General features: G+C 42.5%; 1 protein-coding gene and 1 long non-coding RNA gene across 2 annotated transcripts; both read left to right on the top strand.

The window, feature by feature from the left end:
* The first annotated feature begins 22,513 nt into the window (after window positions 1-22,513).
* Window positions 22,514-27,041, top strand: SOX1 (SRY-box transcription factor 1). Its single transcript, XM_034758144.1, has one exon. The coding sequence runs from the start codon at window positions 22,596-22,598 to the stop codon at window positions 23,694-23,696; it is 1,101 nt and encodes a 366-aa protein (XP_034614035.1). The 5' UTR covers window positions 22,514-22,595; the 3' UTR covers window positions 23,697-27,041.
* A 1,370-nt stretch (window positions 27,042-28,411) lies between these two features.
* On the top strand, window positions 28,412-44,465 carry LOC117870790. The gene is made up of 3 exons (XR_004644038.1): window positions 28,412-28,522; window positions 29,587-29,813; window positions 44,278-44,465. It is a non-coding gene; the product is annotated as an uncharacterized LOC117870790 (long non-coding RNA).
* The last annotated feature ends 27,624 nt before the right edge of the window (window positions 44,466-72,089 follow it).

Raw genomic sequence — 72,089 nt, 5'->3', positions numbered from 1 at the left:
GTAAACTTATTACCTCAGGCCTGATTCCCAGAAGGGTTGAGCACCAGCAGTTTTCGTTGATTTCAGACGGAGTTTGAACATTCAGCACTTCTGGAAATCAGTCCCTTAATGGAAACAAAGACTTTGGGCCAGATTCTTCCTTTGGATGTACTTGTATGGTTTCTATTAATTTTACCCTTTCACAGGGCCCGATCCAGACTGAATTTGCCTCTGCAGCACAGAACCCATGGAAATTATGGTGCTATCTCAACTACACCTGTGAACAAACCCACGAAAGGGAAAAGGCATGTAGGCTATATTAAAGGTTAACACTCCATAATTCCCAACTCATCATCCTCACACATACAATAAGTTTGTTGGATTCATGGAGTGTCATGGCTGTTTGATCAAATGCATATCTAAAGGTCTGAGGGGACATTTATATGCAGGCCAAGCCTTCCATAAGCCCCCTTTCACTCATGACAGCACAGTTCCTTTTAGAGGGGCTGTCCTCAGCCATCTTCCCCTCCACAAACCCACAAAGTAAGGGTTCGGTGGTGGGGAGGGGACAGTTGGGGCTTTTGGACACCAAGGAAGTATCATAAGGCAGTTTGGATTTTCTGGCACCCAGGAAATGGTTAAAACTTTTGTTTCTTGTTTGTATCTGTGCATTCCCTCCTCCTTACTGTGGTGCCAAGATTTTGTGCAGTGTCATGTGACATTTCTTGCCAGTGAGAACAGTCAGCTGATTTCCCCTTCAGGATGCCCCCTGAACAGTGGGAAGGGTGTGGTGGGAAGAAGGAAGATGCCTATCCCTCATGCCTTGCAGAGGCAGGGAGTTGGAGGGGTAGCTTGTAAGTGGAGGGAGCTGAGGTGACTTGGGACTCTGGAGAAGCTAGTAGGAACCAGAGCCAGTTTATGGCAAAGGGAAACCAAGGGCTTTTTTTTTTTTTTTTTTTTTGGAGGATGGTAGAAGACCCTCCTCCATCCTAGCCCCTCCTTCCCATTACTATACCTGTCCCATCCTAGTAGTCCAGTGGTACCCCAGACTGTCTCAGTCCTCTCTGTTCTTGTTCTTCCTCAGCCTCCTCCAGCCTTCTCTGGCTCCTCTCTGCTCCTGTTTGGCCTTTGCCACTGTTCCTTTCCCTCTGTGTTTGATTCAGGATTTTCCTGATCCTCCTTTCCACAGCAGGCAGCTCCATGTTGCCAGGGTGCCATCAGGAGGAGCAGTGAAAACACAGGTGAAACACCCTGGTCTTAGTGCAGCACACAGCATGACCGTAACTGCAGTAAACAACTAACAGAGGGAACACATGAAGAGAAGGGCAAATGTGTGACTGGCATACCTAATGCATGACACTTGGCAGGTCTATTTTTATAGGCAGGGTCAAAGGTGACTTGAAATTTTGGGATGTATTTGCACTCATTTCACAATGTAACTACCATTGATAGTACCATCTTCCCCACTGGACTGCTACTCCAATATCTATCTTTTTAGCATTCAACAAGGTGAATAAGCATAGTTAATGGGTGAGTCTGCTAAAAGGATCAGCAGAAAAATAGTTTTTTAAAATGCCATTTAAATTGTCACTATTAGATGTTAGAGTCAACACCTCATTGAGATGAGTGGAGCAATTTACACCTTTGTTGGAGCTTGTTGTATCAAATTCTTTCTCTGCAAATACTGCATTGGTTTACGGTCCATTCACTTTCGGAAGATTATTTTAAGATACGATAAGGACTAAAACTCTGTTGCATAAAATGTTAGATTATGCCACAAAATTCTGTGGTGAGGTGGATTCACTTGGAAATCGTGCAGACAGAATCATAGAACTCTGTTTTTTGGCTGGTTTGTAAAAGGAAGCTAGCTTTTTATTTGTTCAAACTTCGTTCAAGTATTTTTGTTTTTTTAAAAAATGACTGTTCCTAACACAACAAATTAGGTTTGAAAAAACATACTAGAGTTTTAGTAGAGAGCCTTAAAATCAATAAGCAAAAAGCCTTAACTTCTCAACCCTTGTTTTCATCCTGGAATGAAATGGGCTCATTAAAAGTACACATTAGTTTGCTGTCTGTGAATAGCGAAGTGAACATCAACGCAACTGGGGAATTTGCAAAACTGTTCCATTTAATGCAATATAAAACAGGAGGTTTAGGAAGATGCTACATTAACATGTGGGAGATGTGATGAGGAAAATGCAGATTTCTTTGTAAGAACGAGGAGCATATTTGAATTTGTAATTATGCTTTGAAAAAAAATGTAACATATTGCAGTTTTCAAAAACCTAAAGGCTCTTAATTTGGTAATATAGTTCATGCACTCCAATTTTCCATATAATTTAAGCATACTGAATATTTGGTTTCACACTTTAGGTTTGTCTGTTTTTCTGACAAACAAATTTAACTGCACAGTTGTTATGAGAAACGTAATCACTTTTTTCAGCATTTCACAGACATAAGGTGGAGCCACTTTTTTATAATGTTTTAACATATAAAGAACCCCAGAATGTATGTATTTTTCCTAGCCAAAAAAATAAGTCCTTTATCATCACAAAGGGCAAATCCTGGCCCTTACCCACCTATGGACATGTCCATGGAAAGCCCAAAATCCCTTGCAGGAAGCTAGGCTTTGGCGCATCCAGGACTTTTTCCCCCTCCCCAGCATGTCACAGCGTTCCACGGTGGCTCTTTGTGTTGGAATGTGTAAGTGACAACAACTGTGGGCTCAGGGCGTGACGGGGCTAGCAAGTCAATTCATTCTGAGGGTCCACTTGTCTGCAACTCTGCCTACAGCACCAGGCGTGTAGCAAAGCCATATCAACTACTACTCTCCATTTCCCTGTACCAGTGGTGCTGGAACTAGGAGTGCTGGGGGTGCTGCTGCACGACCTGGTTTGAAATAGTAATAACAAACACCAAATACATGGTTTCTATGTTTTCCAATATCAGCACCCCACTACAAAAACTGTTCCAGCACCCATGCCCTGTCATTGTCATAGTGGGCACAGCCCCGCTATCTAAACATCCTGACTGGATGAGGCTGAGGATTCTGATTCTCTGGCCCACAGTATAGGTCCACTTCATGCAACAGAACTGGAATGAAATGGCACAGTTTGCTCTATTCCTTTTAAATAGTGTTGGACCATCTTGTGCTTGCAGGGCCATATCGTACTCATATTGTTCCACCAGCAGAAAGTGTGAGGGATCTAGTAGAGTCTGACCTAAGAAGTGCAGAAAGATTAATCTTCCTCTTTTTACTCAGGCTCCCTGGAAGCCCCTCCACAGAGGCTCCTTGGGGCTCAGGTTCTTTGACAGGGAAAGGAGAAGGAGGCAATGAATCTGATAGAACAGCCATTGTCTGTGCTGTCCAAACCCACAAGTCTTTTGTGTGTAACGTAATGATGACCAGGTCTTAATTTACCTAGATTCCTCCACTGTAAGTATGAATTCCATCCCACTTAGGGACTAACAGGCTATTCTCTGACAGAGCAGCTCTTAGCTACACTTTCAGGGAGCTGGAGGGGGCCATCATGAAGTAATGTGACCCCTATGAAGATGGCTCTGGACCTCCACAGATCCCTCAGCTTCCACACAGATTTCAGGGATCTACTCCCTCATCCTCCAATGGAAGAATTTCAGGGAAATTCACAAAGTACAAATATAGAGGTCCCCAGCTCTTGTGCAGAAGGGAGTAAGGGGCACGATATGGCTCTTCATTACACTGGTACAAATCTCAAGTAATCCCACAAACTTCAGTGGAGTCACTCCAGATTAACATTGCTACTACTGAAAACAGAATTTGAATCGTAGTATTTGGGGGGGATGGAGTGGTGTTCTGATCATTTAAAATTGTTGCACTTCTATCATTTCAACAAGAAATGCTTTAGCCAATTCAATTCACATAAAATCTGAGCAGCATTTTGATCAATTAGGAGATCTGACTGTTTACAGAGGTTTGGTTTTTGCATGCTGTCTTGGTTAGGAAGAAATCTAGTAATATTATGAATAAAAACATTTTTGAAGCAAATACTACATTAGTTGGGAGCTGTCAGTGATCACATTTTTCAGGACACAATTATGCTGGTGAATTTTACTACTCAGAGGGATATTCATATCAGAATACAGCCTGAGAATGTTCAGCTAGTTCCGCTCAAAGGGAACAATGGAGCTTGTAGACATGGTAGGCTACCATTCTAATTGGCAAGCTTCCCGTTACAAATATTCCCTCCTTTGAATATCTCTTGCCATCCAAGCCCTACATGATGCATATAATTTAAGCATTCTTATTAATGAATTTCAAATGAAGAGCAATGTTTACAAGGAAATTTCAAGTAAAGTATGGGCTTTATCCTGCGACATGCTGAGCAAGCACTTCCACAGAAGTCAGTGAGAGTCAAAGGCCTGATCCCTGATCCAAAGCCCATTGAAGTCAACACGGAAACTTTGATGCTGACTGCAAAAGGCTATGTATCCAGCCTGGAGAGCACTCAGCATTCAGCCACTTGCAGGATTGGGCGCTATCTGAACACATAAAGATTAGTGGTCTGTTAAGTATTTTTTCTATACTTAGGGTGTAGTCCTGCAGTCTTTTCCCAGGCAGAACTCCCATTGGATTGTCTAAGAGTTTCGTCTGAGTAAAGACTATATAGGGCAGCCCCCTAAATTACTGAAAATAAAATGTATATTGTTATATGTTGCTACTATATGTTTTGTACAGTTTGTATATGAAAAAGAAAGTATGATTAAAAGTCGATGAGAGACTGTTTATAAATTTTGATTGCTTCATAATTTTAACTTTGAGCAACATTTTTATCATAATTATAGGCTTTCTTAAAGCATTTATGCAGATTGTTTTACTCAAAAGGGGTTTATTCCATTTTTGTATAAATTGCACTCTTTTATCTCTTCATAAAATCAGTGTGGGAATTTTCAGCACCCAGTGCTCAACTAGACAGGCACAACACAAATAACCCAGGAACTTTCCTTAAATGCAAGAGGAATTCTGTCCCTTCTTCCTCACTTTCCCAGTCCAAGATTAGTAGTATGCCTAGCAATGATCATAATATTTAGCATGCATTTAATCTTGTTGCTCTCACTGCAGTTTAGACCCATTAGTTTGCTAATTCTTGTACACCCCTAAATGGTATCACACCCATTTTACAGGTGGTTCAACTAAGGCTCAGAGAAGTTAAGTCTGAGACTTTTCAAAGCCATCTATAGGGATTTAGATGTACAATTTCTGTTAATTTCAATGGAAATTCTATGTCTAAATCCCTTAGGCAGATTTGAAAATCTCAGCGAAAGAGACTTGTCCAAGGGCACCAAGACATTTCCTGATCACTATACTCATTCACGTAATTCCGTTGACTTCAGTGACTGTTTTGGTGATGTGAATAGTATTTAGCCTACTGGAAGAATAGGTAGCTGAGCTAGGAACAGAAAACAGGAGTCCTATAAAATTATTATTCCTTCTTGGAAGAGCAGCAACATGATAGTAAGAGCCTTGTAGCAACTGCATCACCATGCTACACAATCCTGGAGTCTTAGTGTGACTACCTGTAGGTTGTTTCTCTAGTACTACAACACCCATCACTGTGAGTGTAACAGGACAAAATATGAACACTCAATTTAGATATAAATAGGCCTCAAGAACACTTAGTGAGGAAAGTGTCATCACACCACTAAGAAATATAAATAAATGAAACATACTTTGATAAATATATAAACTGTTTTACATGTATTTTTGTTTCTTGTGTTTAATAGTCAGAATTAGACCTTTCAAAGCTCTTTTTTTAAACTTTGAAATAAATTGATAATTTATTGATAAGCTATGGCTTATTCAAACTAATTGATATAAGACTATGATGGTGAGGAGTCTATACATTATATACTCCTCCTCCATCTCTTTGAATGGTAATCACAGGGCCTGATGCTAAACCATTCAAAATGTTCTGTTCACAACAGCTGAATCTTTAGTGAATTCCTCAGACAATTGTACCAGGTTCAGCCATGGTACCTGATTCACTGCTGTATTTCTTCAGTCCTGCACCAGTGTCAAACCATTTTAAACAATGGACTTACACCAATATAAAACTGGAATCTAATGTTACAATTATATGGCTATACAGTTGTAAAGCGATAGTACCCAATCCTGCAGGCCTTATTCAAGAAAATTTATAATTCTACCTAATAAAAATAATATGATCAAATAATTAATGTATGGTATAGCATGTCCGCTGCTATTAAATTAAATGTGGTGGTCGTCACTTTTTACTGACCCTGTTGATTTTAGAACAATCAGGTTTTCTCCTCATTTCTCTTTTCAATGATATAGCCTCATTCTGATCTCTCTTATAGTGGTGTAAATCAGGAATAATTCCTTTGAAGTCAATGGATACACCAGAGTCAGACTCTATATTTCTATTTCCTTCCTACAGACTGACACAGGCTTCCTCCCCTAAGGGGTAAAAAACCAGTCTCCTTCATTTCAATTCCCAATGTTATTGTACAGTCATTCACCACATCTATTGTTTATAAAAGTGCCATAATACTTCCAGCTGAAAAACATGCTAATATTAATGCTTGAACTACAGGAATAAATATAAATTGAGTGCTCTGTTTTTCTGGTGACATTGCAGTTACAGAGGGTGCAGATGTATATTTTAAAGCAATTTTAGGATACTCAGACTGTCACTGGGTTTCATTTCTAGACTTCATAAAACTGCAGCAGTTGATTAAAAACTACATAACTAGGGTCAATTACACTTGGAAATCTGGGGATTAGAACTACTTCATGCCAGTGTACTGGAAGACATGGAATCATGCTTATATGGAAATGTAATAATATACTTACTTCTGAATAGCAAGAAAATAGTATCAATAGCCATAATAGTTAAAGGATCAAATTATTTCTTTTGGGATGACAATAGCAGTCACTATCTATCAAAGACTGTTTGTATTAAATATTAATATTTTCCCAGAAGAGCTGAACACTTTCTTGAGTGAAAATAATGATCAGAGAGGTATAGTTTTACAGTGGCACTGCATTTTGTATACCTTCATTGGATATTGGGAGTATATTATTTTTCTGCATAAGAAAACTAAATAGAGAATTTCAGGGCACACATTCTAGTTCCATGGGATAATTTTTGGTCCAATCTGTATATTTTAACAAGTTGCTGAACAAGCTGTAGCTATAATTGACTTTTAAAGTTGGTTTCTCATGTGTATAAACTTTAATGTAAACATGCAAAAATAAAGCAAATGCATTCACTTAATATTTTGCCAAATACAAAGTTTGTATTTTTATATAGAATGGCATGGACATAATAATTCTGCCCTCTAGAAGCCACTGCGAGTTCTGCTATTGACTCCAGTGACTCAGGATCAGCCCCATGAGGGCTTTGAGTAGCCTAATAAATTAATATTATAGACTCATAGATGTTCATTATCTCTTACATTTTATTATCAGAAATGGAAATGAAGTGCAGGGCAACTTTCAGGTGAATTTCAATTGAATTGGGTCTGCTTCATTGACAGGGGAGTCCATACTTTGATTATGAACAATTGTTCCAAAAGAGCTGTGAGTCCATATTTGCAGTGCAAAGTCAGTATTTTAAACTAATGTACTAAACACAATATACTTACTAAGGAGGGAAAGATTTTCCTTTCCCCTGAGCTTTAAAAAAGTCTGAAGGATAAAGTATATTCCCTTCTCCAAGTTTTGTGAGTAGTCAAAATCTTATCATCTAATGTTCCTGGTACAAATTACACTTCTAAAAATGAAGAATTGATAGGTTATACCACGAGGAAAGCATTGTAATCAAAACACTAATTGATACTAATTTCAATGAGGGATCAAAGCCAAATATGGCATAAAGTTAACAGTAACTATATATTATCAATAATAATTTCATAGAAATTACTCTATGAAGTCAGTGTAAAATATGATCATGTAAATGTGCCAATTAAGTGCACAAGGCTATGTATAAAATGATCAGAGTGTGTGTTTAATTTATGGTTAATGATTAATATGAATAATCCTAAATATACCTGTTTCATTTAATCCACTCATTATGTTGCTTTGTTCAGGAACTCTGAAATGATAAAGTGGGCACAAAGAAAGTGATACTAGCAACATAACATGCTTTGTAAGATGAATGATCATTTTTCCCCTGGCTGCATTCTGACCACCTCATGCAATGAACACTTTTTGGTATAAATATGTATGACCTTTTTTAATGTTCAAAGGAAATTTGACAGGGGGTGTCTAAAGCAAACAAAAAAAATCATATATTGGGAAAGAGATAGACCTTGAAATGACATGTTTAAAAAAATCAGCTCATCATTTGAATAGTAGCGGCAGTTAAATTAACTGTAAACATTATTTTCCTCAGCGTGTCCTTTAATGTAGTGGCGAAGAATTATCCCGATGATTTCCTGGTGTTATGGCACAGTTCCTTAAACACTCCTGGTAACCTATGCACTCTGCATGGCTCAGCCTCACTCATAATTGTATCTGTTTTATGTTCTTTCCCCGCCCCACACCCATAACTCGAGTTCTGTCCAGAGAAACTTATGGTTTAACCGTCCCCCAAAACTTCAGCTTTATAAATACCTTTCTTTCTCCTTCCTAATATTTCACAGTTGAACAGTGAAACCGTACTGAAGAAATCGCGCTTTCTATTTTTCAATATATACGGCACTCAGCCCTTGAAATGTGCCATCATATCTGTCTTTAATTTATACTTTGCCAAGTAGCGTTCTCATAGTCCACTGTTAGAGAGATGTAGCTATAATTTGGCGGTCAGATTTGCAGTTTAAATAACAAGCATACACGGGAGATTGTCAGTGTCTCCGTGTTGTATAGAGTTTACACACTGGCATCGCTTTTTAAAAACCTATATGTGGGTTAAAACTCAATTTTACAACCCACATTTATATGAGATGTAGGTTTGACATCTGTTTGCCAGAGTGTTTTGCACTTAGCCTAACACCCACTATTAAGTGACAAAATTGTGGCAGGCTGTCAAAGCCAGCTGACTGACAGCTGCTCTACTTTACAAAAACCATTCAAATATTTGCAGGGTTTGAAGCTTGCCGTAATGTCGTACCCATTCTTTCGGTTATTTAACATGTAAAATATAAGTCAAAGTTTTAAATCTGTCTTCCAAAATGTTTCCATTTTCCATATAAAAAGGAAACGCGTTTGCTGCTGGAAAAGATCCAGTCCCAAACGTATTGCATGTGCATTTTGTTGTGTCCCCGAGTTTCTCGTGTCTGCACCAGACCGATAAAACTGTCATTTATCAGCGTTTCTTAATACTGCAGGTAGTTAGAGTCGGTGTGTTAGGGAAGTGGGAGCAAAAATCCACTTAAAAGCAACGGGGGAAGGGAGTTAAAATAAATAGAATTTCAGAAAATAGACCCCCAGATTCTGTTTTATTGCAGAGGGGATTATTTATACATATACGTGTGCGCGCGGGGTTTTTAAAGATTCATTCCTCTGTGGCGAAATACACCGACCTTTCAGAAAACATGCCTGGTATTCCATTGCTTTTCCACCATTCACAATTAAAAAGGGGGTCCTGGGATGACTTGCCTTGGCTAATTGAAGCGCAACTAAGAAATAATTTACAAATGGCAGCGTTTGTCTATGGATTGATACCGACTGAATAAAGAGCAGTTAAGTATTCTGTGTCTTGGCTCTCAGAGACATAACCAATGATACATATAGAACACTGATTTCTAGAGAAATCATATTTGCCTTTCCATTTCCAACAAAGACATAACAAATAAAAAGTATTCGCTATTTAAAATAGAAAGCGACTCTTGTTAAAAGATCTCTGATGAATGTAGGTGACTAAAAGGCATATTAGATACAGATAATCTTAGAGTCTCTGGATAAGAAGTGCTGCAGGATAGGTTAACCTCAGATGCTTTCCGTAATCTTTACAAGACAAACAGGTATTGCTCTAATCGCACTGTAAAGCAAGTAGCCGCTTAAAGTTAGGATCCTTCTTTGTTATGAGGACTACCTCCATTCCAGAACGTATGGAAGCAAATGGAAAGCATCCATATATAATAATGTTGGCAAGCAGCTGTCTCCAGTGCCAAGCAGGCTACCCTGGCCTCGCTGATCCCCCTGCAGGGTAGGAGCGGCCACAGCCTCCTTCATAGCTAACTCAGGCTCAGGTGCTGGCCAAAAATCCCCATTACCCCCCACCCCACCCCACCCCCTTCCCAACATACACACACACACACACATATACACCCTCGCCCACCCAGCCACCTAGAGCAGAAAAGAAACGGGTTGCTCTTCGCTTTACCTGGAAATCTTTAGCTGCTTTGTGTCCATTTTAATAACCTCTATCGACTGTCTTTCCTAGAGCAGTTGTCATGTTGATAGGAAAGGGACTGGAGAGGAGTATTACAAAAAGTACATGAAGAAAACTAGCAGCTCTATATAGAAAACAAGAGATTAACATGAGCATCACAGATTGCAAAAGGTGCAAACCTTCAGTAAGATCCCTCGGGAAGAGAAGGGGAAACTGACAAGGAGCAAAAAGCTTTATCCTCAAGAAACTAAAGGGAGGAAAAGAGCGAGGAATAAGCAGCTCATCCTCCAGATTATATAACCCCAAAGAAGCCATGGACGGCTCAGTGAGAAATCCAAGTTTATTGGCAACACAGGAGTGGCAAGGAGGGTCTGGCAGTGTACGAAGTGTTAATTCGGAGCTGTGGGGCTATTTAAAGACTACGGGGAAGAAAAGAAGGAAATCTAAGAAGTGATCAAAGACAGGGATGATGGGGGGGGTGTGTGAAGGATCCAAATAGAGGTAACTGTGCAGCACAGGTGCCTGGAGCCGCTGAGGCTACCGAAAGGATGCTCTTTGCATACACGAAATATTCCCAGGGAAAGGTGAAGGCTGAGAGAGAGAGAAGGGAAAGTGGGCCAGCACGAGAGGGAGGGAGAAAGACAAGGTTAGAACAGAAAGTGCATCTGAGCCAGAGAGAGAGAGAGAAGGGAAGGGGAGAGAAAGGAAAGGAAGGGCTCGGCTCCACCTCCCTGTTCAAAGCAGCGTCCCAGCTGCTCTCAAACCAACTGCTCAATTCTATTCACTGTCGAGACGGAACAAAAAAGTGGCTATTTATTAGAGTACTTGTTTGGTATTGTTCAGGGCCACACAAAAGGCGTTTCATTATGTGAGGGGGGGGGAGAGACAAGCCCCTCTTTTTCCAGAGCGAAACAATAACTTGAAATTGTCTTTAAAGTCTTTTCTATCAATAATAAATTTCATTTCCTTCTCTCTCTCTCTCTCCCCCGTGCAGTGTGTGGATGGGTGTGAGTGCTGAGTGTGCCTGTGTAGCCGGGCACTGCTGGCTGTGACAGCCGCTTGGGCGCTTAGGCTGGGCTAGGGGCTAGGAGGGTAGGTATTTCCCGAGCTCTCTCGAGGTGTAACTAGTCAGCGCTGTAGCGAGCTCTCCAGATGTGTGTGTCTGTACAGCGAGGCTTGAGGAAGGTGTCAATGTCAGATTGCCCAGGGGGAAAGCCTGGCCCCGAGCTGCTATTGGGAGGAGGCTGGAGCTGGAAGAGGAACTGTAAGTGTGCCTGGAACTTTTGAGGGGGGTCTTCACCCTGGCGGGTGCGGGTGGGGAAGGCGGAGGGGAGGTTTCAGCGCTGAGTTTCCTGAGGGGAGGGCGGCTCCCAACTTGCTTTTGGCAGTTAGAGCAGGGGGAAGGGAGGTTGCCCTCGCTGGTTTCTCGGCTGTGACACTGAGCGGGCTTTTTGCAGTGTTTTTTTCGGGCTGTGCACCCCACCCCCTCCCCAGGAGGGAGCAGAGGGTGGGGAGGTTTCTGGCGCTCCGAGCGCCCTGGCGTGGCGCGGGGCTGCTGCTCTCTCCCGGCTCAGCGGAGGAGGAGGCTGCGGGCTCCCCTCGCCTGCGCGCTGCAGAAGGAGCTAATTCGGCGGTTTTACAATTACGTTTTTTTAAAAAAACTGACAGGTCGCAACGCGGGTGTCATTGACTGAAAGGTGTTTTGGGCAAAGAATCAATTTAACGTTGACTGACCGGCGGTCCTGACTGTATTAATCCTGCCCAAAAAAATCAATAGCAAAGGCGGCCCTCCGCTATAAGAACTGGTGCCCTGCCCCTGGTAAGGCGCGTTCATGCGGGCTGCGAGCATTTCTCGTGCAGCCTGGTTGAGCAGCACCTACTCCCTATTCTCCCCGCGAGTTTCGGGCAACACATACTTTAATCTGATCTAATTACATTTGGGTCGGAGCCTTGTGTAAAGGTGACACGGAAATCTATTACTTCCTGAGTGTGAAATCGCACTCTCGTTAAGTTTCATTATGTAAAAGGACGAGAGCCTTCAATCAATAAATAAGTACTGCTAAAGAAACTCTTAATTATTGGGGATAATCTTTCCTGGTCTTGAGACCAGAGTGTAACCTCTAGCTCTGAGCTGTTGTAGATAGTGTGTGTGGCCTCCCCTTATGGTTGCCATAAACTGTGACGAACTTTGAAAGGTGAAATGGATTTTTTGTTTTGTTTTGGTCGATCAACAGCCAATGGAGCAGCTATCGATTGGGGTGGGGACAGGATTTGGCTGAATCTCCTTTCAGAAACAGGTGTTTAAACATGATAGCAACTCCAGTCAATTAACCCATTAAAAACCCGTTTTATCGCATTGATTCCCGCAGGCTGCTGCAGCGGGTTTCGGTTTGAAAACCTCTTTGTTAAGGTGTGTGTGAGAGAGAGAGATTGGGGGAACGATCTGGATATTTACAGGATCTACTAGAGAAAGGGACACGGAAAACTCTTCTTGTCATTAAGCAAAGTTGTAAAGTAAACCGCGACCCACGCCAAACCTGCTAAATAATCGCTCATTGCTGATCACAAAATATAGATAGTAGCTAGTTATCTTAGGGAGAGAGTAGCTATGTTACCTGCAACATTCCGTTCGAGATAAACTTCATGGGTCAGGTTGCCTGTACTACAGCATGCTTAAAAAGTTGGCCCGAAACTTTAAACATGTGAAGGTGCTCTCCCAGCACGTTTAGGACTAAGAGGATATCCAGGAAAGGGCGAGACAACCCAGCGGTCTGCGGGTAATTTAGTTGCTCTGCGTTGTAAACCTTGGAACATCCACCTTGACCTGAGCGCGTATATATTGACTTGGGCGTGATAGTGAGGTGCAGTTGGGAGCCAAATTGCGAGGCTTGTCTTCTGTATGAGGCCAATGGTGCCTTGGTAGCCGTGAGCCCCTGAAGTGTGATGACACTTGCAGCACATGCAGATGGTAGGAAATGAAACCCTAGGACAAGAGTTCAAAGTAACTGCACAAATCCCTCTTGGGAGACAGCCCCATCAGAACGAAGGGTTAACCGTGAACCTGCAATCTCTGGAAGTCATGGAGTTGGCTCCACATGTGCCTGGAAGAGGGGGGGGGGGAGGAATGCATCCTCGGTCCCAGGACTATCCTGCCCAAGTATTGGGGGGTGTAGGGCAAACGAGGAGTGACAGATATTGGGCTGCTGTATTCAAAGCGCAGGATACACACGATCCTGCAGACAACTACGTTGTGAAAATGCCCTCCTGCAAACCAGAACAGTGGGATTTGGTTTAGTGAAATAGGATCCGGACCGAACTAACTTTAAACGATAGGAATCAAAAGGAAGGAAAGGTTTCGGCATTCAATTCCTCAGCTTAGCGATACATGCAGAGTATTGTCCATCAAAAAGGATTAGTAGCTAGATTAATAAATCCAGATAATCAATTTAAATATAAATAACCCTTGTCATCTGAAGTTCCTTTACAAATAGGTTTAGGAACCCACAGCTCATGGGACGATAGTTACGTCTACATGGCACTGAGGAAAAAGAGAAAACCTAGTATAATATTTTGAAGCGAATAAACCTGTTTTTTACCTGCACAGGTTTATAGAGTGTTCTAAATTAGCGGAATCTGTGTGGTTTTGTATCCATCTCACCTTTTGCATCAACTTTGCTGGTTTCCGTTAAAGAACAAACATAGGAAGTTGCAAGCGCTTTCATTTTCTACCCTGGACTGTTTGTTAATAAAACAGCCCCCCACCACTCTTTTTCCAGCCTTTCCAATGATCATGTTATAAAATATTTATTTGTATAGGCGTGTGTAGTTCTGTAGCTGTCCAGCATTACAGTGTGCACAAGGTACACCTCATTAACAATTCTTGCAGGTGTAATGTGAAGTATCAGGTAAATGATCTTGTAAAATGAGGATTTTTTTTTTCAAACTACTCGCTGGCAAAGAGGCAAATAAACACGGCGAGAGGGTCTCCTAGCTGCAGCCAAGTAGTCATAATATCTCCACTTGCTGCAAAGGAAATAGAATTATTCTCTTTGCTTGGTGGAGTTAGGTTGATGCCTTTAGATGACTACGCTAATGGCTTTAGATGGAGCAAAAGGATCATTTATTTCCTCTGGGTGTTTTTAACTTCCAGAATAGCATTTTGAAATTATTTAGATGTTCCTACTTTTCCCCTTGTTTTCTGTTTTCTGAAGTAAGCACTGGATGCGACTGAAAAGGCTTGAAATTGTGTCAAAGTGATGTTTTAATCTCATTGAAAAGTGTATTAAAGGACAAGATGTAATTTATGTGAGATGCTTCGATGAAAAGAGAGATTGGAGTGGATGATCCTTTCACTCTCCTGTGAACCTCATGTCATGTTTATATTGAAGCCTGTGTAGCTAATCTAATTTGCAATAACTGGGATGGTCCGCCAGAAAAAGCTGCTGTGGTTTCTCTTCTTTATTTATTTATTTATTTACTTATTTCATATAAATTCGTTCTGACTTGTCTACCTCTTTGACTGAGTGAGGCCTTTTCTATTTTTGGCTAACGAGGGAGGATGTCAAATAGAAATATTTTAGTTACAATGCTATCATTCCAGTTTCTCTAGGCGACGCGCCATAAATTCGTGAGATATTGTCTTACTGTTGTTTACAAGCAATACTGTACGGTGGCTGTAGCGCTTTTCCGTATCTTAATGATACATATAACAGAAGCCCTATTTTAAAGCCTAATTTTCTAATAATGCCCGTTTCTTGCCCACTTTACCTGTTCTTCTTTTTCTCGATTTAAAAGTTAAACTTCACAAAAACATAACTACACATTTTTTTCTAGGATGTCAATTATTCGGCACATTTGTTGTCTAACGTATCTTTTGATTAACGTGTCTTGTGAAAAGCAATGGTCTAGTATCCCTTAAAACTGACAAAATAAGACAACATAAACCTACATTTCATAATACATTTGGTATTTTGCATCCTGATTAGCACATATTACACGTGTGTACTTTAACAGTTAAAAAAAACAGAAGACTTGAAAATTACAACTTTTATGTAAGGCAAAAAAAGGTGTATTCAGGCTTTTTAATTACAGGGGTTTGTGTCACTGGAATCTTATCAATGACCCGTTTAATATTACTGTAATTACTGACAAAATAAGACAAGGATGGATCACAATACAGAATATTTCTCTATCAAAACAATATTGTGCTGGAAGTCTGGTTAATACATAATATAAACAAACATTTTATAAAAGATTCCTGCTGACAAAACGTGATTAAAAAATGGGTCCTGCCCTTTTTGCGAACCACAAACTCCTATTGGACTAAGAATCCGGTCCTGTTCAAATAGGTACTAATATCGACATATTCTGTAATGGAAAAAAAGGGGGGCAGAAAACTCTCCCATTAGTCTCAGGCTAACAATCCCAACTTCATTTAAGTGTGTCTTGCAGTTTCTCCCTGATTGTTAGCTCTTGAATCTGACAACTTGGTACTGCCAGTTCATCCACAAGCCAGGGCTCCGATGAAACTTCAGTGTGACTGAAGACTGTAGTGTAGATCAAACATACAGAAGATCGATACTATTTCATTCAGGCGCAACCAAAATATAAAGCACTTACTGAAAGTCAGTATCAGATAGAAATGAAGGAGTGACAACAAAAGCTAGGGATTTCTAAACTCTTCCTATCGCATTGAAGAGTAATTTATCAATACTAGCTTGATCTGGAAAAAAGTTGAGCAGAATTCCCTTTGAAAATGGCTCTTCCGGACCTCATTTAAACATCTGGTTTGCGATAATGATGGTTTACAAAACCATAATTACAGATGTATTTAGTAAGTGATCGAATTGTTTATTAACAACCATTTATTCTTTTTTTAAATCAGACTAGTGTATTCAATACATTTTTGTATTTAGTTTAGTATCCCTACCTAGAGAACTGTTATAAACGTCCCAGTAGTACAGTCAGTTCCATTTAAGTAGCTTCAGAGCTACATTTATTTCCCAAGCAGTTGGGGTTGTTGCTTGTACTAAGGGAATCTGCTTGGTTTTAATAATGTTTCATCAAAATTTACATTAATCGTCACACGTTAATATCCGTCTGTTTTTCCTTTCTATATATATGTCCCATTCTTTTGTCCCTTACAAATTCCTGTATGTTGTCATTAAGTTTTGGTGACTTTGGCGTTTGCTCATCAGTACGCTGACATTGAAAAAAGAACAGTGGTCCATGTTTAGGAAGCTCTGTTTTCGTTGATTTTGAGGGGAAACAAGATCGAACCCAACTTCAGAGATAGGACAAATCTTTCCCGTTTCCTAGTAATAGTTTGTATGACTAACAATAAAAAGCTGCCGTTCGGTCTGATTGGGGTTTTATTTTAACCCTAATATGGACAAGAAAGAATTAAAACAGTAACTAAAGGATTTGCAGAAGGACCATAACTGCTCATATTTGGGGGGTACATGGTGTGTGGTTAGAGAAACCTTTGCCTTTTGGAGTTTTCCCTTGATGGCACAGCTCTCCTTGGGAAAGGGGAAAGACATTTCTTGTCGGGGGGTTAGCCTTTTCCCTTTTCTTTCATTCATAAACCTGGTGGCTATAGACACAGCTTGAATATTGACGTCTCTTCCCCCAACCGCTCCTCCGTTAACCCAATTACAGAATTCATCAAGAACTGTGTTGAATTATCTCTTCCCATACAGTATCAGCATTAGCCTAATTAAAAGCTATAATGTCTGATATAATGATTAAATCGTTAGCTCTGCTGTAGGGAAGCAATATTTTGTTTTCCCTTCAATTAGAAGCTGATTGAGGTTTTCAGAGCAGGTCAGCTGTGAAATTTGAATTATATGTGCGAGTACTGTTCACAGGGTGAGCCCCTACTCGAAAGCTCCAGAGATTCTCCAAACGTTTTCACCCAGCGAGCAAAGAAGCGTCAACAGAAAACACACAGAGAGATGATATATTTGCTTTAGGATTGTGGAGTTAGGGTCTCCAAATTAACTGTTAGTATTGGAAAGGGAAGGGAGGACTTTATTTATTTACCCTTGTCTCGGTCGCTATCCATCCCAACTGGCTATTGCTTTGAGTCCAAAGCATGATCACATTCTTGCAAAGTTACCGAGACACTAAAGACTTGTTCTTTTGCTCCGGTTGCTTGTCGCTGGTCCAGATGATGCTCCGAGCTGGATTTCACAAGCAGAGTCGGTTTTGATTCTGCACTGGCCAGGAGCCTGTTCAGTAAGGGCATGGGCGACCTGGAAGGGATGCTGCTTAAAGCCAAGGCTGTGGGGGGACATCCGCACGGGGATTGTCACAGGACTGAAATCAGACGGGGAAGAGGCTGAACCCGGGGGTGTGGGGAGAGAGGACTAGAGGTGAGCTGGAGGGGGCTGAAGCAGCCGGCTCCGGGCACTGCTCTGGGCAGGGAAGCAGAGACAGGCAGCGAGGCGGTGTTTCTGAGTTACTTTGCAGCCAGCAGACGGCGATCGCAGCCTGCGCTGGGGATCTCCTCCGGAGTCCAGCGCTGGCTCGCTGCAGCCCAGAGCTGGGTCCTCTGCTGCAGGCGTTGCTTCCTCCTCCCCCTCCTCACAGGGGCCCAGCCGCTCACGACCTCTGGCAGCAGCCACAGCGCCGGCTTCTGGCCCGCTGGGGGAGGCGCAGGCGGGCTGCAGAGGAGGCAAGGCGGGATCCCCCAGCTGGGCTCCCTTCCCGCCACAAGTGCGCTCAAGCAGGAGGGAGACGCCGCCTGGCGAGGTGCGGCTCGCAGCCAAGCGGAGCTTGGGGGGGGAGGGAATCACTTGTGGCTCCAGACGCAGCGCAAGCGGGGCAAGCCTGCGCTTCCTCCACCCCCGGGCTGCGCCAGCGCCGGATGCGGGACCTTTAACCCTTTCGACCCCGCTGTCGGCGCGGGGGGGCGGACGCCTTCCGCTCTCCTCTAGGGACGCCTCCGCTGGCCCGGCTTTCCCCGACATTTAGGTTTCCTCGTCGGAGCCTGGTCCCAGAGGAGCGGAGGCATCAGCGCTGCATTTAGTTCCTAAAAATACCGTCCCCCGCCCACACACAGGCTGGCCCCCGCCCCCGCTCTCCTCTCCTGCCCCCGCCTAACTTCGAGCTGGTTCGAACTGCACTTCTCGCTGCAGATAGCGAGTTTAGGGAAATCTCTTCCCCGCAGCCAGCCCGAGTAGCTGCCCGCAGCCCGGCGGGGCTATGCCAGCAGGACCATGTCCGTCCTGCTATTGCACAGCGTCGCGGAGTCCACTCGCTTTTAGTTTCACTCTGGGAAAGTTATTAATAGCGTGACCAGACAGCAAATGTGAAAAATCCAGAGGGGGTGGGGGTAATAGGAGCCTATATAAGAAAAAGACCCCAAAATCGGGACTGTCCCTATCAAATCAGGACATCTGGTCACCCTAGTTATTAAAGGCCTGGAGGCCTGATTGCTCGAGCCTGGATCTGCTCTGTGCTCTGCAACCCACCACAACATACTGGGAAGTGAGGCCAGAGAAAAGAACAGGAACTTAGATGCCCGCTCACTACCCTGGGCTGCTCTTTATCCCAAGTCGGTGTTGTACAAGAACGCCACAATCTCCTGTCAGGAAACTCAAGAACGAAGTGCAAATATAGTCAAGGAGCTAAACTAGATACACACACACACCAATGAACCCACCAATGAAGCTCTGGGAGTGAGTGCAAAGATTCGCAGTCAGCCCTGTCGCTTCACAGCTAGCTGTGCTGTCTGTCCCGGGGGGACATGCGGATGTGCGGGCTGCAATCCTACAGCGCTATTCCCCTTGAGATCCTCAAAGGGATGGCACAATGTGACATGGCCTCATCCAAATAGCATCAGTGCTAGGCAGGGCTCCTCGCCCTTGCCTGTTTGTGTTTGGTTTGTTGGTGGGTATTTTCTTTGCGGCATTTTTGTTGTTGTGGAAGGAGAGGAGCCGATGAGTTTTATTGTTTGAGGTTTGTTTGTTTACTGGAAGAGGGGGTGGCATTGCTTCCAGAGAACGTAGAAAGATTATGGATGAGCTAGTGTACGGCTTTTCTTCTCCCTCTGCCAGACTCGGAGTCTTGGCGCTGGGTGTCCTGCTGCTGCCTGATTGGCACACGCAGCAGCTGTCAATCAACTGTCACTTGGCAACAAGTTACACCTGCAGTTTGAGTTTAACGCTCATAAATGCAGGCACCCATAGTGCCTGCAACTGGGCCACAGTAACATAATCCATAAAAGATTTATTGCGGAAGCTTTGAACACTTGCAATAGCGCAGTATATATAATTGAAGGCTAAACATCTACGGTCAGTTTAAATGCACGGGGAAACAAAGGGCAATATCATATTTGGAAACAATTTGCGAGAACATGATTGATAGAGAAAAAAAATCTATACTGAGTCAAAGTCAGTTATCCAAATTCCAAGAATTATAACTTCTTCCTGTGATGAATGTTAGATTTCGGGGTATGTGTTAAACGAATTGCCGAATTCCTATGGAAAAGATGGCACCAAAACCGTTTCATACAACTTATTTTCAGGTCTTTGGCTATTTTAAAATCTAATTTCAAAAATAAAATATCACTCGGTCGTTAAGTGACAAAAACAGTTATAACTTCTTATAAATCATTGCCTTTATTGGTGTATTACAATACTCAACTCTCCTTTCTTTATCAGCTGTCAAAGGGGAAACGTATTTATTTCTTAAACAATTCCCCACACACATACACTTATTAATTGGTAACTTTTAACATACATTATTAAACAACTAAAATGTTTGGCTTGTTTTTCCCCTACAGATGTAACAAACTCATTATAATTAGCTAAAATAAACAGGCTACTAAAACACTGAGGGCCCGATCCTATAATCCTTAGTTAAGTAAATCTCCCATTGATTTCACTAATGACTTCAAGGGAAGTTTTGCATCAAAGAAACAAACAGCAGATTGCAAAATAGCGCCTGAATCCTGCTCCCATTAAAGTCAATGGCAAAACTCTCACTGAATATAGTGGGAGCAGGAGCAGGCCTCATACATCTAATCCAAATTGTATGTAAAGTAATATTATTCCTCTAAATTAATCAAAATGAACGTGAGGAGAATACCACTTAATGTGGAGTAATCTAAAATGAAAATTGTTTAATCTGGACACAGAACATCATGCTGTTGCCTTGTATATTATAATAACCCTACTATATAAAAGTTCTACTGTAATAACAGTAATGGCGGTGAGTGGTATTGTTTCTGTACTTTGGACAGCCATTAGGGTCACAAAAATTAACACTCACATAACGTGGGAGAAAAAGAGGGGATGCCAGGTGAACATTTTCCCCCACACGATGAAATATTATTATGATAATGATTCATATATGTTTATTTGTACTATAGAACGGGCATTTACAGGACGATATTAAGGGTATATCGTCACTTTCGTTATACACCCTTATTTGCACCGCAATACAAAATCACTGTAATCTGTCTCACTGCTCAGCCAGGGAACAAAAATGTTCCCTTTAACGTTTTCACAAAGAATTAAGTTGTCCATGTTTACTTTATAGAAATACAAGATGTTTATATATACATTTAGGAGTCTCAGGTACTTTAATGCCCCTAGATCTAAATATATAACAATAGCAATTTAGGTGATTAGCCTATACAGTATTATGGACTAGGCCTTTGTATATTTTCAGTACTTGGAACAGCCATGTCATTAACTTGGGTAGAAACATTTATGGTCCGAGTCTACAGTCATCATTCAGGCAATGCTCCAGTAGATATAACTCCTTAGGAAGAATGGATAGATCTGCGCTGATATAGCCGTGGGAGATTTCTCTGAATAAGGGGTGCGGGATCGGGCCATTGTCTTTTCAACTCCACATTTAACATAGTAAACATCGAGTTATGGACTGGCATGTTGATATTATTTATTAATCTACCGAGGTGTGCTACTATACACAAACCACTGTAACAGCTGCGAAGGTTTTAAACAAGTGCGTTCATATGGATGTACTGGATTGATTAAAAGGTCTGTTGAGTAAATATATGAGAATAATATAGGCTCCCCCAACCATTTCACCACCCCCATCTTTTAAAAGGAGTGAGAGAACGTTCAGTGAGAATTTAAGGAAGCGTGTGGTCTCTAAGGACACGCAGGCAGAAGATTCAAATGTAAGGCTAGCGCTCAGGAATGCAGATGGTGTGTTCCCGTGGTTCTCCAGCGAACACACACGCACGCAAAGCCATGCCAACAAAACATTTCATGTCTGCCACCACGCACCATCATGTTGTCCTGACACAGGCACACACGCACCTGCCAGAGTTAAGGCAAGAATGTCATCCATAACTTTGTAATTTCCTGACTTTTGTAGACTCTGTAGCTAGCACTCTAAGTGTTTCGAGTGAGGGGTATTATTGTTGCAGGATTATAATGGTATTTAATTACTGTTAACTCCTCTTTACCTAGCAGGGCAAAGCAGGGTAGCCGTGACCCCTACTCTGGCCCCTCCCAACCTCCCCTCCACCCCCAGAATAGTTTATACTTCTCACCTCCGGACGTCACTCCTCAGCGCGCCATGCAAATAATCCCCCGCCGCCGCGTTCCGATTGGCCACGGCAAACTCATTTAATCCCAGTTCGGTGCGCGGTGTATGGCTGCTGGACTCCTCTCTCTGTGTGTCTCTCGCCAGCTCCTCCTCTCCTGATTCCTCCCGGGCAAGAGGAGGGAAACCACAGAGAACAAATTACTGTGCAACTTCTCTCTGGCTCTGGGGTTTTTTTTTTCTCCCCCTCCTCTCTATTTTCTTCTCCTCACTCTCTCTCCCTCTTTTTTAGTTATCGTTTAATTACTTTTTTCGGTGGCTTTTCCTCTCTCTTCTGCTCTGTTCACCTGGGAGCAGCGGACGCAAGTCACACACAAGCTCTCTAGAAGTTAGCAAAGAACAACAACAACAAAATAGCTCTATTAAGAATAAGGGAGAGAGAGAGAGGAGGGGTGTGCGTGTGTGTGCCGGAGAGAGAGAAGGACATTTCTGAGTGCTCTGCACACTCCTCCTCCTTGCAAAGTGAAGCAGCAAGTTTGCCTTGCACCTGTTTGAGCAGCTTGAATCCAGATCGCCAGCAAGCCTTGAAAGTGGTTTTCAAAGGAGAAAGTTTTTGCCTAAGGTGTTGCCGGTTGTGCTCTCTTTTTTTTTTTTTTTTTTTTTTTTTGTCTTTTCTCGTCCCTTCCTTCTTGGCTCTCTATGTTTGATATTTTTATGCTTGGTGCCGGTGGAAAATAAAAAGCTACTTGAATGTACAGCATGATGATGGAAACGGACTTGCACTCCCCCGGCGGAGCCCAGGGCCCCACTAACCTAACGGGCCAGACCGGAGCAGGAGGAGGCGGCGGCGGCGGTGGGAACAAAGCGAACCAAGACCGGGTCAAGAGACCCATGAACGCCTTCATGGTGTGGTCCCGGGGCCAGCGCCGGAAGATGGCCCAGGAGAACCCCAAAATGCACAACTCGGAGATCAGCAAGCGCCTGGGGGCCGAGTGGAAAGTCATGTCCGAGGCCGAGAAAAGACCCTTCATCGACGAAGCGAAGCGGCTTCGGGCGCTGCACATGAAGGAGCATCCGGATTATAAATACCGGCCCCGCAGGAAGACCAAGACCCTGCTCAAGAAGGACAAGTACTCGCTGGCCGGGGGGCTGCTCAGCGCCGGCTCGGCAGGGGGAGGCCCCGCCGGGGTCGGGGTGGGCATGGGAGTCGGGATGAGCCCCGCCGGGGTCGGCCAGCGGCTGGAGAGTCCCGGCGGCACGGCCAGCGGGGGGTACGCGCACATGAACGGCTGGGCCAACGGCGCCTACCCGGGCTCGGTGGCGGCGGCGGCGGCGGCGGCCGCGATGATGCAGGAGGCGCAGCTCGCCTACGGGCAGCACCCGGGCAGCGGCGGGCACCCGCACCACCCGCACCCGCACCATCCGCATCCGCACAACCCGCAGCCCATGCACCGCTACGACATGAGTGCGCTGCAGTACAGCCCCATCTCCAACTCGCAGGGCTACATGAGCGCCTCGCCCTCGGGCTACGGGGCCATCTCCTACGGCGCCCAGCCCCACCAGAACTCGGCCGCGGCGGCCGCGGCGGCCGCTGCCGCGGCGGCGGCTTCCTCCGGAGCTCTGGGCGCCTTGGGCTCGCTGGTCAAGTCGGAGCCCAGCGTGAGCCCGCCTGTCACCTCGCACTCACGGGCTCCGTGCCCCGGGGACCTGAGGGAGATGATCAGTATGTACTTACCGGCCGGAGAAGGAGGGGACCCGGCTGCGGCGCAGAGCCGGCTTCACTCCCTGCCCCAGCATTACCAGAGCGCCAGCACGGGGGTCAATGGCACGGTCCCCTTGACACATATCTGAGACGGGAGGGAAGGAGAGGGACAGAAACTTGCATTGAACCCGGCTGAACGGTACCTCTGTCTGCCTGGCCGCCACCACCACTTCCCTCCCCAGCGCACACACCCCGCCGGCTCCCTTTTTGTACAGAAAATGTGTGGATGTTCTTGTAATAATAATAATAATAATAAATAATAATAATTAATAATGAGAAAAAAGGTAATGATTGCTCTAATTACCTTTTTTAGGACTAGTTTCTCAAACTAGTTTTTGCGTTTTAGACTGAACTTCTGTGTTTTATTGAGACTTTTGTACAGTATTTATCATTCATCCACGAGGCATAGAGCGTTTTATTTGCTAAAGAGAAAAAAATCACAAAAAGACAAAAAAAAATAAGAATAATCACACAAAGATCTAGGCGATGCCAACTTTTATACCGCAGAAGCGTTACCCGCTTCTTCCTTGGATCGCTTCTTGTGTAGGCTTTTTATTGCCTAATTAAGACAAAGTTGATGGGGAAACAGTTCTCATTTATTACACATGTACTAAGACAAATCCAAAACCACACGTAAAAGTTTTTGTAGATGTTATTGCGGGGGTTTTATTTGTTCGTTTATTTATAAAACTTTTTTTCCCGACTGCAACATTATTCTTGGTTTTGTAAAACTTTATTGTACCTTTATTTTTATTTTTTGTTTTGTTTTTGTATGATTTCTTGTAAATGCATTGTGAATTAATTTTTATTTTAGGCGTTACGAGGGAATTGTGTATATAGTTTACTAAAAAGCCTTTCTGCTAAAGAAAATTCCTAAGGATGCGTTCGTTGAATACTGAGTTAAATAAATTTCAAAGTGGAAAAAGTCACCTGTTTTTTTTTCAATAAACCCGAAAGGTACTAATTTTATACGCATGGTATGCCTTAAAATATAACCGGTAAACCTAGAAATTGAAAAGGAATTTAAAAAATATGATCAGAAAATAACAGAAAACAAATCCCGTATTGTGTTTAGATTTCTCACCATCTATATAAAACTGAAGGGATGAAAGTAACAAAAGTGGTGTAGCTTTTTTTTAAAGATTATTTTAATAGCTGTTAAGTATTGTTAAGAAGGCGACCTATTAAAATACTTTCCATAGTACTCATGGTTCATTTTGTTTATTTTATTTGTGGAACTGACTGTCCAAACCTGGAGTGACTTCATGGCTAGGAAACTTTTCCACCTTGAACTAGGTTAGGGGCTCTTCTCAGGTCTGGACGGTCTGCCTTCCCTTTCCCTCAGATTTCAGACTGGGGATCCCAGCAGCGATGGGGAATTGGAAACCTTGTCCCAGAGGGATGCAAAAGCTACAGCATGTGCACAAGTTCTTCTCCAATCACCACAACAATTGCAAGAGAAACTGATTGGGTTTGAGTGTAATGAAAAACAATCTCTGTACCAAAAATATTAAAAGAAGTCCTGGCCCTCCCAACTCCCCCGAGGGGGCTGCAAACAACGCTGGACTTCACACACGCACACACACACACACACACACAAATCTGTGTAACTGAAATGCAAGTTCTTAACAACTGGTGTGAAAAGCTGTCAAGCAAAAATGATGTATTTGTTCCTAACAGGATCCTGATGTTGTTTAATGCTTTGAAAAATTATTATATTTTTTTCTACGTGTTTATCGGTACCTTGCGATATTCTGGAATTAAAAGTTTGCTGTAAACTTCATTTAATAGTAACGACAGCACTCCGTATTGCATTTAAAAATCATATTGTAGCAAATAAATTTTGAAATTAGTCGTAACATATTTAAACAAAAAAGAAAAAGAAATATTTTAACATCCAGAGTGGAAACATCGTTACAGCAGGCTTTAGAGCATCTTTTTATTGGTGGTGAATAAGTAATTTATCCATCCAAAAATGGGGCAATGTTAGTTGGTTAATAAGGAGCGGGTTCGGTCCGTATTAGAGATTGCACTTTAACTATAATGCTAACATGACAATTGACATATGTAACTCTTTGGAGTCATTTTGATAATTTTGTTTAAACCACTCATTCGTTAAAGTGATTGCGAAATTTTACTGAAAGATGTCTATTGATTTCTAACAAGGTAATAAAAATCCTTTTTGTAACTATTTGGATCCTTTATTAAACCGTTGTGTGTGCAGGTTTAGATTTTCAGCAGAGGAGGTTTGTGAAATGTTCAGTGTACAAACACCGCACACACAAACCAGTACCTTATGGGAAAGCTCTGTAGTTGTGCTCCTTTTAGCCAAGCATGATCCTACATCTTTCTAATTTAAAATAATCACATCTGTACTTTTAAATATGCAGAATAAATTGAGTACCTGTTGAACTATTTCTTAATACGACACACACATACACACACATATTTCTCGCCTCGTGGCGCAATATGAGTGTATATGTACACGCGTGTGTTTATAGGGGTGTATATATATTTAAAATGTTTGGTGCACCCTTGATACATGCCCTTTCTCTAAGAGTTACAGAGTAACTGAAGTTCCGATTTATTAGGGGGGAAAGAAAATAAGCCACTAAATTTGCATAAACAAAATATAATTTGGAAATGCTGTTGTATGCACTGTTCTACATATTAAAATTATGTAATAATCCTTTTTGGGAAAATAAACATTTGAACAGTTCCAAACTAAATATAGAACGATTTCCATCCACTCTTGGTGAGATTTTTCTTTTCTTTCTTCCTTTTCTGCCCTCTCACTCTTCCTTCCCCTCCCCCATTTAGCATTAGCCCTATAAATAATAGAAATATCTGCACTTTTAATTTATCGGGATTAAAAAGAACAACCCCGAATACAGTTAAATAAATTTCCGAGATATTCCGAGCATTCCTTTCAAGGGAATAAAATCCTCTCCATGAATGTCAAAGAGAGAATTACATGATTATGTAATGTATTATCTGCTCATGGTTTATTGGTTTTGCTCCTTTGATTTTTTTTTAAATCGTGTGTGGCTATAGACAGCATCTACAAGCAATATTAAAACAACTTTGTTAGGCGGAAAAATAGGGTTAGGTATGGTAAAATAGTTCATTTTTCGGGCTCTTTTCTTTGCAAGTTATATATAAATGAATAATTTAATATGCAGAACTAAAGATAGGTTTAAACGATTTATGGATTAAGTACTTTACATCAAAAATGTATGAAATGTTCATCCTATAACATGATTGACAGAGCTATTAAAATCACCTATATGGACGAATTAAAAACTACGCATTTCGTTTTCAGTAAAGGAGGAAATTCCAGGCACTAAAAAGAAGGGGGCGGAGGGGAGAATATCGTTTGTACTGAGATCTGTTATATGGAGCTTGGGGGGGTTGGATTCAGGGCTTCCCCCCAGGGGTAGAGATGCAGCTCTGCCCCCCACCCCTGGACACTGCTGTCCCTCTCTTGGCTCCTGGCCTAGCTCCCGCCCTCATCTAGACCTCTTAGGGGAGAGGGACCAGCAGGATCGGAGGCATAATTTGCTAAGGCTGGGGGGCGGCGGTCGATTCTTTCTAAACTTCAAACGAGAAGGCAAACTTGGCCTTGACTCGCAGCTCTTTTCCCAACGGTTGGGGGTGGGGGGACTCGGAAGCCCGGCTAGCTGGGGTGAGGGCAGTGCTGGGCTCTGGGGATTAGGGTTTCCCGCAAACTCCACTCCCCCCCTGGGGGGAAGGGCACTGTGCAGGAGCCCGAGGGCTGGTAAAAGTGGGGGAGGGACATTGGCGACTGAATACGCTGAGCTCTTGGGGGAGATATCAGGCTGTATGAAGCGGTCCGTTCAAATACTCTCTTTGGAAAGGGGGTGGGTCTCCAGAATCTACCCGCAAAGCTGCGGACACCCAGAGCAAAGCCCCTCGATCGCCACGCCGGGAGAGGAAGCCCGAGAGATGAGCCAGGCGGCTGGGCGCGGACCCTCCCTCCCAGCTGTGCTACCTCCTCCAGGCAACATCAGCCCGGGGGAGGGGGGGCGCTGAGCGCTGGGCCGCGCTATAACGTTTTCTTCTTATTCAGAAAGTAGACCCCTCCCCGGAAACCCCCAGCTAATCCGGGTGGGCGGCGGGACACAATAAACTGGGACTGCACCACCACCATCGGCATCTGCTTCAGTGCTTTCCCTTCACCCTGCTTTGTGGCGTGATTTGCTGGGGGAAATGAGGTGGCCGCTCCTATTCCTGCCCTCTCCCATTCCCGTCCACCCTGCGCCCCGATCCCTCTGCCGACCCCCGCCCACTCCCCTGCCCTCTGCTCCCCCTGTTCTGTTCCATTCCTCCCTTCCACTCCCTCTCCCCCCAGACTTTTTCCTTCCCTTCCTCCTCCCCTAGCCCCCGCTCATCTCCCCCAGTCCGTTAGAGCTGCCCCCTTCCTTTCTCCCCTCCTCCCCCTACCTTTGCTTTCCCTCTCCTTCCCCTTCCCCCCTCCCAGCCCCACCCCAGAGCCACATGGCAGAGTGGTGGGCGGGGGGCGGCTCTCGCAATACCCTCTGGTTGTGCGTGTACTCGGGGCAGGTGCTCGTGGGCAAGGACCCCCCTCCAGGCGAGGCCCAAGAAGGAGGGGGCCGGGGAGGGGGGGGGATCGCCTCGGCCTTCAGCGCAGCAAACCAAGGCGCCACAAGTGGCTGCGGCTCAGCGCTGCGGCGGCGCGGGCCGCTCCAGCCGGGTGCCAGCAGCAGGGCTGCTGCGGCTGAATGACGCAAGGGGCCGGCGGGAGGGGGGCTGTTTGGAGAGCGCGGGATTAGCGAGCCCTGACCTCGGGATCAGCGGCCAGTCAAACCCATTTACACTCACCCAGCGGAACACTGACGGCTCCCGCTGCAGCAAGCGGCCGGCCGGGCAACAGGTGAAACCAGCGTCCCCCCGCTGCGCCGGCGTGGGGGCGGGGGTCTCGGGGGAGCGGGAGGGTGGGAAGAGCCAGCGCCGCGGAGGGAGGGAGGGGACAGGAGGCCGCTGGGCCCGGGGAGGGTGGGACGCTGCCGATCGCAGGAGGGAGGAGGCTGGCCCGGTGTGGGGAGGGGCACAGGCCAAAGCCGACAGGCAGAGGCACTCCGGGAGTGAGCCATGCGCTGCCTCTTCCCCTGATGCCGTATTTGGCCCCAGCTTTTCCTCCCCTTTCCCCGCAGGGCAGCAGATGAGAAGGAATCTATGTTCCCACCCGGCGGAGCGTCCGGAGTGCGGCTCAGCCACCCGGGAAAGGCCAGGGCCGGCATGGGCCAGGGCGCAGCTCCCGTGGCCAGACAGCGCCACTCTGTGTTTCACGTGGGGATCTGCCACCTCCTAGGTCGGGCAAAAGGGCTCCGAAGGAGACCAAAACTCACTCCGTCCATTCAGTGCCCACCCACCTGGACTCCTCCCCCGTCCAGAGCCGCACGTGCTCCTGGAGGGGCTTTGAAGACGTGCCAAGGTGCACGTACAAAAATGCCCCTGCACTCGCGTGAGTGTGTTTGCGCGCGTGCAATTGGCATTTCCACGCGCTGAATAAGGCGGCGTCTGCACGCGAAATGACCGCGCGCCCCACCGCCATTGCCGAGCTGGCACGTGCAGTTCTGCCGCTGACGTGACTCAGACGCCGCTGAGACCTCCACTATGCCCGCCGCAGTATTTCTCATGGACTTTTCACTCGGCCTCCAGAATTGAGATAGCCCCAACAAAGACGTACAATGAGCAGGAGACAATCTTGAGGAGCAAGCACAGCCTGGGCAAAACAGGAACTAACGCCGATGAATTCAATCATCCTTGGAAAGAGTCTCTTAAGAATGTCCCGTTCCACTTACAGTGAAACTACACTTATCTTAAGGGTTGGCACCATGTATTGAGAGGGGATCCCCTTGCATGGCCTTTTAATCAAACAGAACTGGTGCCCACTCACTCTGATTTACATTCTTTACCACCTCCTGGGCTTTATAGGAAGGAGAGACCCAGATCAGCCCTGGAAAAGTGCAGCTCCAGTGGGGAAGAAGGAAGGCGGTCACAGCTGGTGGTCACAGGGGTATATGGTGGTCCGTGGTTGAACTGCACCCCGAGGGGACCAGAAGAATGTAGGTCCCACATCAAGGGAGCCCCGCATAACCCAGAGAACAAGAGTGAAATGAGCTCTGAAAAAAGGAAAAACGAATCTCACAGGAGGAATAGGGGTAAGCAATCTCACAGGGCTTGGATGAGGGAGGGTACGGGGGACCCAAAGTCCAGGGAAATGCAGCCCTTGCAGGGCCTGAATAAGAAAACGGAACCTGAACAACTCGATTTCTTGCAGTTCGTGTGAGGAGAAAGGGGTCTCTACAGGCCAAAGGAAATTTCCGGTGACATGGAAAGGGAGTGCTCACAAGGTGGAATGGAGACATTACAGAGATAGGGGGCTAGATCCTTTACTTGTTTACATTGTCAGAGCTCCATTGAAATCAATGGAACTATTACAGTTTACACCAGCTGAGGATCTGTCTCAGGGATCCCTTGCAGATTAAAGGAAAGTAGCTCCAAGAAGACAAGAGAAAGGAGCTCTGCAGAGAGGTAAGTATTTAACCACCTCCAAGCAGACGGGTTTGATCCTAGCTTACGTCATCACCTCTAGGAAAACAACAAGGAGTCTGGTGGCACCTTAAAGACTAACAGATTTATTTGGGCATAAGCTTTTGTGGGTAAAAACCTCACTTCTTCAGCTGCATAGAGTGAAAGTTTCTCGGCTCTCTATGAGCTAAGATCAAGTGTAGCTAAGATCAAGTGTCAGTAGTCTCTTGGTCTATCCAAGGCCGTGATCAAGTGTCTTGATGTTTTTGGTCTTTTGGCCTCAAGATGAAAACCTTGTCTTTGCTTCTGGGACCTTGAAGTGAAAAAATTCTCGAAGGGTACATCTACACTACAGCGGGGAGTCGATTTAAGATACGCAAATTCAGCTACGTGAATAGCGTAGCTGAATTCGACGTATTGCAGCCGACTTACCCCGTTGTGAGGACGGCGGCAAAATCGACTTCTGCCGCTTTTTGTCGGCGGCGCTTACTACCACCTCCGCTGTTGGAGTTAGAGCGCCGATTTGGGGATCGATTGTCGCGTCCCGACGGGACGCGATAAATCGATCCCCGAGAGGTCGATTTCTACCCGCCGATTCAGGCGGGTAGTATAGACCAGACCTAAGTTATATACTGACACATGGAGAGCAGGGAGTTACTTCACAAGTGGAGAACCAGTGTTGACAGAGCCAATTCAATCAGGGTGGATGTAGTCCACTCCCAATAATAGATGAGGAGGTGTCAATTCCAGGAGAGGAAAAGCTGCTTCTGTAATGAGCCAGCCACTCCCAGTCCCTATTCAAGCCCAGATTAATGGTGTTAAATTTGCAAATGAATTTTAGTTCTGCTGTTTCTCTTTGAAGTCTGTTTCTGAAGTTTTTTTGTTCAATGATAGTGACTTTTAAATCTGTAATAGAATGACCAGGGAGATTGAAGTGTTCACTTACTGGCTTTTGTATGTTACCATTCCTGATGTCCAATTTGTGTCCATTTATTCTTTTGCGGAGGGACTGTCCGGTTTGGCCAATGTACATGGCAGAGGGGCATTGCTGGCACATGATGGCATATATAACATTAGTAGATGTTCAGGTGAATGAGCCCTTGATGGTGTGGCTGATGTGGTTGGGTCCTCTGATGCTGTTGCCAGAGTAGATATGGGGACAGAGTAGGCAACGAGGTTTGCTACAGGGATTGGTTCCTGGGTTGGTGTTTCTGTGGTGTGGTGTGTAGTTGCTGGTGAGTATTTGCTTCAGGTTGGGGGGTTCTGTGTAAGCGAGGACTGGCCTGCCCTCCCAAGGTCTGTGAGAGTGAGGGATCATTTTCCAGGATAGGTTGTAGATCATAGATAATGCGCTGGAGAGGTTTTAGCTGGGGGCTGTATGTGATGGCCAGTGGTGTTCTGTTGTTGTCCTTGTTGGGCCTGTCCTGTAGTAGGTGATTTCTGGGTACCCGTCTTGCTCTGTCAATCTGTTTCCTCACTTCCCCAGGTGGGTATTGTAGTTTTAAGAATGCCTGATAAAGATCTTGTAGGTGTTTGTCTCTGTCTGAGGGATTGGAGCAAATTCGGTTGTATCTTAGGGCTTGGCTGTAGACAATGGATCATGTGATGTATCTTGGATGGAAGCTGGAGGCATGTAGGTACGTATAGCGGTCAGTAGGTTTCCGGTATAGGGTGGTGTTTATGTGACCATCACTTATTTGCACTGTAGTATCCAGGAAGTGGATCTCTTGTGTGGACTGGTCCAGGCTGAGGTTGATGGTGGGGTGGAAATTGTTGAAGTCCAGGTGGAATTCTTCAAGGGCCTCCTTTCCGTGGGTCCATATGATGAAGATGTCATCAATGTAGCGCAAGTAGAGGAGAGGCACTAGGGGACGAGAGCTGAGGAAGCGTTGTTCTAAGTCAGCCATAAAAATGTTGGCATACTGTGGGGCCATGCGGGTACCCATAGCAGTGCCACTGACTTGAAGATATAAGTTGTCCCCAAATCTGAAGTGGTTGTGGGTGAGGACAAAGTCACAAAGCTCAGCCACCAGGCGTGCTGTGGCCTGATCAGGGATACTGTTCCTGACAGCTTGTAGTCCATCCTCATGTGGAATATTGGTGTAAAGTGCTTCTACATCCATGATGGCCAGGATGGTGTTTTCAGGAAGAACACCAATGCATTGTAGTTTCCTCAGGAAGTCGGTGGTGTCTCGAAGATTAAGACAGCAAAAGAAGGGAACCTGAAATACGGAGCTGAAGTCATTTTATTCCCCAAAACATTAAAGAGAAGGTTTTTTAGCGTGGGAATAATTTTATTGCCCAGAAAGACAAGGCCCGCAGTGGTAATTGTTTTATAGCAGGAGACTTCAGACTTGGTAATGGAAACTGACTGCTCCAAAGAATATAATGAAATATTTGTCTATGTGGAAAAATATGCAAGGGAAGCTACCTAACAGAAGTTTTGAGGCTGTCGTCATGACAAAAAATGTTACTGGTTTTGTGGGAATTGGAACCTATTTTGCAGCTTTGCAGTTGGATCAGGAAAACGCTGGCGAACTAAGGATGATGGGTATGTATGGTGGGGATCATGCTAACATTGGGCAAATTGGCCTGCGTTTGCCTGAGGACTAATGCAGTACTTGGATTCAAATTGCCTCCAACACACGCATGGAAGGAAGAGCAGGAAATAAAGTCTGATCGCTGATGTAACACTTCCCGGAGTTTGCGAGCAGCAAGAAGAGGGGGACGTTGAAACTACATGTCTTAGACGGTGGCTAGAAAATCAAAACTTTGGGAACTGGTGGCATCTATGCGTCAAGTCTGAGACAGTTTGGGATGCCATCTGAGCAGTTTCTTAAGGCATTTCTCTGCACCATATATTCAGTAGGAGGCACATTTCAAACGAAGTCGTTGAACTCTCCTGACGAAGCATGTAATTATGTTGGTTGATTAATATGATTCATTCTAGTTAACACATCCAGTTCCTACTGTTCCCGCTTTCAGTATGGGTATCTCCCATTCATTTGGAGAAGAAGGGGTCAAGGATTCCCACCTAAGGAAGTCTCCTTTAGCAACCTGGAAAAGAGACTCACTGAAAATGAAGAGAAAGAGGGAAATATCTTAGATAGTCCAAGATGTACAATTGATAGAGGGAGAACATAACTCTGGAGAATGGGAAGAAGTGCAACTTCGACCAGACAGAAGGGGTCCTGCAGCGTGCAGGGAAGTGTGCCTCCTTCTGGAGGAAAAGACTATGCCTGGGCTGAAGAAATAGAGCAGACACCATCACGAGGAAACCTAGACTGGAACTAGGGCATTTAAAAAGTGGAGGCACTGTCACCAGAAGGAGGGATGAGAAAGTTACTCACCTTGCAGTAACTGAAGTTCTTCGAGATGTGTGTCCCTGTGGGTGCTCCACTCTAGGTGATGGTGCGTCCCGGCGCCTAGAGTGGAGCACCCACAGGGACAGCACTCGAAGAAGAAGAGAAAGTTACTCACCTTGCAGTAACTGAAGTTCTTCGAGATGTATGTCCTTGTGGGTGCTCCACTCTAGGCGCCGGGTTGCACCGTCACCTAGAGTGGAGCACCCACAGGAACAGCACTCGAAGAAGAATGAAAGTTTAGCAAGGGATAGAACTCTCCATAACGACTGGAAACGAGTGGTGAACAGCGACAACCTAGGTTCTGGGTGAGATAATTTACCAAAGGGTGGGGGGAAATATGGAAACCTTTGTTTTCTGGGCCATATTATATTGCACACATTTCACAAATATTCAGCTCTTTTTTGAAAGCGGAACGCATACAGAGGAATGACATAGAAAGACTATTTTGCAAGAACTTTTTTTCATTGGTTCGATCTTAGTTAAGTTTGCAAAATTTAATGGGAGACTTCAAGTTGAGAGTTTGCAAACTGTCTTATCTTAAAAGAGACAACGGGTCCTGGGAAGAAAGGTGTAATTTTTCAATCTCAATCAAACATACCGCGCTAATTGGAAAAAGGCCAGGCTCTGGGACACTCCAAATCACATTAGGTGTAAATACTCTCTCTTTCTATCTCACACACACACACACACAGAGAGAGAGAGAGAGAGAGAAACTATTTCTCCCCTTTAGAAAAAACTTGAGTAATCAATTATCAATGATCTGGTTGGCTAAACATATTGAAGTGCTTCCTAACTTTACCTATACCTAAGAGCAGACAGAGAGGTTTGTTTGGAGAGTCTACCATTGAGTCACTTCATGGCTCTCAGTCAAAGGGTACTTAGTGCAGGGTAGTTGGAATTCTTTCCAAATATTAGAATTGGAATTTAGAAAATGAACAGGAAAAATAAAACTCCCATGCAATAAATTTACTTAGACCTTTAAAGGGGAGATTGAGAGAGAGAGAGAGAGAGAGAGAGAGGATGAACACTAGGTCAAGAAGCATCCTTGCAGAATGAAAAGTTTTCCAGCTAGGAAAGCTATACTGGGAAAGGGGATGAGTGTATATTATAGCTAGGCTACCATTCCCCAGCAAGATGCAGATCCCAGACGTAGTGAGGGTGTTTAGCTAGAGATAGGTAAACAGCCAAAATAATTCACAGAAAAAAGTATAAACAAACAACAAACAACAGTGTGTCGCAAAATATCATTAGATGAAGAGGAAGGCCTATAAGCATGCAATGATTCTCAAACTGGGTACTTGGTAATCCACAATCTGGCATCAAATAACTAGTTTAGCATCTAGCAATATACGAATAGGAAAGGCGAAGAAAAATAAGCATGCAAATTACATTTTTCGAAACATTCTTGTGCTGAGCATCCAGTTAATGTGCTAACTTTAGATAGCTGGAAACCATGGCTAAGAAAGATGCCATTAACATTTAAACTAAAAGTTCCTTTTAATACAGCAACGCATAGGTCATAATCTAAATAAAGCCTCTTTATTTGTTTTCCTTTCAATCCGCAGCTGCAGGAGTAAGCCACACATGATTTTCACGAATATAACATTCTAGGAGCTGTAAAGTGAGCCTAACTAGATAAGTGGTCCAATGTCAAGATGATAAACATGTCAAAAGATCCAAATACTTAAGATATGAATACCATGTATTTCTTGACAAAAAAAGAGGGATAAATTCATAGACAAATTTACTGACGTTAGATTTATACTGTTGTTGTAAAAGAGACATTGCAAACATTTGAAGAAGACGCAGGAAATACCCATAAAAAGGTCTCTTGCTATTTGGCAAAATTGTTGGACAATAGCTGGATTGGTACTTTTCATTACATTTAAACACAAACGCCGTGCATTTAAAGGAAAACTTCAGTGTAAATTCACCAGCTCGTTACTCCTTTAATTACTAACGTGCTGTATGTAGTATGTTCTTGTTCTGTACATCTCTGTGTGTTTATAATTGAAAGTAGCAAATGTTATTTAAGAACTCTCTTCAACTTTTCTATTGTACCTCTGAATGGAAGCTGCCATTTTCCTGCTAACAGGCACAAAATAAAAGAGGATAGGGGAAAAAACTTGTTCTGCACTGAGATAATTGGGTACAACACTGGGTTTGGATTACCACGTTTAGATAAATTTCAGTGCAGTGTAACCTCCCCTAGCTGTACCTGTTATCTGAAACTCCCTGTTTAAAATCGGGTCATGTCCCTAGTGTCGATTATTTACATTGAAAATGAGGTTGATTAGCCAAACCTTGGTTGTCAAAAGCTATTTAATGTCTCCAGTTACATTAAATATAGAGTTGAGAATGAGAGAGAGAGAGGTAAGTTTAGCTTTGTTTTAACTTAACTTGTATTTGTGTCCTTAGGAATGTCAAGGAATTTCACATGAAAGCATGAACTGGCCCCATCCATCTCTGCAGGGCGCCTTCCATCCCTGCGAAAGACCTCTGTCCCATCACCCTCCCTCTTCAGCTCAGCATGTCAGACTCCACAACTCCTCAGAGACCAGGTGGAATCTTAGTGCTCTTGGCTGGTGATATCTGGAACAGAGGTCGGACTGCAAGGGGTAGAATTCTGAGTTGAGAGTAGGTGAGGTTTAGTGTCGAGGTTCCACTTCAAAGTGAGAGGGAAGATGATGTGGGCCAGTGGTCTAGCCTGGTCCGACAGTACCAGACTGGAGAAAGGTAGTGGGAGTGCACAGATTGAAAGCCCGCTTTCTTTCAGAGAGAGGCACAGTTTATCTGACTTCGTCTGAAATTCCTGGCCCTGGCTGTAATTAAGCTCAAATCCGCATTCTAAATCCAGCACTTTTCCAGTTATCTTCTATATAGAATGAGTTACTTCCTTCCCTGATTTCCTATTGACTGGCAACAAAATAGCAACTCCCAGGAACTAAGTTTTTACCTGTCTTTTTAAAATAACGATAACAATATTTCCTGCTGCTTTTGAGTGAAGTCAGTGAATGCTGGAATTTGGACAGAGCACTGGAGTTCTCCTTTTAAAGAAAACCTGCTAACATGTGAGACTTGTGACTAGGATACATTTTTCCTGTGCATAGAACACAAAATAGAAACGTTAATTTAAATGGACACTTGAAAAAGAAACAAACACATTCGCAGGGTAATCTTGCAGTACAATAAAAGGCCAAGGGAAAACTCTCCTGTTAAATGAATAGCTCCATTAGGTCAATACCTTTCCTTGTATCGAATCAAAGATACTTCAAATTATAATAGCGTTCTCTTTAATGTTACATCTTAAATATATACATTTCGTATGCGTTTTACAGACTATTGCTGTTTTATCAACACAAGAACAATAACACAGGAGGTGCAGGAAGGAATGCTGCTGCAAGATTTGCTACTTGGATAATTTCTTCAAGGACAATTTCTTTCCAAATAGTGCCTAAGGAGACACAAAATCAGAATTTAGTGTATGTTAGCATAATCTTGTAAACTTCAAAATAAACACAATCCCATAATTCTCAAATCGTCCAAGCATTCTGGAAACTTTACAATACAATTATTGCAAAGTACTAAGATCACTACCACTGACCCTTCAACCATACTGCACAAATATTGCCAAATTGAATTCCCCTATTATTTCTCGGAGCCAGCAGACTGCGGGGGCGGCGGCGCGGGGGAGAGGGGGCGGGAAGAAGAGTTCTTTTTTTTAAAGTGAAAGACATTTCAGAAGTCTCTAGGAAAACGGTCTAAAGCTAGATAGATTAGTATTGTCTCTTGTTCAACCTACATGTCTCCTGCAGGTTATTTTTTCTCTAGTACAAATGTAATTTAATAGCCGAGGTTGATATTGTTTCACTTTCAGCTATCTGCTCTATACTCTGGTCTCATTCTACACTAGATGATTACCTTACTATCCTATATGCACAATTTAAAGGGAATTACCTATTACTTCAATTATTTGTTTCTTATCAACTGATGTTACACTACAAGGATTTGCATTGAAAGGACACAAAGAAGGAGCAAGTCATGGCACATTGCCAAATAAAAGAGTAATGTTCTGGTGAATTTAGACTAAATAATTTACTGCTATATAAAAGTGGAAAAGTGGAAGGTGAACCCTTTGACCAATAAATCTCTTCTGCATGTGAAACCCTTATCTTGTCCCCTCCAATATATTCCACACTAGGAAGCCATCATCATTGGCTCTGGTTTGTTATTTGTAAACCTTGATCTTCTGCACTCGGTGTCCTAAATATGGATAATTAGCATCAGTTTATCACGCCTCTGCATATTTTCTCTTCTCTCCAAACATGCATGCTTCTATTGGCTGCCATTCTGTCACAGAAGATTATGGAGACAGATTGCAGAGAATGAATGTGCTAAACGAGATTAGGAAGGAATAGAAACAGCAACTTGGCCAATAAATTCCTCGTGAGAGCCTTATCATACAATTACACGTTGACTTGTTTCACACTCTCCCAGCCTCTTAATCCAACGCCCCCACCAAGAATAAAATTTCACTAATTTCTGAATTACTGCATAGCCTCATGACTTGTCACCGAGAATGGCTGGAAGAAGCAACACGGTTGAAAATAGCACATCAAACTTCCAAAAGGAAAAGAAACGTCCAAGGCAGAAATAGCTGGAGGTTTAAACCATTTGTAGGCATATTTAAAAGTGTTCGAGCCTCCACCGTTTACGTGGCAAGACTTCACCACGAAACACTGGCGCCTTTGCTTTTACCTCCAAACTTTTGTTTTAAAAAAGATACCGAACTGATGCTGCTAAATTGTTTAAAATTAGCGTTTGCTGCACTGAAATATTACTGCTAAACACTGTACAGAGGTGCCAGACAGCTAGTGCAAAAATACTTACTTCCCTTACTGTTTCTTCAACGTCCCTGAAATTATTGTCGTCAATTGGGAATAGGTTAAGGGTATGGTAACTGTTGGGACAATATACCTGTGCAATTACAAGGAGTAGTTGCCCATTGAGATCTTAGGGAATGGTTACAACCAGTGAAATGGATGAGATCTTTTCAGTGTGGATGTTATAAACCATGACTTCTATTATTTAATATTAAAAATAAAATCAACCCACCTATGAAGGTAGGGACAGTGAAAAAAAATCTCAAATTTTTAAGACACTAAAGAAGTATTACTCACTCCAATCCAGAACATGTATACGTCTTGCATAGCGATGCTACTGTTTGTGGTACTGTTGTTTTAGTTATTTTGGATACATGGAAGGAGAGAACAAACAAAAAAATCAGAAGTCCCGTAGAGACGCCCCCAACTCAGTGGAACTAAATTAAATACAATTAGATTGTGTCCTACAACTTGTTTAATAGTTTTAGCAGATTTAAGATTTTGGCAACTTTCTCTTATTGTAAAATGACTGCTCTAAGGAGACCTTAGCTGTATGAATGGAGTTATTTTTCAACCTAAAAGTGAGTCGATAGCTGCCTACACATAAGCCAGACCTTCAAAGCATGAGTTACTATGAAAAAGTAGTGCCAAGTGCTTTCAAGTTGACTGGCACCATTTATGCTGCACGCTATCCCTATGTCACGAGATGCTGAATAAGTTTAATGCAGCAAGAAGTTATATTTTAATTACTTAGCAATAACAAGAGTAGAGTGGTTTCCAATCAATAATGAAGAAAAGAAAATACAGCTATTTGGGAACTTTTCTTAAAACAGCTAATCCCGGTGAAAAAGAATAAAATACTCTATACAATATATTGTATCATAAAACTCTACCGAAAATAAATGATACAGGAATGAAAGTTGCCACCTTTGGAATTTTGGGTAACATGGCATCCTGAACTGCAAAACAGAGCGTGCATACCTGTTGGTCAGGCCCCTTACATCAGTGGGGACTGGAGGGAGGTACCATCTTACCCTCGGGGATAGTATCTGTAGATACTTTGCTATAAGTGAACAATAAATTAAATCATTTAAAAACCTTTCCTGCAACTATATATCTAGAACCAGGACAATGGGCATGTATGGAAACGCCTGTCGCAACGTCCCTGGGCCCCTAACACGTCGAATCAAAGAGGATTTTTTTTAGACGAGTCTTACACATTGTACAGCTTTTTAGTGGTTTGTTTGTAATTCAGCTTTCTCTTACTTTCCCACCGATCCTTGCCCAGGCTTCCTTCCCCAAGTTGCAGCATGTCCACGCGCAAAATTGTCTACAGCTGAGGGTCACCTTCCTCCATAGCCTTAAAACCATAATGTTGCTGAAAATATTGAGTCGCCTGACCTGGGGAGGGGTGATACTAAGTGAGGAAACCCCGATACCTGTGTGTTACAACAGCAGTCTTTGCAATCTGCCAACGTTCTTTCCCCCCCCCCCCCCCCCCCCCCCCCTTTTTTTTTTTATATTTTTTTTTGTATATCCCCTGAATTGGTTAGTTACATCAGGGAGAGGCGTTTGCCATTAATCTGGGAACAAACTGCTAACCTCGGTGACTGGTATTTTAGCTTTTCTTTTCTCACTTTTCTTAGTGTGGGGAAAGCAGTAAAGCTTGTGTGGACTGATTGTGAGGGGCTCTGCTGGAATTTGGCAGCCCAAAGGCTTGGAGAGCAGCCCCATGCTGACTCCTATTCAGCGGGCCAGTTTTCCGCGAGCTTTGGAAGTTTCACTCAGCCGTGCACTCAATGGCTTCACAAAGCTGATTACAAGCTTCAGCGCATTCCTGAAGGAGCCAAAAGCGACGCAGGTGCAAACGAGCCGAGGGAGCCCCTTATCCCGGTGACAGAATGGGACAAGCTGGGAAAGGCTTGGACCACACAAATCCAAGGCTCACCAGGCAGCAGCAAGCCTGCCTTGGGAACCGGGGGTCATTATCCGCTCCATTCAGCGGGGACCCAGAAGCAGCAGCACGTACCAGCACTGGGGACAGCTCCCCAGTCCCTCTGTCCCAGGAGACAGCAGCAGCTCTTCACCTGACACCTCCTCCCAGTTTATTCCAACCGCCTTCCCTTTAAACTAGCGCATAGCTGCTACCTTGGGTCTATTCCTCAGCCTCTTTCCGTCTCCCTATTGTAACTCAACGTACAATAGCTTTTAGCCTCCCAGTATGAAATATCTATGCTTGTTTTTCTTTAACCCAACACACATGAAATCTCCCTCCCCTCCCCCTCCCTCCTTATATAAAATATTGCTCAAGGATCTAACTTGAAATCCAGCATGGAAAATGAACTGATCCTAAATGGCAGCCTCTTGATTGAAGCTCCTTAACACCACATTTTAAAGTGTGTCTTTTAACGGGGCATTTGAGGGAGAAATAAGCAGATCCTGCATCGGTCTCCCCAGCCCTCTAAGTAAATCCAAGTCCCATATAACCTTACTGCAACTGTCAATATCTAGTCATTGTTTTCCTATACAATGAAAGCAGCCCCCAGTCCCTGGCCTGCCTCCTTCCCGAGTGAGTGGGGGGGGGGGGTTGAAGGAGTCGAGGAGGGGGCTCTTTCTTGGCTGAAATGAGGCGCTGTTGGATTTTATTTGGGGTTACTCGGAGACGCGCCCTCTCCCCCGTTTCTGATTCCCCTTGCTTTTCCCTCAGCCAGGCGAAGAAGCCGCAGTTTACTTTGCGGTGAAATTAATTACGGCCCTTCCCCGCTATCAATTACTGAGAAATCAGCCTTTCCTGTAGAGAGGAGGAATAATCAAGGGGCTTTCAGTCTGGGGAACCTCGGACTCGAGCGCGCACAATGCAGCAGGGGAATTGCAGGACTGCTGGTCACTAGTTTCATATGCAAATAGGACCAGCCTCCAAGTTACTAGGATGATTTCATTTTTTTAATGACTGTATTATTGTGTTGATTTTTAACAAGTCCTCCTCCACATGCCCTCCCTTTTCTTACAGCGAGGGGCTCCTTGTTGCTACCTCTTCCTTGGGGCGCATTTTCTCCTGGTTTAGCGGCTGTCCCACCTCCATGTTAATTTCGCCCCATGGAAATGAAGGCAGACTGGCGGGTTGCTAATATTAAAGCGATCTCCCAGTCCCTGGGCTCTCTCGCCCTTGCAGTGGCCATGCCCCTGCATGATCGTGGTGTGCTCCTGGCATGGCAAAGGCATGAAATCTCCCCCTCCCCTCAGCCCAGGCCCTCCCCCTCCCGCTGAAACCCCCAAGTTCTCGTTGTCTTTCCTGTTTGCAGACCGTTGGGGAGGCAGACAGCGGTGCATTTGCTTGTGTGGAGCACACCGCCTGCAAGCGGTTGCCTTGGCAGAAAGGTGCAGCTTTCTGATGTTCTTTTGTCTGATAACTAATTCAAGTTAATGCGATCTTTATGTAAAGCTAACAGCGGATAATTGTCTATTTTCTCGCCAACAATCTCCATCACAATCACTTATCTGGAAACCTGCGGTTGTATTAATCGCTATATTCCCCGAGATAAGCGTCTCTCGAATTATCAGTAAACACTAGAGGGAAATTAAACAAACTCCAGAGCCACTTAAGTTTCTTCTGCAGCTTTAACCCCATCCATTGCGGGGGGGGGGAGGTAAACAGAAAATCTGGGACCTAAATACAGAGCTAGGTCACAGTAGACGAGAGGTAGGGGTACAGGGGAGATGGGCCTGATTTTGTTTGTTTGTTTTAGGTGACTTTTGTGTTTGAGAAATACAGCAGCACCCTCTGTTCAGTGTCTGGGGCTCTGCCTTTTGTAGCACGTGGGGCTTTACAGGGAATTCTTGTAAATCACGTAATTAAGTGTATTAGAAGCTTCGGGGAGGGGGGGAAGAAGCTAGGAGATAATGCATCGAGGGATTAAGAAAAGTTGTATGGCTTTAGTTGGGTTATACCAAGGAGGAAGGAGTCCCTCCTTCTGAAAATTTCCATATTAGCAAAATTTTGGCAATATTTATACTAGAGAGTTATTTAAACCCCAGGAGAAAAAGAGCGAGAGAGTGAAACTACGGTGGGAATATGTTTTACTGCTTAGATCCCATCAGTTCTGTTAGGTGTAAAGAAATTATAGCAAATTGTTCTGGAAACCCCTCAAGGGAAAACATACTCGTATGGCAAAGATTTTGTCTTTTTGAGATGAAGTCAAAACAGCAGTGTCGAAAGAAATTTATTTTAGGGGTAGGAGTGTGTATGTGTGTGTGTGTGTGTGAGAGAGAGAGAGAGAGAGAGAGAGAGAGAGAGAGAGAGAGAAGCCTGGGACAGTACAGGGTTTTCAACTTTTGAGGAGGGGAATGCGGTTTAATCCATCCTCTCCTCAATCATGACCCTCGCAGATAACCGCTTTCTATCTGCTAACTCAGAACACAGCCCCTTCATTTTTCTGGAAAATAGGGGATTTCAGAGTGAAGCTGCGCGCTGCTTATTAATAATCACCATCACACTTAGCATCTGTATAGGGGCTTTACATGTTCATACCGCTTTAAAAACACGAATTAATTAATCTTGCCATTTGGTTATAGAGCAGGCAACAAAGAACTGTAAAACATGACTTTGTCCTCTGGTTAAATTTATTTATAAGCAAACTTTTACATATAAAAGCCTTTAATTAAGCAGCTGTCTTTTTGGCCGGGTGCGGGGATAGAGGGGGGAATAGATACTTCTGTGATATTTTTATATGTAAAGGCATAATGTTTCCATTAACAACTGATTAGGTCTTTCTAAATATACTAGAACTGCTTAAACTCTGCGGTTGTTTGTTCCTCTTGAGCTGCAGGTTCCCAGGGTAGCTTTTTCTTATGGCATTTGAGAGTCATCCCACTTCATCTCTCACCTGAATCTTGTCATCTCTGCCATCTTGAAGTGATCTGTGAACAATGCAGGTCCCTTGGACAGCCCAAGCTGGTCAATCAGGCAGAACAGACTATGCAAATGGAATGGAAAGGCGAAGCGATGGAGAACACTGGCTCCCATTGTCTTGAGAATTTCAAAGCGAAGCCCAGCTGCAGCAGCGTTGCTGTCTCGGACCTTGGTTGCTACTCTAATGTCATCATTGCAAAACATCAGATTTTGAAAACTATACACTCTGAATGCATGAGCAGCCCTCGGCAAAGATTTAACTTTTCCATAACACGTTTGTGAGTCACAAAAACCTAAGGGAAGAGGTGGGGGAGGAGATTCGAGCACCATTATTTGATAAGATTCATAGTTTCCTCTTATTATTCAATCATATACTATTAGATATCTGTTGTGGATCTGATGTTAAATGTCCTTCCCCTTAGTTTTGTTGCAACGTGCCCCCATTTCCTGGTGCCTCTAGAGTCAAATCAGTTTGTCGGTTCTCTTTAACTTAGTTTATATTGTGCTTTAGCAGTTTCTGAGGAGATCTAACTAGCTTGCTCCAGTCTTGGAAGCTGCTAGTGAAATATTTCTTAACTCTTTGCTTGCAGTTCTTAAAATATGTAGAGCGTTTCGGGGTCAAATAGTTAGACTATGTCTCTGCAAGTAATTAATACAGAAACGTAGTTATGTTTTAATGAAGGCTTTGGCATTTTTGACCAACCAGTTTTTAATTATCTTAAATAGCTGTTCCTATTAAATATACATTAAAGCCCTGTTTAAGATCTTTAGTTTCCAGTGTGAGGACCACAGTTAAATTCCTTAGATGCTACATGAAAATTAAACTTCATCTTATTAGAGTTTAACGCGGTTGAATTGTTAATATGTATTTTTTTCAAGGACTAAATCGCTGAACATGTTTCACTTACAATTTCTTTTCCTTTTCTTTTGCCTTTAGATGACTTTTGTGATCACCATGTGGTTAGCTGAGGAAACGCCTCTCTCATACGCCTTCATGTCAGGAACTGCACCTAGGAGTACACGTTTATGTAGCCAATGTTTTTCCCCTCGTTTTCTCAGTTATCTTTCAGGAACTAATGCACATGTATATTGACTATATTACATTATTAAATGGTGGAATGCTCACACATTTTAATGCAGACTTTAATTTAGACCAGAGTATGTTTAGTATTCACATGCGAATGGGGAAGAAGTATCATCTTGATAAAACAACTAATCTTCAGTGAAACCTAATCGTATTTTTTGCAGTAGCATATACATTTCAACTGACCTTTTCTGTTCTATACCTTAACTCTTTTACTGTAAAGGAGGTGATGTTTTCATGAACAATACGAGTTCCAGGAAAGGGTTCTGACAGGTCTTAATACTGAAGTTATCTAGGATTAAGGAATTGCTATTAAAAGTCATTAGCCTGTTGAATTTACGTCTCGTCGTTTTCAGACTAAAGTGACTGTGGCTCTAAGAAAAAACTAGATGGGATTACCGGAAAGAAAAAAAAAACCCAAAAGCAAATGAGATCATTACATTATAACAGTTGTGTCCTTTGATCTTCTGGCTGCAAGCTTTTCAATTAGGCAAAGAGAAACCCGTTTCCAATCTTTAGTACACAAAATACAAATTATGGTTTAAAAGGCAACCAGAGAAAAAGTCAACATAAAAGCCCAGTCTCATGAAAATAACCAAATGCGGAAAGGGAGCACACAGCCCTCCACTCCGCTAGCCCATGCCCATGTCACTGATCATGTTTAAGTGGAAATTGTATATGTTTTAAATTCTGCACCGTTTCTCTCAAATAGATTCCCGGGAGGATATCTCCCCAAGTCCTATTTCTCCACAGTATAGCTGAACACTGAAAATATAAGACGTGCAATATCCGCACCCAGTTTACTTCCGGAAGATGCCCTGGGTATACCTCAGCTCCCGCTGGCCTTAGCTAACCCGAAATGCAGACAACCACAGACAGCCAATGCTGTTTACCGGGGAGGCTCAGGGTCCGGGTTCCAGCTCCAGCAGGGATAACTTAGATATTTTTTTCACATCTTAGTTCTACACGGCTGTTTTTAGCCCGATAGCGCAAGCCAGAGTCAGCTGACCCGGGCCAGCCGCGGGTGTTTAATTGCTGTGTAGAAAGACGTACCCAAGTCCAGCCGCGGGGGTTGTTTTGCAGTGTAGGCATACTCATTAGCCAACAGATAAAGCGATGTTTCTATGGGACCATCATAGGTGCATGGGCCAAATACTCTGCTGGCAAACCAGCGCAGCTCTAACTGGAGCTCTGCCACTTGACCCTAGCAGACAATTTGGCTTCCTAGTTAACAAGTACGTTGGGCAGAGGGGAAGATTGCAGCTGATAAAGAGGCTCAGCTGTCCCTCCACTCACATGTTGTCTCTTATCTTGCTGGTCAAGACCCCTCGCCCCCCCCCCCCGGACCCCCACCCCAGGAAGGGAACTCCACTGAAAGGCCTGCCCAGGAACCTGGCCAGTCACTATAGTCTTTAGTATTATTTTTTAAAACTGGGCCTTGGCCGGCCACCTTTGGTGATGTGCTGGTTTCTGTTTACACTAGAACCCCGAAGCAGATCGGGAGCCCCAGCGCGAGGAAGAAGCTTAAAGGTGCCGAAAACTTCCGCCTCCCCCGGCTGAGCGGGCTCCCCTTCCAGAGAGCAGCCGGGCTGTCCCTGGGAGAGAACCCCGTGGCGTGGCAATGGCGAGCCTGGATCTGTGTCTTCCCGGGGCTGGTGGGCGGGGGATGGGGATGGAGCGATGCTGGGTCGGGAGAGAACTTAGTCGAACCAGGAGGGTGACAGCTGGGGAGCTGGATAACATTCTCCCTTGTCTCATGCACCAAAGTCCCCCATCAGCCCGCTCTCCAAAGCACACGTTCTCTCCAAGCCCAAAGCCTGTCAGAAAGGAGCCTTGCCACATCCCTGCGCCACCGCACTCCTGCCCCAGCGCCAGGGGCAGCGCTCTGAGCTCGTTTGATCGGGTCCACATTGGCTTGTACCCTCTTTGTACGCTTGTACACTCCGGAGCATGCTGCCTCTGCTTCCCGCCTATCATGCCACTACATGATGTGACTTTGGCACGGGTGGCTACTGAGTTTCCCAGAGTTCATCCCTTACAGTACCCGGGGTGGTGGTCACATCATTGATAGGACGTCCCAAACCAACTTTAGCTAAACCTGTATCCTTCCCCCGGCCCATCCTCACCCACAGCGTCTTCTTCATCTGTTGGCTCTGCATCTGCTCCCAAGCTAATATTTAAAGCACATCAGCTGGACTCTTGCAGAACGCAACTTCATCTGCGCTCACAACTTTCCACTTCCTCCCCTTTCTCCCACCCGCAGCACCCCTGGTACATTCAGCCACAGTTATCTCTGCTCGTGCACTGACTGTATTTTTCATGTTTATTATCATCTGAGGCTGTGTAGTGCCATCTGGCACACGCACACATGGGGGACGAAAATCATATAGTCAGTGAATGGAGCATACAGGGGTATGCTTTTTCTTTCTTCCTATGGAGCAGTGTCTGTTTAAAATTATGCAGAGGGGATAAATGAACAATTCACCCTCATGACGAACGATCAGAAATACCAATCATGAAATTAAAAATCACTGTGGAGAAGCGACGCCAAGAATGGACAAGAAAGTGCTTTCCTCTGAAATATTGCCTTGTATTTTCTTCCTTGTATGTTTCCTTTCACCTTATGTCCTAATAAGGAACAGAATTCCTTCAAGATATTATGCTATCTCTGTTCCCTCTGGATCTTTATTGATCTTTCAACTAGCCTGTTCAATTATGAGGCATATATTTTAAATAAGTGGCACATATTAAACATCACTCCTCATATACACGAGTTCATCACATTATGGATCAGGTTGCAGTCCTTGAGACCTTTCTCAGTTTTACTGCTATTGTACAGTGAGCGTAATAAAAATGTTTCTAATAGGCTCAGTGCAAGCTAGAAGCCAAAGCATAGCCGCCTTATTTCAAACCTAGTTTTATAACAGAGATATATAATCAAAGCGTCTTTCTTTCATGAGAATGCAAATAGTGTAACATTATCGGAGATGCCTTGTGGAGAAAACTACACAATGTATTGTATTACTTGATTCATTTTCTTTCAATTTTTACTTTAATTCTGCCTAATTACTGTATTGTGATCTAAGTCAGCAATCTTAAATTAACTATCAACTAAACTTTTGAAGAACCCCTACAAGTGCTAGATAATGATGAAATTTAAATTACTACAAGTTATTGTGTAATGTCTACACAGTGGAAAAGCGAACCTGATATTTTCATTTCACTCGCTCACGTCTCATTAGGTTTTTCTTGTTTCATTTTTCAGCCGACAATTCTCTGCCTTTTCTACGATATTACAAATAGAGAAAACATTTGGGGGCATTTTGTTTTCCGCATTGGAGGAAGACGGTGCCAAAAGGAGAATGAAAATATCTCCCATCCCAGCCAGGATTCTGAACTAGGCAGACTTCTTCAGGTGCGCAGCTGAATGACACATACATATCCATGTGCATGCACATAGACTGTGATAACGCTCTTTTCTTATCCTGTTGAAACAGACTAGTGGATTTCAGGACAACTCATAACAGCTCTGCACATGGATTTGGGTCTGATCTCACACATTTTAACTTTAGGATACTCCTGGTTTAGGACCTAATCCAATGCCCATTGAAGTCAATAGAAAGATTACTTCCATGGGTTTTGGATCAGGTCTTTACTCCAGTGTCATTTAGATCAGAATCCCATCTCTTCTTCTCTCTATATTTATTCTCCCATGAACTCTGATTAGTTATGGAACAAATTAGAAATGCTAAATTGGAAAAACAAGGTCGAGTTTAATTTATTTATAGCAAATAATGCTTGAAATGTTTAATATAATCAGGGGTTGATCGCAACAATAAAAACTGTAATTTGCTATATGTTTCTGATTACCTCCGGTTCTTTTAGGGTGCAATGGGTTTTATTTTTACGTGTGTATGCTCGTTGCTTTATTTTTTGGCTACATTGGGGGTTTTGTGTAACTAACAAGTGAACGAAGAATCTATTGTCAAATACAATGTATGACAAATTCATTGCAACAAGTCAAATCATTTAAATAATGGGTTTTCAATAAATGCCAAGAGCGCAATCCCATACCTTCCTTGATCGAAGCTGCTATGTAACTTGTAAGAAAACGATCAAGGGAGACTTTTTATGCAGTAATCTATGGTGCCTGTTACAGTTGTTAAGCACTTCATTAGAAATTCAGCAAGTCTTACCAAAGGGGGTCATAAACAACCGCCATTAAAAACTCAAATCTCTCTCGTCTTTGTACGGTGACGTGGATAGAAAAATATGTTTATTTTTTTGTGATGACTCATTAGCTCTAATTCAACTTTACTTTAAATGTGGAAGCTAAAATGAAAAGCAAAAGGAACGCCGCTGTTTACTGTCAGATGTTGCTGTTCTACTTTGGAACCAAAGAGAACTGCTTCGAACACCACCAGTAAAAGAGATCTAAAAGAGAAGGCACGCGCATGATACTGCAGTGGTAAAATAAAACCCTTATTTGCTGTAAGTATTGACCGATAACAAAGCTGACAATCTCCACCTCTGTTTATTTCATACTGTAGGGCACAAGTTCAATTACTGCCAAGTCTTGTAGTAAGGGTCCTAGTGTACAAAGAATACAAAGGTTCTACATTTTCAAATATTCAGAGTGGAGGTTCTCTGGATAAATAATCGAAGATGTTCTACATTTGGTCAATGATCAGAGTGATAGTTCCACATGTTGAAATTATCTTGTGCCAGCTACATTGATTGAAAAAGCACTACAGACAAAAATGGTCTTATTACAAGATGTTTCAAAAGTAGATAAGAGTGGAAAGATACCCTATCGTAAATGAGTGACCTTATCTAGATTTTAATATGGTGGTAAGTAAATTATAAATGGCTGGCAAGTGAAACAACTCTTATTATAAACCCTAAGTCCTGGGAAAGTTTTCAATATTTCAAATGGCTGGAGATGTTATTTCATAACAAATGCTTTCAATATAGGACTCAATTTTTCCTATTTATTTCTCTTGTCCTGTCCTTTACATGGCCCCAGGAATAAGTAAGCCTGGATTTATTGCAAACTTTGTTACTGTTTTACTGTGATTGTTTGGATCATCCCAGGACAAATGTGATGGCTTAAACTAATGACTGAGCATCCATTGTGTTAGTGCTGTTTCCTGGTTATCTATTTATTATTTATTTCCTGCTTGTCCTATTGTTTCTTTCTTTGTGAAGAGTCCTGTTAGCTGTGATAAAATTCCATATAACATGGCTGACACGCCACGGGTTGGTTAAAAAGGGTAAACTGAATGATAACAGAAAGAACATATAAAGAATCCATCACAGCAGTCAGTAGGACAATACCATTTATTTTCACTAGACACCTCTTCACTTCTGGATTAGTCACTTCACAAATGAGCAGATGACACATAACTCACGTGAGTGGGGACTCAGTTGTTTAGGTCCTTTCGTCACCAGTGTAAATGAACTGCCAGTGCACTCACCATTATATAAGCTCTTCATGTTTATGGCGCCACCCTGTATTTCTTGCACATTCAGTACTCACTAGGAGTTTGGAGTGTGTAAGTAATTCAGGAGAAGGCATCAATCCAGGGAGTCATATACTTGATTGATATTATTTTGAAATGATTACAATGGATATGAACAAAGACACTGACATAGCTAGGTGGTCAAAGCTAGGAGGCCAGAGGTACACTGAAATGGTTTTAAAAGGCAGTCTTTCTGTCAGCACACAGGCTAATGCATGCCAAAATGCTTTTTCTCCTTCTGTGCTAGACATCCCTGGAGTTTGTCTCCAGTGCTCATGTTAGCAAGATTTCCAGTCGAAGGATCAGATTCCCTCTCAGTACTAAGTGAAACTGACAGCATGAAATCTGAAAATTCCTGATAGTTTTAATAAGGAAAAGGGGAGTTTTTAAGGATATTACAGTGACTCTAGGAGCTACAGAATGGGATCCAAGAGTCCAAGACTCTAGCTCAGGGGTGGCCAACTTGTGGCTCTGGAGCCACATGCGGCTCTTCAGAGGTTAATATGTGGCTTCTTCTATAGGCACCGACTCTGGGGTTGGAGCTACAGGCACCATCTTTCCAATGTGCCGGGGGGGTGCTCACTGCTCAACCCCTGGCTCTGCCACAGGCCCTGCCCCCACTCCACCCCTTCCCATCCCCTCCCCTGAGTTTGCCGTGCCCTCGCTCCTCCCCTCCTCCTCCCGAGCCTCCTGCAAGCCACGAAACAGATGACCGGGAGGTGGGGGAGGGAAGCACTGATCGGTGGGGCTGCCGGTGGGTGGGAGATGCTGGGGGGGGGCAGAAGGAACTGATGTAGGGCTGCTGACATATTACTGTGGCTCTTTGACAATGTACATTGGTAAAATCTGGCTCCTTCTCAGGCTCAGGTTGGCCATCCCTGCTCTACCTCTTGTCACTTAACTATGTAGTCTCTGATAGCTATTATATATATTTATCAAACCCATCCCTGAGACCTGATCCCGTAATTATTGATTGAAATAAATGAAGTTCAGAACCAAATTCTAACCTCACATATAAATGATTAACTTTGGAAGATCTCTCTCCGTGACTGGGAAAGAGGAAATGTTATCATATTCTGCACTTTGCTGTTCATGCATATAGATCTATGGGTAGGCAACAATTTCCATGTCTGGGCTTTGGTCAAGAAAAGCTACAGGCCTCTATTTTTGCATTTATGTATCAATTAGGCAACTTGTTTTGCCTGCCCAATCCAGGATTAGTCTGCCAGAGGTAAATTCAGCCCTGCCCTAAACTGGCACAGCTCTATTGGCTTCGGTGGAGTTGCCTTGCTTACACCAGGGTTGAATTTATTCCCAAGTCAGAGAACATTTACCAGACATAAAACAGATCATCATAATTTGGTAATCACAGTCTGAATCTGAATCAACACAATCCCATCTGTACACAGGATCAGGCAGTAGAACTGTTCTCATATCCTAAATGAGGGCCTCACCCAAAGCCCCTCAAAGTCAGTATAAAGATTCCAATTTTTTACTTCAGTGAGCTTTATATCAGGCTTATGCATAATATTCTACCCTTATTCTACATCATTGATTGTTCTGTGCGAAAAGCCAGGTTAGACTACGGCCCTATGAGTGTGAGAGTCACAAAATAAATCAATTTATCTGAGCAGTACCATACAGAATTATATATCTGGCCACTGCATTATGTAGTAATATTTTATTGGATAAGTAATTGTTATAGATTTTTTAAAGCCAGAAGAGACCATTGTGATCATCTAGTTTGACTAGAGATCGGGGAAAAAATTGGATGAACCTTTTGTCAAAGAAAAATGTACATTTGGGTTGACCAAAACATTTTGTGGATTCCTGTCAAATTGGCGAACTGTTTTGGCTGATTTTTTTTTTGAAAAGTCAAAAGACTTCATTCTAACATTTTCAAAATGAAATACTTTAAACTTTTTAAATTCAAAATGGCTTTTCATTTCCAAACAACTTGTCATTTTGAATTTTGTTTCCATTAAAAAAAATCCTTAAAAACTAAATGAAACATTTCATTTTGGGATGCATGAAATGTTTCACTGAAATTTGTTATGCAAATTTCATTTTGGGTCAACCCAAAATGGATGTTTTTCAATTTGACCATTGACCTGTTCACACATCTCTAAGTTTGATCTACTTCGTAATCCATGGGCCTTCCTTGAATTAATTTCTGCTTCAAGGCCAAAAGCTGTAGTTGAACTAGAGCTTAACATTTAGACTAGCATCCCACTCTTGATTTTAAAATTTCCAATAATTGAGAATCCACCACAATCCTTGATAAGTTATTCCAATGGTTAATTATCCTCACTGTTAACAATTTGTTCCTTATTTCTAGTCTGATTTTGTCTAGCTTCAACTTCCAGCCATTGGATCTTGTTATACCTTTGTTACTGAATTGAAGAGCTCTCTATTATCAAATATCTGTGCCCCAGGTAGATACTTACAGACTGTGAGCAAATCACCCTTTAACCTTCTCTTTGATAAACTAAAGAGATTGAGGTCCTTGAGTCTATAACTAAAAGATGTGTTTTCTAACTCTTTAATCATTCTAAGGACTCTTCTCTGAACCCTCTTCAATTTATCAACAACATCTTGAGTTATTCCATTGTGTTCACTTAAGTAAATTATTCTGAAAAAGTTAAGCAAAATTAAGACTATTTTAATCCTGAAATAGCAACTTGCATTGACTTATTACTGGAGAAATAAATGCATAAATAAATGAGCCAGCTGGTATCTTCAGCTTCATACCCTTTGTGTGAATGTTTTTCTAAAAAGATATGCTCTAGGAATTATTTTAGGGAAATTCTACTGCCTATGTTGTACAGGAGGTTAGACTGGATGATCACAGGGCTCCCTTCTGGTCTTGGAATTTATGAATATATCCTTGGTATATAGAAGGATGGGAGGAGAGGATGAATGGGAACTGTTGTGTTGTCAGCATTGTTGAAAATCAGTCAATTTCTTTGGGTGTCTAAAAACGGACTTGGGAACTAACTTTAGAGACCCATTCTTTTGGAAAAGCTTATTGTCTCTGTGTTGGATGAAATATAAAACTTAAGTCCTAAATTCATAGATTCTATGGCCAGAAGGGACCACTGTGACCATCCAGGCTTGACCATTTGTGGTCATTATACTGCGTAATCATAGAAGTGCTGACCTATGTGTTCTGAACAAATTCCAGCTCAGTCAATCACTATGGCCCAGAGCCTCAAAGGTATTTAGGCACCTAATTTCCACTGAAATCACTGGGAGTTAGAATCTAAAATATCTTTGAGGCTCTGGGTATATCTGTCTACCTAAATTCCCATTCTGATTCAATTAGATATAAAGGTCTTCATTTTTTGCCTTGACTATTATATAGAGTTGCAATTGCTGTTATGCCCTATTGTTAAAGGAAAAAAGGCAGAATCAAGTCCATAATGTTCTACCCTGGAAGTAGCTGCATTTCAGTAGTGGGTGTAATAATAACTGTATGTCCTATATAGCTATCTCATAGGGCTGTTGGGAGGCTTAATGTTTACAAAGTTCTTTGAGAATCTTTTATGAAAGGCACTATGGAATTGCAAACACCTAATTTTATTTATTAGTAATTATAGTCTAGCAACCTCAAATATTCCCTGTAGCATCAGCTGAGGAGAGTATTCTTTGTTTTCTGTCTTGGAATGTTGCCGTGTGTGCATTGTTTGTATGCGTTGTTAAATAGTCACTGGCTTTCACCACGGAGATGACTACGTCTAGCGCTGTATCAAGCAAATTTCTGAATATGTAAATTTGTAAAAGCACTTTCAAGTTCTTCTAGGTAAAAGACACTATTTGCTTTCATCACGAGAATAAGATAAGATATTTATTTATATTATTCATCCTTCCTATACGATCTGTGATTTAACTGAAAAGTGAATAAAACTCATGTTGCTGGAGTTCCATATTTGTCTCCCATCTGAGGAGGCTCGTGTAAATTATTTCAGTGAAGCTCACTAAATTGGCTTGAGATACAGCGTTTTCATACAGCAGCATTTAAAAAAATGTATGCATTTGGCATTTTTGGCACAGCCAGACCCTCATTTTGTAGAGCTGCCCTGAGAAACATAGGAACTCATTGTACGCTGGAGGAGAAGAATATTCTTCATAGATGATTCCACATTTCTTTAATACATGTCCATGTGCTGGAGGAAATACTTCCTCATTATACTGATAAATACTACAGCCAAGATTTCAGACAGAAACATAAATATCAGTTGTCTGATAGAATCATTCTCCATGTTCCATGAAATGCATATTATTCAAAATATATATTTATGTTTTTAACAATATGTTTTATAAGAATAAACTATCAATCTATATATAGTTTGTTCTTCTCATAAAACATGTTGTTTTATTCTTCTTATCATGCCAGTCACAGAAAACAAGACGTGATAAACACAAAAGCAAATAATTACAGATCCATAATGGATAATGCGTTTAGGTTAAATGCTAACTGTGTGCTAAGTCTTGCTTCCTTTACTCATACAATTAGTTCCAATGAAGTCAGAAAAAGACTACTCATCTGAGTTTCGAGGAATTCAGGGTGGATCTGAAGGGTTAAAAAGCCAGAGACTTACAAAACAAAGTTTCCCTCTTCTGTGGGTTTTTATGAGAAAAGGAAAATAATGTCCTAATCAAGTCTTCAAACTGAGGCCCAAACACCCCTTCTGCTTCTATGGATGGCAGAGAGATGAAACCAGGAACTGGAGTGCTGAAGGAAGGTAGGGAAAAGGAAAGAGCCAACTTCCGCACCTATGGCCAGACTATAGAATCCAAAGTAAGTTTGGGTGAGTGAGTGTTTTTCCAAAGACACTGGAAACAAACAAACAAACAAACAAACAACCTCTGAAAAACAAAATTAAACTGACCCTCTGTTGCTTTTTACAAAATTAAACTGTAAATTCAACATGTCACGTGAAGCAAACACTCAGTTTCTTAAACGTCTTTCCCATTTTCAGTTTTTCCTTTAGGTAGTTTCCTTCTTCTAGTTAGCCTTCTCCCTTTATCATTTTTTATTCAGTGTTTTCCCTCTCTCCTCCTTTCTCCCTCAAACTCTCCCAACTATTCTCCCTCCTCTACTTCTCTCTCCCTTAAAAACTCTTCTTAGGATGGGGGCTGTAGACTAGATCCTCCTCACTTTCCAGAGGCAGGTGATGAGAGACATCTGAGTGCTATCCTCTGCATGAACGGGAGCTGGGCTGAGCCCTGAGGCATGCTCCAGAGCCCTGAGTACTCTGTTTAGAGTATTAAAAATGAGACTCAAAGGAGAAAGAACACAGAAAATCAACCCTAACAAGAGAGGATTTTAAGTGAAATCCTTTTAGTTTTACTACTTTAAATCCACTGAATGAGGGTGAACAGTGAATATTTGTGCATCTTCTGGTGTTTGATCCTCATGTCTGGTAGTTTCAATATTCTGCTCAAATTTCTACACAGTTTTGTAGTCAATTAATTGCAGAGTCACTTCTGTATTTCATATAAGATATGCCCTGGGTCCAGCAACAGTCAGTGGCAAAACAAGTTCAGACCGGATTGTAAATGCCTGCAATAGTATAAATGACAATCTAGAAGGAGATTAAATTCAGAGCTACATACATGTTGCAGAGGTCCCACCTTGGAATTATCCTAAACTAAGAAAGCTCTGGCTCCCACCCAGATCTCTACACCCCTGCCAATTAGCTCAGCCGTGCAATCTTCCTGGCATTGCAGAAGCCAAGACATATTTTTAGCGGAACACTGTGCTCTCTCCCCTGAATTCCTGGATCCCTGCTGAGCCAATGGAGTCCCAATCAGTAGGCTAGCTCTGATGCTGCCCCTTCACAAAATTGCCTATAAAGCCAGATCAGCCAAGGGAACTTTAATGAGCTCAGCAGCTAGGAGCTTTCACAGTAAACTGCAGAAGTAAAGTGAATTCATGTCTAAAACACCAGCCCTTTGATTCCTGAACATGCTATTGATTAGCTGTTTAGCATGCAGAATAAAGATTCACATAGCTGTTCACTTGGCAATAGACTAGTCATACAATGTATTTGGATGTGTTGGTATTAATATTTGTATGGAGTCTGGCCAGTGTTTCGCTTTGAAGGTTAATAAGACTCCAATGCCTGCTGAAAGATGTTTTCTTAATTTTATTACATCTCTCACAGTCCTACAAAGAACTTTTCAATCCAATCCAAACACAATACACACAATCAAAACATGAAGCCTTGTCAATTAAAAATTAAATCCATTCTGCCCACAGATCAAATGTTTCAGTAAGCAAGAAATGTATTCGAATGATGCAGACAACATTTAAAAATGCAGGATATTGGTATTATAGCTCAAATGCTGTTTATTTCTTTTGGGAGCACACTAAGGATTTGCATCACACTGGAAACACTTTAGGAGCAATCAGTGACTCGTGTCCTTCCACAGCCTCCCCCCTCTTTCTTCTCCCCTTCCTAGGATGATCTGGTTTTATTCCTTCACTAGTTCCTATGGACAGATTCTCTCTGAATCTATATAATTTATTAGTTATTAGTTGTTGTTGCTGTATTATCATACTGCCTGTTGTCAAAGATGGCAAAAAGAAACATCTATCCATTCAGCTAGGTTCCCCGTGGCCCCCACATCCACAGCCACTGCAGGAATAGAGCTGGCTGAATTAATCATGGCCAAAATGCCATGGCCATTTCTCTTTTGGCAAATTGATCAGAACAGTTTAGATTTTACAGATGTGTTCATTTTTCATCACTGTTTGAGGAATACATGTCGTGAGTATAAGCTGATAGGTTGCTTGTAAACTGTGGTTGTATGTATTTGTTTTTCATTATTCGTCATTTCCACCGTGTGATCAGTAATCTTAGTCACATGGTATTGTTTCTTGTCTGTCATTGGATGAGTGTAGCTAACAAAGAAGGAGAAGGCTTTATGAATTAGTTGTTTCCATCTTTCTGGGGAGTAGATCGCCTGTTCTTTGGATTGAATGTATAATTGCATACTTACCCAACCAAAGCTTTTACACAGAATAGGAAGATCAAGAAGTGGAGGGAGTAATCAACTCCCTGGGCCTCTGATTCCCTCAGGAAGAGAGCAGGTCTGCTTTATGGAGGCCAGCAGATTTAGGGATTATCTCAGACAGCTTTAGCCTTTTTCTTCTGGGCAACTTTGGTCAGCCCGTGCCTAACACACCACTGATAGAAAAATCTGCCAAGTGTATCATAGTTGGGGCCAGCATTAATATTAATTTTCATTTGTCAGAGTCGCAAAGAGGTTCACTCTCTCTCAGACATCTCATTGCTGTTAACTCAAATTCAACATGGCCAAAACACACTTCATAAGCTTTCTTCTGCAAAACTCTCCTCTACCTCTATTTTTTGATATACCTAACAATATACTTATAACCTGGGAACCAACTTAGATTCCACTCACATACAGGCCATGGCCAAATGATGGCCATTTTCCCCACCCTAACATTTCAGAAATCTCTCCATTCAATGTTGTTCCCAGTTAAATTGCTTGTCCATACCCAGGGGTGTGCGCAAGAATTTAAATTTGATCACTTTTTCGGGGAGGGGGGGAGGCAGGGCTGGCTCCAGGGTTTTTGCCGCCCCAAGCGGCGCAAAAAAAAAAAAATGCCGCGATCCGCGGCGGCAATTCGGCGGGAGGTCCTTTGCTCCGGGCGGGAGTGAGGGACCGTCCGCCGAATTGCCGCCAAATAGCTGGACGTGCCGCCCCTCTCCGGAGTGGCCGCCCCAAGCATCTGCTTGACAAGCTGGTGCCTGGAGCCGGCCCTGGGGGAAGGGCACCTTAAACACACACAAAGGAAAGGTTTGTGTGACCCCCTCCCTCCCAGATTTCTCAGGACATCTCTGGTGGGGATGCTTAGTAGTGAGGAGACAGCAGCCCTCCCTGGCAGTGGCACTCTTTGTGTCCCTGCAGCCCGGGGAGGGAAGAAGCAGAAAAGTGGCCGGCTGCCAGCTGAGCTCCTTCTCCCCATATCCCTACAGCTGCTGCTTCTCCTTCCCTGCTCCCGGAGTCCCAGCACTGCTTTACAGGCTGCCCACTGATGTAAGCCAGGGGGTGGAGGCAGAGGCAATGCATGGAGATTTTGGAGGTGGGCCATGACCCTGCTTGCCCCTCTTTGTGCACGCCCCTGTCCACACCCAAATCATCATTGGCTATTGCAATCTTTTCCTTGGGTCTTTTAGACACTAACTTGTCCCTTCGAGCCAGCCACCGCTCTGTTCTACTCAGATCATTGTATCAACCCCATTATTATGACAAAACTGATTGAGGCCAAAGTAGGAGGTGTGAAATTCAATGGTCCATCTTTAGAGACTCTTGAGAATGTGGATGATAGTGTCTTACTTGGAAAGACTAGTAACCAATTACAGCTAACTCTAGAAGAGCTGTGAAAAACTGTACAATCTATACACTTAAGATCAATGGGGGTAAAACCAAAGCATCTATAAAACAGAAACAAATGACCTGCCAATGCTTCATGTAGATGGCAGTGACGTTAAATGGGTGGATAGTTTTATCTAGGTAGTTGGTTGACAGCAGGAGGTTCTATAACCGAAGTCACGTATTGGATCCGTTTTGCCTCACTGTCAACTCAGTATCTTCAATGGCCTTAGTTTGGGCAGTGGGATTTTTGTTGTGACAACTAAGCTATGAGTATTCAAAGCAGTGATTTCTGCTTCTGTTATATGGAGCAGAAACACTGCCATTAAAAACAGTTGAGGAGAGGAACCTAAACAGTTTTCCGTGTCAAAATTATGGTGTATTATTAATACCCACTGGTTTGATTTTGTCACAAACAAATTGATACTTAGATGTTCCTGGCAAGTTGCAGTCTTGTACCAGTTGAGAACAAGACAACTGCAAAGATAGGTTCATGTTTAGTGTGCAGTAGAAAAGTTTATAAAGCTGAGGTTGAAAGAAATAGAGCACAAGGTTGACCACAAATGAAGTTGGAAGATACAATTTTGAGGGATGCAGATGAATTCCACGTATCTGGAGAGGAGTGATTAGCCATGAATCATATGTAATGTATTTTCCTTCTAAAAGAGAGAGGCAGATGATAATAAAGGAATAATGTCCATGCCTTCTGGGGACAAAGAATAGGGAGAGAATGGGGTCACAGTGCTTAAGACTAGAACTTGGAAAAGGAAGACAATATGGAGGAGATCTTGGAGCACTAATAATGATATATTCTCCATAACATGCTCCATGAAGAAAACATACAAAGCAACTGCCTACCTTGAAAAGAGAGCACATGATATATTTTAATGGAGACAATTCAGCTTCAGTTAGTCAAATAAGTGTGGGGAGGGGAGCTCCAGAAAAAGAGATCATGAGCGAGAGTGAAAATACCAGACTCAGTATTAGGCAGCTGGCACTCAGCAGACAGGCAGCACATAAGACAACCCCACTCTGCCAGTCAACATGTCAGGACTGTCTTTCTCAAATGATTTTTTGTTGCATTTGATTGCACAACAGTTATATTCATCTATGTCTCTGTATGCATTTAACATCTGCTAACAGGTGGGTGGGAAGCCCCATTTTAGAATTTGTTTATAATCCCTATTTTAATTTAATTTAATTTAAAAATTGTAATGTATTTTGAGGAACATATGACTTGACATGGGAAATCCTGTGCTTTATTTCCTTGAACACAGTGCTTTGCAAAAGTACAGCATACTTATCTATTCCAACAGGCCAGGCCTCACTGGGGCAAATGCTAATGAGAAACCGTCTTGTGGGAGCCGGGGGACATTGATATTTCTCTCCATGTAATACGTAGGATGTCACTGCTTCTGCTCCTGCAGTCACATAGGTCTAGCATTTAATTCATGGGCCGTCTACTTCCATCTGAAATGACTTTCATTTCATCACATCAAGAATTTTGGCTACAAGCTTGAAATTTCATACAAATAGCATTTGGCTTGTCTAAATGTTCATGGAAAGTCAATACTAGAAGGGTGTGAACTCTGAGATTCAAAATTTAATTTCCAAATGTTTATTGCTAAATTTTCCCACTATTCTCCCAGTTCTACTCAATAGTTTAATTTTTAGAGCTGGATGCTAGTGACACTAATGCTTCGGGGATATGCATGAACCATGCAGCTCATGTTTGTAATTTTCAATATCTTCCTTGACATGATACCTTGTTATACATGTGATTGGGCCTAATTCTGTGCTGCATTACAGCTGATGAACCCCACTGACTTACAAAGAGTGTCAGTGCAGAGTATGACCCACAACTCTATAAGATATAAGAAAGATTTGCATTAATTCTTGGTTCTTATATGGTCCTTGGCACTGTTACATCTGAGAGTCTCATTACACCATAGCAATAGGAGCTACACATTTAGGAAAACTTCTTGGAACCATCGCAAAACGTCTTAGGAATTGTCAACACATTTAAAATGATGAAGCCGTTTACTTTGACCTTGCTACAGAGCACATTAATCTTTCCTTCTGTATTTATATAAACTTGTCAACGCCTTATCTGGAACAGAACAATCTGAAATAAGGGTTGCAAAGCAACTCTTCTCATTCTGGACTCATCCGCTGCAGCCACTGTCTTTTTACAGCACTGAAACTAGAAAAGCATACAGTATATGTAGTATAACACTAATATGAGCTGTGTCACAGGATTCCACTTGAGATTATTTCAATTTAAAAAATTGTGTTAAATATTATCAGTTAACACAATTTGGAAAAAAAACTTGACACCAGATTGTAATATCATCACCCTGAGATATACAGTTGTAATCTCATTTGGAGGCAAGTGATACTGTCAGTGTTGTCTTTATGCATCTAAGGTCTATTGACACTGTAATTTCAGAGCGTACTTTGCAGTGGTAACTATTCTGCAGTAATATTGTCAATATAGCTTGACTTTAGTAAAGCTTTTGAAACTGTCTCATATGACCTTCTCATAAACAAACCAGGGAAATGTAACCTAGATGGAACTACTATAAGGTGGATGCAAAACTGGTTGGAAAACTGTTCCCAGAGAGTAGTTATCAGTGGTTCACAGTCATGCTGGAAGGACATGAGTGGGGTCCTGCAGGGATCAGTTCTGAGTCCCGTTCTGTTCAATATCTTCATTAATAATTTAGATAATGTCCTAGAGAGTACATTTACAAAGTTTGTGTACGATATCAAGCTCGGCAGGGAGGCAAATGCTTTGGAGGATAGGATTAAAATTCAAAATGATCTGGACAAACTGGAGAAATGGTCTGAATTAAATAGGAAGAAATTCAATAAGGACGAATGCAAAGTACTCCATTTAGGAAGGAACAATCAGTTGCACACATACAACATGGGAAATGACTGCCTAGAAAGGAGTACTGTGGAAAGGGATCTGGGCGTCACAGTTGACCACAAGCTAAATATGAGTCAACAGTATAACACTGTTGCAAAAAAAGCGAACATCATTCTGGGATGCATTAGCAGCAGTGTTGTAAGCAAGACACTCGGCACTGATTAGGCCTCAGCTGAAGTATTCTGTTCAGTTCTGGGTACCGCATTTCAGGAAGGATGTGGACAAATGGGAGAGAGTCCAGAGAAGAGCAACAAAAATGATTAAAGGTCTAGAAAACATGACCAATGAGGGAAGATCGAAAAAAATGGGTTTGTTCAGTCTGGAAAAGAGAAGACTGAGAGGGGAGATGATAACAATTTTCAAGTACACCTCTACCCCGATATAACGCGGTCCTCGGGAGCCAAAAAATCTCACCGCCTTATAGGCAAGAGCCGGTACACTATGCCGGACTGGACCGGCTTCCCTGGCGGTGATTTAAAGGTCCCGGTGCTCCAGCCACTGCGGGGAGCCCCAGGCCCTTTAAATCACCTCCCCAGCCCAGCTGCCAGAGCTCTGGCAGGGATTTAAAGGGCCCGGTGCTCCAGCTGCTGTGGGGAGCCCCAGGCCCTTTAAATCACCACCGGAGCTCTGGCAGCGGGACTCGGGTGGGGATTTAATGGGCCTCAGGCTCCCCGTAGTGGCCAGAGTCTCTGGCCCTTTAAATCACTGCCCGAGCCCAGCTGCTGGAGCACCCGGGCTCTGGCAGCCGGTCTCGCATAGTGATTTAAGGGGCTCAGGGCTCCACACAAATTCAGATATAATGCAGTAAAGCAGCAGGGCTTGGGTGGCACTTTAAAGGGCCCAAGGCTCCCCACTGCTTTACCACGTTATGTCCGAATTGTGTTATATCAGATCGCGTTCTATCGGGGTAGAGGTGTATGTAAAAGGTTGTTACAAGGAGGAGGAGGAAAAATTGTTTTTCTTAACCTCTGAGGATAGGACAAGAAGCAATGGGCTTAAATTGCAGCAAGGGTGGTTTAGGTTGGACGTTAGGAAAAACTTTCTAACTGTCAGGGTGGTTAAGCACTGGAATAAATTGCCTAGGGAGGTTGTGGAATCTCCATCCTTGGAGATTTTTAAGAGCAGGTTAGACAAACACCTGTCAGGGATGGTCTAGATAATACTTAGATAATGGTCTAGATAATACTCAATTCTGCCATGAGTGCAGGGGACTGGACTAGATGACCTCTTGAGGTCCCTTCCAGTCCTGTGATTCTATGAATATTAGAAATCCCATATAAATACAGAACAGTTACCAAGTTCAGACACTGTACTTAGGATGACCAGATGACCCGATATTTCGGTATTGGTCGGGACGCATTTTGTCCTGATATCTGCTGGCAGCACTGTGTTGTTGTTTTTTTGTTGTTGTTCAGCCAGGGCAGGACTCGGCATTTTTTTTTTTTTGCTCAGCCAGCAGGCACCCCGCCATGTGTCCTGATATTTTCTTCCCCTCATCTGGTCACCCTAACTGTACTTGATGAAGCTTATGAAGTTACCAAGTCATTCTAATGATTATCACTATATTCATAGTTGTTGCACAGTCTAATTTAAAAGAAAAAACTACCATAGTGCTTTCTGACACAACACAGTGGTATTTACAGTGACAGTATATGAAATACAGAATGTAGGAAAGTTAACTTCTGGCTGAGTAGATCCATGATATGAAATCTTTATAACTACAATTTTGGGACATATCAGGAAAATATTTTAGTCTGATAAATAAGTTGTCTTGCCTTTCCAAAGATTCATGCCCTCTTGTGTTTTACTGCAAGGCTGCATGATTTCTCTTTTTCAATTACACATTTTTGTCAATGTCTGAATTTATTTTCCAGCAGAAAACAATACGCAGATTTGACTAGAGCAGAGAAAATCAGCATGTGCCTTCACTGCAGAGCTAGCACAGGCTCTTACCCAGGTGTTGCCCCTAGCCATCCGACATCCACACTCAAAATCCTCTCACCTGGTGGTGCTTTTGTCCTGGGCTAGCTGGCCTGGCTAAGGGTCTGGATTAGAGTCCAGATGCTGTTTTCACTCAGGCTGATAACCCAACCATTTTGCAGTGAGTATAGAGGCTGAATCATTCCAATGCTGATAGTCCTCCAATGCCTTCCCAGAATTCCCCGTGTGCCCTGAAAGACAGACAAGTTCTCCACAAGTCACACACACACAAAAAGTCATAGAACAGATCAGCTTACTGCAGCATGAAAAACCATGGGATGTGCCCCCAGAAGTCTAGTGACACAGACGGGGGAGTGCAGCATCAGTGAGGACATAGTAACTTGGGTAGAACTTTGCTTCAGGGACACACACACCCAGCCCAGGCTAACTTAGGTGCAGGGCCAGATTCAGCATTTCTGCTGCCCCAAGCCAAAAAAAAAAAAGCCGCGATTGGCGGTGGCAGTTCAGCAGCAGGTCCTTCGCTCCTAGAGCCCAAATTGCCGCAGGTTCCGCCCCTCTCCCTTGGCCGCCCTAAGCACCTCCTTGTTAAGCTGGTGCCTGGAGCTGGCCCTGCTTGGGTGCTCAGATCTTGGTGTCAATCACATGGGCTAACTCTGCCATGAAGATATACTCTTAGGGGCTGGGGCCTGAGTTAGAGCCCAGTGCCCTTAGAGTATGTCTACACTGTATTATAAAGCTGGGTCTGTCGGATCTGGGCTTGCGGACTCGGTGTTTTGAACCCCGTGCTTGAGCGTCCATGTTGCATTGGGTTTATAGTCACTGGACCTGGGTCTCACAACCATGCTAATACATCCATAGTGCACTACACCAGTGGTTCTCAAACTAGGGCCACTGCTTGTTCAGGGAAAGCCCCTGGCGGGCCAGGCCGGGCCGGTTTGTTTACCTGCTGCGTCCGCAGGTTCAGCCAATCACAGCTCCCAGTGGCTGCGGTTCGCCACTCCAGGCCAATGGGGGCTGCGGGAAGTGGCAGCCAGTACATCCCTCAGCTCGCACCGCTTCCTGCAGCTCCCATTGGCCTGGAGCGGCAAATTGCAGCCACTGGAAGCTGCGATCAGCCGAACCTGCGGACGCGACAGGCAAACAAACTGGCCTGGCCCGCCAGGGGCTTTCCCTGAACAAGCAGCGGCCCTAGTTTGAGAACCACTGCACTACACAGACCTTCCGACTTCGGTCTGTAATTTGAGTTGTGTCCACACTGCAAAGTGACAGGGCTTGGACTTGAGTTTCAGCAGGACTTTGTCTCAGACTCATCCCCTCAGTGGGTCCTAGGACCTGGATCCGGAGTGCTTGCTGAACTGAATCAGACAGAGTTGTGTGTGGATGGTGGCGGGGATTGGACTCAAACCAGAGTCTGACCCTGGATTTACAATGGAGCATAAATGAGACCAAGGCCTAATCAACACTGCAGTGTGTGTCTAACACTGCAGCTGAGTGTGTGCCTCCCAGCCGTGTAGACAGACTCGCACTAGCTCCATTCAAGCTAGCACACTAAAAATAGCAGTGTCAACATTGTGCCCTGGGTGGCAGCTCAGGCAAGCCATGTGAGTCCAAGCCCGCCTGATCCCCTGGATCCGAGCTCAAGTGGCTAACCCAAGCCACACCCATGATGCAGTATCTGCACCTCTATTTTTAGCGCACTATCTCAAGTACAGCTAATGCAAGGCTTTCTATCCAGACCGGGAGGCTCACCCCCAGCTGCAGTGTAGACATATGTTCACAGTCAAGTGGTCTCAATGTTCATCACACTAAATGTTAATAAATAGTGTCCTTGAGAGCAATTAATTGCACTCAGTCTGTGTTTACAATAATGTAATTTTCCATAGAGAGGTGGTACTAATTAGGTGCATGAAGTTCACTATTTGCTGTCTCCCAAAGTTCAGAATCACAACATGCTGTTACCATATAACTCAGGAACTGATTTTTTTAAATCTGGTTTTTAAACAGACAGGATTACAGAGTGGATTGTGTAGTGAAATAGAGAATAGCTCCACAGGAGCAATGATTCGTCCTATGAATCATCCCACCTATCTATCCCTTCCCTATTATATTTTTCTTAAAGGTAAAAAAAAAAAAACGATTCTAGGCAGATAGCTGTACTTTAAAGTGGCTGTAGCTAGCAGTTCAATAAATGTTGACTGCTAATGGTTATTTGCCTCCTTACTTCCAGACAGAAAATGTATTTTAAGCATCGGAAAACACATTGTTAAAATAATAAACATACCTTTCCCCGAAAATACTAAATACAACTAAAAATGATGCACTTTTAATATCTGGAAAGGGAATGGGATGGAAATGGTGGTAGATTCTTTTGAGAGTAATGTTTTGTTAACAGCAGCTCTTAGTCAACAGAAATTACATATGGAGGGAGAGGTGTTGGTATTGCAGGAATATGGTGTAGAGAACTTGCAGTGTATAACAGAGAAAATAAGGGAATCAAAGTTAAAGAAGTAAGTGACATTTAAAACTCAAATGAAAACTATGACTTGTTCATGGTACATAAGTAGGAAGGGTTACATGTGTGCAAGTAATTCTTCGATATTATTGGCTAAAATTGTTTCCCCTTTACTTTCAACAGACAATTAGTAAAACATTACCTGCAATATTCTTGAAGAGGGAGCTTCTTTTAAATCTCTATAAGGTATACTATTCAGTTTCCCATTATGGCACAATCCAGCCTTGGGAAATGCAGGGCTACTTCTTGCATGTCCCTAGCAGCACACTATTTGCACAGCACTTTCAATGAGCCAGCAGGTCATCCTGTGAAGAAATAACTGGGCTGCACAAAGCATGCTATCCAATAGACCCCTGACAATTCCACATGCTGCATTGAAGCCAATGTGGCTACTAGGTTCTGTGTTACAGAATAAGTGACCATGTTTGGCGGGGGAAAGGATCGGGATGGGGAGGACACAACAGGACTTAAACACATTTCATGGCCATTCTGAAGATACAAAACAAATGCTGAAGTGCAGCAGCTATTGTCCATGCACTCATCCCATTCCATTTTGAATTCCATAATCACCTACTATTTCTCAAATAATACTAACAATATCCTACCTTTCCCCCTACAGCTATTGTAGTGCTGTTTGATGCTTTTGAAAGTCAGCTTTATGGAATGCAAACAGTAAAACATACTCAACATATTATAATCAGGGACAAATACTCAGATGCGGCTGAGCTGTGCTTTCCACCAACTTCCTGCCACTCCATCTTGGGGTGAGGGGGGGCTAGTCTGGCTTCTGGTGCAAGTTAGAGCAGTCTCAGGGTGGCGGGAACAGCCCTCTTGGGGCTACTTTGCTGTCCAGTGATCCCATTCCACCCTAGGACACCCTCTATGCTGGGTGATGCTTCATAAGTACATCATTGTAAAAATATACTATTATTGTATAATACAGTTACACATTTAGCATTTGAAAATGCATACACACTCTATAGCTGTTTATGAGAAAAATCATTTTCCAATGTATTTGTAGGTATGAGTTAGAAATATATTGCTAACTTTCCAATCAGTACCAAACAAGCATTCATTCTCAGTAGAAATTCTTACGTCAGATAAAAGAAAAAGCTTAAGAATGTTTTAAAGAAAACACATCCAATATATATAGAGATATAAATATCAGACTAATCAGATTAATATTAAGACAGTGTGAGGACAGGTCACATGAAAAATACAAATTAGATACACGTGTACGTAAAAGAGACAGGCATAAAACATATTAAATTGTGCATGTGTATTTTCCTTTAGAAACTGCTTGAGAGATACTGTGGTAATTTATTACTGTCTCAAAAAGAACCTGTCCTGTTACATAAGTGTATAGTATTGCTATGCAGAGAAATTTATGAAAATACAGCTCTTAGAGAGAAGAGCTTTTCTCATAGCAACAACTACGTCAATAAAGATTATGACAATGAAGTTAAGGTACTAGATTGAAAAGAATGTCACAAGATGTTACAAGATGCTATAATGTGGATCTAAGGTTGTAAAAACAACTGATATTGTGTTATTTGAGAAACTGGATGTGATCATTAGAGCTGTGCAAATAACTAATATTTTGTTGGATGGCAGTTTCGAACAGTGAACAAAAAAATCATTCAGGTCAACCCAAGACTAACATTTTTTGGAATTTTTCATGAATTGAAAAGTTGAAAAAAAATTGTTCCAGGTCAAACAAAAAATTTCATTTGACCTGAAACAAAATGCTTTGTTTTGATTTCAAGCTTTTTTATATTTTTTCATTTAAAAAAAAATTAAATTCAAGGAAATTTTGAAATAAAAAGTCCTGAACATTTGAAACTTTGTGTTTCAAAAATGTCAAAACAAAACATTTTGATTTGTTCATAATTTTTTCTTCTGCCAAAATTATTTGTTGAAACCAAAACATATGTGTGAAACATTTTGGTGTCACTAAATCTGTGCTTTTTGATGTAAAAAAATTTGGCCAAAAAATTTCACCTAATTCTAGTGATCATGTAATTAAAGACTATCAAAATACATGCAAGTCAGGGGACGGTGCTGTGGCTGTGCATTCAGGACTCAGTTTTGCAATCCTTAGCAATCCCATTGAACTCATGTTTTTGGGTTTGTACAGGTCAGAAGATTTGCCCTGATGTTATAATTGGATTATTATTCAATTAATCTGCAAATAAATCCCAAAGGATATCAATGGGAACTTTTGGCCAGAAGGACTGTGGGATCTGGCCCAAATATGAGTAACCCGTGTGTCCTGATGTTAATTATTCTGAATAATTCTGTTATAGTAATCCTTTGTTATAGACAAAGACAGTCCCTGCCTCACAGAGTTTACAAACTAATTTTTGTCTGTTTTCTTCCCAAAATAAATCACCATTTATAAAATATCTAGACTCAATTTAGACAGCAAGACAGAAACAAAGCTAGAAAATTCAAATCTCTCAAGTGACCATCCAAGAGATCAACAAAAATCAATTCCCTTGCAGAGACAGTTGATCTTAAATAAAGATTGAAGAAAACAGCACTGGAAACCTCAGGGGTTCTTTAAATTGGGGATTGCCTACCGCATGTGTTCTCAGTGCAAGTTTCTTTGTGTGTGTGTGCATGTGCGTGTACGTGTGTGTGAGAAAAAGAGAGATGGATCAATCACTATATAGACACACACAGACACCCCACATAGCCCAAGTATTAAACAAGTTATTTTCAGCTATTAGCATGGGTCCCATAATTTACATAGTAGCAGAGCAATATAAAGCCAGCATTTATGCATAGTTCTCCCTAGCAGGTAAAAAAGGAATTTTTACAACTCCTCATATTAGATGTATTTTTAGAACACTTTCTAAAATAAGTGGATAGCTCAATCGTGTTCTCTGATGCACGTCAATTCATGCCTACGTAGCGGATGGCAAGATTGAACCCTAAGTGCAGATCATGACATCTGCTGTGATAAAAGCTGTTTCTGTTTGCTTTAACATTCCTGCATAGCGGTGAATGCCACCTGTGAAACACTGAGGATAAGTATAACTTTTTTTGTTGCACTGAAAGAATATATATACTGAAAGTTATACTTATTTCTGAAAGTTATATGACTCCATCTGCTTGGCTAAATCCATTTACTCTAGGTTTTTAAGTTCTGTGAAAGCAGACTAGATATAGATAACACAGATAGAGACATTAATAGTCTCTGCTTCCATGCAACTTCAAAACCTGTTACACATTGATAACAAATAAAAACATGTTAACAGAAAGACAGCTGCTACAGATATAGGCCTTGATGCAGCAAATCACTTGCTTAAGTCCACCCCTGTTCAACAAAGCACTGTTCAATCTCAGCTTGCTTCCTTAGTGTGCCTAAGTTCTTTGCTGAATCAGGGCCATAATAACTCTCTCTCTCTCTCTCTGTGTGCTCAGATCTTTAGCAGAAGATTTTTTAGCCTCACTCCACACCAGATCAGGATGCCTGCACCGCCTCCCAGAACTCTGCTTCTCCTTGCACAGTCCAATCAGACTAGTTCTACTATCGGTTAAGTCACTGTGGTTGTGGAGGCAGGGTCAGAAATTGCCTGGAACCATTTAGATTCATTTAATCAATCAATCAGGTTGCTCACAAACTGGCAACATTATTCCTGACGTAATTACTGATTTATGATAGGGACACTCAAGCAGGGCAGTCAAAATGGCAGCTTGTACACCAAATATTCTTCATGAAAAAGTTGTGCAGCTCCTCCAAGTGTCTCTCACTCTGGAAAAGGAGCTAACTGTGGGTGTAATGCTGCTCCTGTCAAAGTAAGTGGTAAGAAATCCTATTGATGTTAATGATTGCGACCATTATTACTTAGATCATAAGTTCTTTGGGGGCAGGGAATATCATTTTGTTCTGTGTCTGTACAGTGCCTAGCACAATGGGGTCCTGGCCCATGACTGAGGCTTCTAGACAATATGGGAAAGAAAGAAAGATGCAGGATCAAACTGTCTCCCTCCATCTGCCACCTGGAAATGAGTTGGCTATCTGAGAGCAGGGCTGTCCCAAGGATGAGGAGCCATCAGCTTCCCTCAGCCTTTCTCAACACAAGAAGTAGCTAGCAATTCCCCTAACACCTCCTGTTCCACTCTGTGTGCCAAAGCCCACTTAGGCCCAGTTCTGCGAAATACTGAGCACTTGACGTGAACACCTTCAAATCCCATCGATTTATGAGGCATTCAGCACCTTCCACAACAGAGCCCTTGAGGCACTAAACCCTGTTTGCCTCGTAAAGTCTTTAACATTTTAATAAAATGCAAATAGATAATAAAACAATTAGTGACTGTTTCCAGAGACAAACCAGTAAAACATAATAATAAAATTGCCCTCATTTAATATTTTCCTTGAATTGGCAAAATGTCCTCAGATGTTAGCTTACAGCAGTGTGACACAATCTCAGCAACTCTTACCCTTGAGCAATTTTTTACTACTATGTGTGTATGCCTATGTGTTATTTAATATATAACCCACTCCCTTACTCTCTGTAGTGTGTGTGTTTCTATAGAGAGTGAGAGTAGGTTTTATTTATATATATATAGATATAAAACCTACTCTCACTCTCCCTTTATATATATATATATACACACATATATACACACACACATATATATCGTACACTCTCTTTATATATGCCTGTGTGTACGTGTGCATATATATGTATCTATCCCCTGTTTGCCAAACCTGAAGTAATTTATGTAATTATACACATAATGTATTTTAACCAAATACACAAAGACAATTTTTTATAATGCCACTTAGGATCTAGATTTAACTTAAACCACTACTTAGTCTATCTTCCCTAATAGGATACTAAAAAGGAATTTTATGACAACATTATCAGTAGCATTTTGCTGATAATTAGAATAACAATAATAATACTGAGATATTTTTTCAGTAATAATGGTGTTATTAATGAGATTTTTATGAAAGACAGACTTCTTTGGTATAATTATGAAAATTGATCTTTTGCATTTTACTTATTCACTGAAATCAGATAAGTGGCTTAACTACATGTATTATTTCTAATAAATATTCAAAAGAATGCATTTAAACAAGGCTCCTCATTCTATTCTTGCTCATATTCCTTGCATTTAAATAAAAGTGTAATTGCTCTGCTTTTTTAAACTGCTAGTTTGGATTAGCTGTCTAACCTGTACAGTGTAGCTGTTTGCTGTTTGCATTTTTAATAGCTTTATTACCATTTGGTGAAGCCTTAATTTCTGACTCCCTTGAAGAGTCCTGCCTTTAAGTCAGCTCTACAATTTAACCAGCAATAATCTGTCAAGATAAGATAAAGACCTACCCCAGATGAAATGCAGTATTTTTGTGTAGCATTCTGTCATTGTTAAAGGAAAGATCTGAGTATGTCAAAATGTAACACCTGAAAGTTTAATAAACTTTGTAGCATAATTTTACAGTTCACATTTTAAAATAAATGGCTTCAGAATACATTAGCTTGTTCACTAGTGAAATCAGTTAAATACATATATAAATATGTTTTGGGTGGAGGGAGCCAGCAGTTCAAGAAGAATAAAAGTTCTTTCATTTTCCAACTTCAGAATAAGTTACTTTAAAAAGCAATTCTAACTTCAATTCGATTTTATTAACTCTGCAATTTCCTTATAACTCTTAGCATAATACTGAGCACTAAAGTTATTCTAAGGCAGAGGTTCCCAATCTTTTCTTATTGCGTACCCCCTTCCAGATCTACCAGCTGCATGGGTACCCCTACCCTTCTCATCACTGATACTTTGAGAGTTCTTTTTAATGCTACCTGTCTTTAGCCATCTGTCCATATTTCACTGTTACGTACAGATATAGTTATAGTGTGACGTATACAACCAAAAAGAACCACCCTGAATTTCTGAGCTCAGTTAGACTGGACAAGTTGCTGGGCAACTGAACCTGTGCTGTATGGTGATTGGAGGTGAGCGCTCTGTACGTCAGCATCCCTGTGTATCTATGTTCTCACAGGTACATCTTGATGTAAATTAACTACCGTATTTTATATAACAAATTCCCACAGAGTTTCAAAGCTTTGTATGAGCACCCTGTTATGAAAATGCATTAAATAAATAAAAACCACTTTTACACAATTTCTCCCACATTTCCCCCCAGAAATGTCTTGCGTACCTCATCAGTTTGGGTACCCCTGCTCTGAAGGATCGTTTAAAAATTAAAGCTAACCTGAAAACACTTTTGAAGACTTAACTATTCTTTCCAGTATTACAAATATTTCTAAGTAGCTAATGGTGAGCCAATTTAATGATGGCATATTTGACTTCTGTTTTCATGTTAGATTAATGTAAA

This window comes from Trachemys scripta, chromosome 1 (genome assembly GCF_013100865.1).
Source record: "Trachemys scripta elegans isolate TJP31775 chromosome 1, CAS_Tse_1.0, whole genome shotgun sequence".
NCBI lineage: Eukaryota > Metazoa > Chordata > Testudines > Emydidae > Trachemys > Trachemys scripta.
This window is presented reverse-complemented; position numbering and strand designations above follow the sequence as displayed.

Excerpts from the sequence above, each read along its gene's own strand:
- SOX1 (XM_034758144.1), top strand. The coding sequence starts at position 22,596 with ATGTACAGCATGATGATGGAAACGGACTTGCACTCCCCCGGCGGAGCC.